The sequence below is a fragment of the Diabrotica virgifera genome, chromosome 6, assembly GCF_917563875.1.
Source record: "Diabrotica virgifera virgifera chromosome 6, PGI_DIABVI_V3a".
NCBI classification, from domain to species: Eukaryota; Metazoa; Arthropoda; class Insecta; order Coleoptera; family Chrysomelidae; genus Diabrotica; species Diabrotica virgifera.
The window spans coordinates 238,422,159-238,477,485 of NC_065448.1; the positions used below are offsets into that span (position 1 = coordinate 238,422,159).

The 55,327-nt window shown below is 31.6% G+C and overlaps 1 protein-coding gene across 1 annotated transcript; it reads right to left on the reverse strand.

Annotated features, from left to right (window-relative positions):
* Positions 1-2,551: 2,551 nt before the first annotated feature.
* On the reverse strand, positions 2,552-49,879 carry LOC126886790 (putative glucosylceramidase 3). The gene is made up of 9 exons (XM_050653842.1): positions 49,721-49,879; positions 35,681-36,131; positions 32,851-33,022; positions 24,695-24,985; positions 18,568-18,678; positions 18,164-18,308; positions 16,533-16,597; positions 15,428-15,705; positions 2,552-2,728 (listed from the first exon to the last, which is right to left on the reverse strand). Exons 1-9 carry the CDS (start codon positions 49,800-49,802, stop codon positions 2,629-2,631), a joined length of 1,695 nt encoding a protein of 564 aa, XP_050509799.1. The 5' UTR covers positions 49,803-49,879; the 3' UTR covers positions 2,552-2,628.
* Positions 49,880-55,327: the final 5,448 nt, after the last annotated feature.

Here is a 55,327-nt window from a genome sequence, read left to right on the forward strand (position 1 = left end):
ATTAGTGTCATGTGTAGTGTGTATGTTGAGTAAGTGTCTTGTTACTTTGCAAAGTCGACGTCATTAGCGTAAAACTACTTGGAATTACACATAATAGACGATATTTTACTAAACATCAACTTTAGAATATACTTTTTATTCGTAAAATATAGGGAATTTTTTTTGTTTCAAAATATGGGGATATCTAGAATGATATTAAAGTCAAATAAAAAAATAATGAGTTAAAAATTGAAAATACTTTTGAATTTATTAAAGAAAAACATACGCTGGGGTCACAATTTCCCCCACTTGGTCATCCGAAGGTTAATGAATTCAAGCTGTGTGTCTTGTTATCTCTTCGCATAGCTTGTATATTCTGCGATGTATAATTTTAAGAAAAATTTTAATGTATGGCTCATTAGATTTATTAGCCTATTCTTAGCCTTAGTCTCCTCTCTTTTTCGCTCCCTGTTTCTTTGGTAACGTAATAAATTCTAAAACTAGTCAATATTTTCGAATATTGCCTATGTCATAGATATTATTGAAGATTTTACATAGTATTTTTAAAGATCCATCATCAAAAAGTTTACAAAATTCAAACTGTACTCCATTTGGTCTTGGAGCTGCTCTTCTTTTAGTGATGTTAAGGCTGCTCTTATTTCTGTCGCTAGTATAGGTTGTCCTGTCCTGAATACTTATTCACCAAACTAAATTAGACAGAAAATAATTTACTGTTCATCTTTCTCATTGCATGATTGCTGAAGGTCGCCAATTTCAATGTTTATTATAATTTTATTATATACTACTAAACATTTATTTTAAGTTAATTGCAATAATAAACTAACAGTTTTGGTTAACCTTGTAGAAATAAAGTAAAAATTAAAATAAAAAAAGTTGTTATGTGTTAAGATTGTTTAACACATTATTCTGGTTTTTATAAAATCTTTCATCCCACATCAATATTATAGTCTGCATTTTTGTACAAGGGTGTTGCGAACTTCAGTTCTTTTTTCGGTGGTACCCCATAATAATGGCGATTATTTTGGCTATAGTTATTTTATTAACTGATGATTTAGATATATTAGTTGTTATGCAGAACCATTTTCTCCGGTTCTTTAACCATGATATTCTTCGTGTCCAAATTCCTTGCTTTCCGAATACTTTGCCTTGAAAGATTACCTTCAGTCCTTCAGTAATCTGTATTTAGTGCCTGCCGTTTCTCATTATGTTCCGAGATATTCTAAACTTTCTCCTTTTAATGGTACACCTCACTTCTCTTTCTTTCCCCATTCTTCGTACTACGGTCTCGTTGGTTTTCTTGTCCGTCCATGATATCCTTAGGATTCGCCTGTATAGCCACATTTCGAAGGCTTCAAGATAGACATCTATTGGCAACAGTACATTTATTTTAAAAGTCTAATAAGCCAGGAAATAAAATTCGAAATTATTTATCCTCTGAGCTTTTTAAGTTGGAAAAAAAAGCATAACAGATTGGCAAAAGGGAAATCTAAATTGCATTTCACGTCATGTCATTCACCGTGATAATAATTTTAGCGAACTATTTCCTTTAATATCCACCAAAGGTGAATAAAGTATAAATTAAAGAAAAGAAAAGATGGTTCAGATTTGATTACAGTACAGAGACTCTACTATGTGCTTATTCGCGGTGTGCAAGTACTTGGAAGGGAAACGAGAAACGACCGTGCGCGAGTCGCGGAGAAATATTGCAACTATCTTAAATAATTCATATTGTCAATTGAAATTGTCAAATTTACGTATATTTCATACCTTCTGTCAATGAAGCAGAAAAATTATATATTGCTCCACAATATTGATATGATATGCAATTATTATATAAAGGTAAATTTAATTAATTGTATTTTGCTTGCAGTACTGCATTTTAATAACTAATTTTATTTACTACATACAATTGTTCACGTTTGCATAACATAACCTGCATCTTATTTTTTCTTCTTATTATTTTTTTGGACTATGGCCTTGACAATTATCCAGCAACCAGGACTAATATAATTGGCCAATATAATTAAAAGTGCGAATAAAAGTACAGAGCGTAGAAATAGAGGCCGCTTTGCCGAACTTGCACGGTCCCAATACGTATTTCGGAATAAACGCCACTCTCTTATGCTTTATTATTCCAACTTTAAAGGCTCAGAGGATAAATAATTTCGAATTTTATTTCCTGACTTATTAGACTTTTGATTCATAGATGGTGCTAGTAGCATCTTTGGTAATTATTTTGATAATTACCCAGAAAGGATGAAAGGATTTTATTTCAGTTCAGTGCCTCTATCCAGGTGCTCCGATGAGAAAACGGTTATTCCGAAATATGTATAAGCACATAGTAGAGGCTCTGTACTGTAATCAAATCTGAACCATCCTCTCTTTTCGTTTAAATTTATTTTGTTTATCTATTATTTGTATCAGGCATTCCTCTTTGTGATTTCACATACTCTTCCCAAAAATTTCTACCTCTTTCTCATTTTCTTCTCTCATTTACAGTTCAAGCCCCCAATTAAGTTAACTTGATGTAAAACAAATAAAAAAAAAACAGTTTAACCAAAAAATATTATATTTGCCTTCAATAGTCACTACAAGAAGCAATATTTCAAACTTCACTCTCCTACGATTTTACCAATATAGGACCGTTGTAATGGATCGTGGGCTTAAATCTAAATTAATATTGTTCTTCTTACAGTCAATAATCTTTCTTTGGATTTGTTGTTCACTCCTAGAACAAAAAATATGGTTGTTATACTATAAGTTAAAACGCGATGATTGCCAGGAGTTGGCTGTATCCTACCTACATAGTTAAACAATTTTAACATGGAATTAAAATCTCCTCTTGTAAGAGTTTAAAACTGTAATAATGTAAGATAGTTTCAATGTTTAAAAAACTTAAAATATAAAAATCCAAAGGGGTTGCGTAAATGTTCAAAAATAATGTTTTCGGACTTATGACTTCATCTTCAGTAAACTTGGTACTTGCTAAATAGCCCCAGAACCAAACAGTGGTTGGATTTATATCAATACATAGTTACATTAGAGTGTTAGAGGATTGTAGAAATAAACGACTTATAGACGATGAAAGCGGATAAACTGGGAACACAAAGTCTCGAAAAGGTGGTTACTAGGGTGGAACGAAAAAGGTCAAAAAAATAAAAGAAAAGAAAAATTCTTGTGGTGTTTAAAAGTTGTGTCAGTTGATGAAAACAATTGGTGCGAGAGCATTTTGAAATAAAAAAATATCTTGAGGTTCCATATTTGATTTGAAAAATGAAAAAACAAAAAAATTATTTTTGTCGAAAAAATCAATATGGCTCTGATCAAATTTCAATGATCGTGTTTTACCAACTAAGACATTCTAAAGTGCATTCTCTTTATTCGTAATGAACTTTTACTCCATTAAAATGTTACATTTTTTAAGCCGTACCTTGCATTTGTTAGAGGAGTCAATTTTATTTCTTTATTGTGTAGGAAGGATCAGTAGAAGCTTAAGTTCAAGTTTTTGGGGTCGCCAACCTTGTCCCCCGGCCAGGCCGCCATCTTGGAAATGGTGTGCAAAGGGGTTTCGCGCTATATCTCGTAAACTACCAACCCTACGGAAAATCTAATTAAACATAAAATGTAGCAAATTAAATTTTCTACAATTTTATTTCTATTACTTTTTATCGTCAAGTGACCAACAAAAAAGATATAAACAAAAATATGTAAAAAAATTTTAACAAGATTCCTTTTGGAGGTTATAACTTTTTTTCAGTTCATTTTAAAATAACATAACATTTTACCAATTTTGTAGAGGGTTTTTTAGCGAAAAATTTCCACTATAAATTTGTTTAATTCTATTTATTTATATAGGTGTTACAGCGCTCCAAACTTGACCAGATTCTCGAATGCTCATATGGATATAATAAAAACAAAAGTTAGGCTTACTTTTCTATCTATATATCTTTTTTATTCATACAATTTATTATGATTTTAACATTCCTAGGCTATTATTAATCTGTTTTTGACCTTTCTCCACACTATAAAACTTATAACCAGAAGCATATATAGAAACGGCCCAAGAAGTTGTTTGAGCAAAAATTCGCCGGTTCAGAAGAAGAATGACGCAACCGCATATTGCAAAATTCTTAAGAAGAGCAAAAAACGAATTTTTGTTATCAAAATCATAAAGTATGATCAAAATTAGCCATTCACCAAACCGTGGTAAAGATCTCGAGATATAAGCGTTTTTTGGGGTGTGCCGCTTGTTTATGAAGTAACATAACTTTTTTCCTATTGTATATTTTGACTTAAAATTTTCCAAAAAACTTCTTCATGAATTATGTTTTATTGTTGTGTTGGTTAAAATTATAAACTAAAAAGTTTGACACTCAACTTTTTTAAGTAAACATGAAACTAACGAAATATTATGACAAAATGTTTAAAAAATAACAACTCCTTTTCTAATATGTTTAAATATTTAGGACAAATCCCATTGTTATCTACATACTTCAGAAATTAAACAGTAAAATTTTCAAAAGGAAATATTTACAGCGACCAAAGATACAGCGAGGTAAATTTGAAAAATCATCAAAATTGATTTTCGGCATTTTTGTATAAAATTTGATTTTTGAACATGTTCCACCAAATCTAGATAAAAATAAACTTCATATTCGGATTCAGCGACCTCGAAGACATAAAAATAGACCAAAATTGGTCATTCACCTTAAATTTGATTTTCGTGGTCGGCATAAAGATTGCTGCCGCTCGACTAATTTATAGATAGAAAAGTATTTTTTTTATTGTATTCCTATGAGAATTCGAGAATCTGGTCAAGATTGGAGCGCTGTAAAACCTAGATAATAAATAAAATTAAACAACTTTATAGCGAAAATTGTTCATTGAAAAATCCTCTACAAAATCGCTGTGATGTTATTTTATTGTGTGAAATAATATTTTATTTATAACTTTTTTGTTGGTCACTTGACGATAAAAAGAAATGGATATAAAATTGTAGAAAATTTAATTTGCTACATTTTATATGAAATTAAATTTTTTGTAGAATTACTAGTTTAGAAGATACAGCGCGAGATCCCTTTGCACCCCTTTTTTCAATATGGCGGCCGGGGGACAAGGGCGGCGACCCCAAAAACTTGAACTTGAGCTTTTACTAAACCCTCCTATACTTAAAAAAATAAAATTGGCTCCTCTAAGAAATGCAACCTAAATGTAACATTTTAATGGACTATTAAGTTGACAAATAATAATAAAAATCCATCTATCGCCGACGCGAATGCCGTTGCAACGAAAGTAGGACAAATATGAATAAAATCATCTATTCCAACATTATCGCATAAGTGCGTTCAAGATATTATTAAAAATATTTATAAAGAGTATCAAAATCTTAAGCGATTGGTACACAAGAACATGGAAATGAAAGGTTAATGATAGAGCAAACCCAAATAGAAAAAGTTAAGACATACAAATATCTGGGAACCTGGGTTGATGACAAAAATGACCAAAGCAAAGAAATTAAAGTCCGAATTGAAACTGCAAGGCAAGCATTTATAAAAATGAAGACACTGCTTACAAACAAAGACCTTCAGTTGCCTCTCAGATTGAGGGCTCTAAGATGCTACATATTTTCTATATTGCTATACGGAATGGAAGCTTGGACATTGAAGAGACAACACATAAGAAGAATAGAAGCGTTCGAAATGTGGTGTTACAGAAGAATATTTAAAATTCAGTGGGTTCAAAGGATTACCAATGTTGAAGTGCTACGACGTTTAAATAAGGAGTTAGAAATTATGAAAAGTATAAAAACTAGAAAACTGGAATATTTGGGTCACATTACCAGAGGAGAAAAATATGAGTTGCTGAGAATTATTATGCAAGGAAGGATCCAAGGAAGAAGAGGCATAGGAAGAAGACGCATCTCCTGGCTGAGGAACCTTAGAGAATGGTTTAACTGTAGTTCATTACAACTATTCAGAGCAGCAGCCAACAAAGTGACCATAGCCATTATGATATCCAACCTCCGATAGGAGAGGGAACTTTAAGAAGAAGAACACAACAACTCAGCAAGTATCTGATTTATAAATAGAAAAGATTTGAAAGTTTCGAAAGGAGTGTAAAAAGTTATTGAATACCGCAGCTTACAAGTGCAACATGACTGGAACTGTGTGTGTGTACTTGTGATAAAATCAAGAAAGTACCACAAAATGAGCGAATTTTTCTTCAAGATCAACTATCCTGTCGAAAAATGGCAATTGGACCAGTGGATATTGCAGCATCTGCAGCAATAAGGAAGAAAATGGAAAGAATCATGAAGACGAAGGCAAGTTCTCAAAAATATAATACTGATGAAATTGTTCTTAAAGGATTTACCGTAGATTCCTCTAATCCTTCCATAAATAGCAGCTTGTCTGACTCAAATTCTTCTGATGCAGATGATCATGAAGAAGAATTCATTGCTCCTTTGTCAACAGTTACAGTCCAACCATCTACGTCACAATTACTGCGGCAATTCACTTCAATGGCTAGTATGCTTATTTAATTACAATGTGCTACATATACGTCATTTAATTCAACAGTTAGATGGACGCACCAGTGGACCACTTGGTTTTTCAGGGCCAATAGGAAAACTTCTGGAACGCTGTGAAGAGAATGCTCTTGTCGATTTTGTCGCAATAGAAAACAACCTAGCAATATTTATTAGAAACAACAGACCTTAGTACCGATCAGAATTACTTGTACCAAATCAGTCAAGCAGTTTCTGCGAGAAAATGTCCTAATGATTTGAGCCTTGAAAAACCTGGAAAAATATCACACGCAAGGTGGCTGACAGTTGATAATCAATTGCTTGGATTTTGTATGTTGGAACTGGATGTCCCAGCCCCCAATTAATTATCTTAGTAAGTTTCATCCAAAAAGTGTATGCACCAGTTTGGTTTTATATAAAACTGTATCCTAGCTGTTCTGATGGTTCAAAATATTTATGGCGAATGATACATTATTCACGATTTCTACCAGTTGACCAAAGAAAAATTGTCGATGCCGTTGTCCAAAGAAATGCTTATTTTGCCCATCCCGAAAATGTATTACTTGGTATGATGAAAGATGAACGAAAACATATACGGGAGCTAGGACTACGCAGAGTGCCGAAAGCTAGAGAAAATCAGAAAGAAAAAAAGATCCGGAGATTCAAAATACCAACATTAAATTTTAGTACTGCAGATTATATAATGACTTAATTTATGTTTCTGGATTCAAAGTTACGGCTCCTCTTTTGCTAAACATATTTCCAATGAAGATGTAAGGAATATGATTGACTCTGGGAATTACAACCACATAGAGGTCTTAAACTGCCCTTGTCATACAAAATCCGAGGAAAGAACTGCTAAGTTAGAAACTGAAGCACCAGCTGCTGTTTGCGGACCAAAATCAAGGGATGGCTTTATTCGTTCAAGGTTGCAGTCTAGAAATATGCCGTTTTTTAACAAAATCTTAAAATGTATATTGTATCATAAAACAATTATTTAGATTCAAAGAACTGATAAAAAATAAATTTATAAAATTTTATTTTTTTTTTGTTATTCCCAAAAATTTAAATTTAATATGGAACCTGAAGATAGGGTCCAATACAAAGAGGATTTCTTACAGTTTTATTATACATCAAAACGCAACTTTTTCGCACTAGCCCCATAAAAAATAATGTCTCCGAATTTTTCGTTCCACCCTAGTGGTTACGTGTAAGTCTTGGTCTACGTCTTGGTAAATTGGCAGGCTTACGCAGACCAAGACGTGCATGTAACCTTTTCGATTTGGAACTTTGTGTTTCCGGAAAGTAATCCGCTTTCATCAGTTTACAGGTCGTTAAATTTATGAAGCACTGTTTAGTTCTGGGGCTATTTAGCAAGTATAAAGTTCACTGAAGATGGACCGATAAGTCCGAAAACATTCGTTTTGAACATTTATGCAATCCCTGTGAATTTTTAAATTTTAATAATATTAAATTTAAATTAAAATTAAAATTACAACAGGAGTTTTTACTTCTATGTTAAAGTTCGTTTTTTACTATAATGGTTAGGTTTTCCCTAATATTAATAATACTATGAGTTTAACATATACTAGGTAGTATTGGAAGCTTTATTTAACAGTTAACACTTATTTTTATCTTCAACTAATAAATTATAGGGCACTCTTTCAAAAAAATAAATGAGTATATTAGGAGGTCTAGGAGTGGCACCAATTGATGCAAAAATAAGAGAGCATAGGTTAAGATGGTTTGGTCAAGTTCAACGTCGCGACGTTCATCACAAAATACGAAGAATGCTAAACTACGTGTTCCTGGAAGGAGTAGGAGAGGAAGACCTGGGGGAGACACTGACTTAGGCAGGACGACATGTCAGTAAAGTGGATGTTGATATGACTGGAGATAAAAACCTATGAAGAAATAAAAATAAGGTAGCTGACCCCGTATAGGGATAAAAGCAAAGAGAAGGTTGATGATAATGATTTTGGTTATATCAAGTATCTGTCTCTTCAATTCTAACCCCCCGGAGAGAGTGTAGTGGTCGACGTGAGGTCGTGTATTTTCCGTCTCCAAAGATCTCTGTCTCTGGCCATTTCTTTTAACTCATACATAAGTCTTTTGCATATTCCTGTAATCTGATCGATCCATCTTGTTGGGGATCTTCCTCGTGATCTTCGGCCTTACACCTTTCCTTGTATAATGAGTCTTTCTATGTTTTGTATGTTTGCTTTCACAACATGTCCAAAGTATTTAATTGTTGGAGATGGACTTTACTGGAGAGTCGTTGGATAACTTTTAGCTCTCTTAAAATTGAATTATTTGTTCTATGGTCGGTCCAAGAAATTCGTAGCATTCGTCTCCAACAGAAAATTCCAGTGGCGTCTATCTTTCTTCTTTCCGAATTTCTCAGGGTCCAAGATTCACATCCGTAAGTCAGTATTGGGAATATTAAGCAGTTGATCAACCTCATCTTTAACGCTCTTGAAATTTGACAGTCCTTCCATATTGTGGTCATTTTTGCTGTGGCGACTTTTACTAGATCACATCTACGTTTTATTTCTTCCTGTAGGACCCTGCGTTTGTGATTAATGATCCCAGATATAAGTATGAGCTCACAACATCAAACCGATCAATTGTGGTTATGTGTGGATGATTGTTATGTAGTCTATCCACTATCATGATCTTTGTCTTTGATACGTTTAATTGCAGACCAAACATTTGACTTTCGTTTTCAACCAGTCGTATAAGATCAATCAGCTCTGCCTGACTATTTGCAAGAAGGGCTGTGTCATCTGCGAAACGTAGGTTGTTTATTTTATGACCATTTATTGAGCTGCCTTTTCCCATCCTTCAAGTACTCTTCTTATAATATGCTCTCCATTTATATTGAATAATTGTGTAGATAGTATACATCCCTGTCTGATACCCCGTTCTGGATGAAATTCGTTTGAAAGTGTATCAAAGCACTTTAACTGATCCAGTAGTGTGTTCGTATAGTTCAGTTATAAGCGAAATAAGGTGTTGGAGTACGCCTACTTCTTTTAGTATTCGCCATAAGTGTCTCCACTTGACCCTGTCGAACGCCTTACGATAATCTATAAAGCATATGTACAGTGGAATATTGAATTCCCTAGATTTTTCGATTATCTGTCTTATATTCAACAGGTGTTCTCGAGTACCTCTACCTTTGGTAAATCCAGTTTGCTCTTGTGGAATTTCTCTTTGAAGGAAAGTTTTTAGTCTCTCAATGATTATATGTAGCAGTATTTTACTGGCATGTGATATAAGAGAAATAGTTCTATAATTGTCGCATTTATGGAAGCTGCCTTTTTATGAATTGTCGTTATTGTAGATTTTGTCCAGTATTCAGGCCATTGTTTAGAATGCCATATTTGGTTACAGAGTAGATGAAGTATGTTTACGCCAGATTCTTCTGTGGTTTCGAACATTTCTGCTGTTATCATATCTGGGCCTGGTGTTTTATTATATTTGAGCTTAATGATTGCGAGTCTTACTTCATTTTCAAGTATATCAGGTTCTTCTTCTACCTCGTCAGAGATTTGGTTAACAGATTCTTGGCGTTGATCATCTTTATATAGGTCCCTGCAATACGATCTCCATGTCTCTGCTATATCTTCTCTGTTTGTTCTCAGAGTTCCAGTGCTGTCTTCAATGGCCCAAGTTCTGGCTTTGAAGTCTCTTGTTGGGTAGCGTATTTTTCTAAATACATCTCTCGGCTGATTATTCTGATCATGTCTCTCAATTTCTTTACATATATTTTGATAGTAAAGTTTTTTATCTGCCTTGCCTCTTCGTTTTATTTCTTATATCAAGTATAATCTTAAGAAATTATGTGATTTATTCATGCAGCTTCTGCAGTCTTAGCTATCATAAATCTATTTGAAAATTAAAAAAAAAGGAAATTTTGTGACCGTTAATTTTAAAGTGACACATAAATAAAAAGTATTAATAAAACTCGTAACGGATATGTCCTTGATTTATAACGCACAAAAAGTTATTCTATAAAATCACCTCTCTGCTTTTCCCAAAATGTGAGAGGTTATAAATCGTCGTGCTTTTATACATAAAAGCTTTTTCGTCAACTTGCAGTCTAATATTTTTCGTCAAATTTTAAAGCTGTTTTATAATACGTCAGCTATGTATAATTCTTTGGCTTTTATGAGTTGTTAAATTTAAACTTAAATTCAGAAGTCTCAGACATTCACATATATAGGTACAGTTGTTCCAACGGATCTTTGCACATACATACATGAAATTTTCACAAACTACTTTTTATAGTATTGGTCTGGGCAGATTATCGGAGAACAGGCCATTTTTGGGAAAAGTTATTTACCAGCTACTTTATTGCTGAAATCGAATCTTATGTACGAATATATACTCTTTTTTTTACACACAGAAACTAATATCACAAAATTAGGCCGCTTCATACTTAGTGGTCCAAAAACCCAAAAAGATGGCCAAAATATGAAAGCGTTTTTGATTGGCATGAAATTAGGCATCCAGGGGTTTTTGAGGTATCTAATTATGAATCCGAAATCTAAATTGAAAAAACAAAGTGGGGGATGTAATATGGCGGGTTTATGTATTTTAAATATATGTAATACCGTCGAAATGTGATATCCGGGCGTTTTTAAGGTTGTTGATTACGAATCTGAAAAAGAAATTTCAAAAAACAAAATGGCGGATGCCATCCGCCAATTTTTTATTCCAACGTTAAATTCGATTAATAATCATATGAGAGTCAAAACTAATTTTTATTTTATTTTTCAACAATACTGTACCTGACCCTATTATCTACAATTTTACCCGACGATACTGAAATAACTAAAGATCTACAGTCATAGCAACTACCTGAATGCTGCGGCATGATCTGTTTATTCTGCGTTGTTAACGATTCATATTGAAACTCATAGCGCAGAGCGCTTGTACAAAAAATTCTCGCAAAACCAAAGGGGCAGATAGTAGCAGCTAATTGTTTTTTAATCTTAAAGAGAGAAATACAAGCTAAAAGATGATTGAAGTAACATCTTGGATTCGATGGAGTACATAAATATTTGGCTATCTGAAAATCCCATTTTTTCAAAATATATACTTTCTTATCACTTAACTTCAACTTAAAATCTACTAAATATAACACATAAACAAATATTTTACTATTATCGGCTTTTATTAAAGATGGCTCCACGAATATCCTCCATTTTGCAGAATTGAATTTGCGCACTTCGTTTTCGAGATACACGCACAAGACTGTGCGTATAAAATATTCGTTATTCTTAACTGCGCTTCTGTTCCGTACGAAGGTCAATTTTGAATCGAACTGGAAATTCAGATATAGGAGATATAGTTTTAAAGTTGCCACCACTGAATAGGGAATTTAATTCTCTTTTATTCTTCTTCTTCAGGTGCCATCTCCGCTACGGAGGTTGGCAATCATCATAGCTATTTTAATTTTTGAGGCAGTAGCTCTAAATAGTTGTTTCGAGCTGCATCCAAACCACTCTCTCAGGTTCTTCAACCATGAAATTCGTCTTCTTCCGATGCTTCTTCTGCCATCTATCTTTCCCTGCATTATGAGTCGTAGGATGCCATACTTCTCGTAATTCTCTTTTAGAAAATATAATAATATTCTCGAAACGTTGATTTTTTTTTAAATTTTGGCCACCTTTTCGGGATTTTGGAGCACTGTGCGCTTGTCCATATAGAAACCACAATAAGTTAAACAAGGATAAGCAATGCGACACGTCTTTGATACATTATTTACTAATAATTTTTACATTTATCGTTTCCATTGACATAAGCCCATTTGTTGTGTTTAAAAATGGTTTTTCATGTTATTTAAACTTTGTTTGGATGTTTAAACTAATCTTTGTTTGTACATTGCAATGTAATTTTTATTTTCAAACATAATTGATAAAACCACTAACTATGACATCTATATTATGACAATGACATCCGATGTGGACGTCGAAATGGTAATAAAGTCATTTTTTTAGTTAATTGTGGCTTATTTCCCATTTAGAATAGTTGATTTCGAAAATGCCGCAAGGAAATAGCTTGAGAAGAACACTAACTATGGCTCTCTTATTTGATTTCTTCCAATAGCTATTTATTTTTAAGCTAGTTTGACAAGTAATAATTTTTAACCTACAAATTGTAGTTATACTACAGTTGAGTCCGCGAGTCTTTACCCGTGCGTCATCATTTAAAGCATACGAAATAAGTCGGAAATCTATTTCACGCAACAACAACTGACAGAAAGTGGCTGCTGTTCCGATTACGAGTTTTATTATAAAATTTGACTTTATTAAATATATAGAATGTCAAATGTAAGTTTTGCTTCAAAATTTTTGTGCAGAATTACAGCTACATTTAAAGTAGCTTAATAAATTCTTTTATTATTATTGATTAATAAATAAATAAACAATTTATAAAAAAATTCAATACCATATTTTATTTTTGTTATTTTATTCACTTTGACGGAAATCTAAACACAGTCATTTCTTTACTGTGTGAATGACGTTAGCTTTGTACGTTTTAAATATTAATTGCCAAAATATATTTATTTACCTTAAAATTTCAAAGCCCAATATAAAATTAGTTGTGAAAACAACTGTTTGTGTAATATAAAAAAACTTCTAAACGCGAAAATTCGACAAAAACCGCAAAAAATTCAACTGACTGACAGCCACAAAATTAAACAAAGCAGAAACATCAAACAAATTGTGCTTAAAATATGAAAACATATCGAATCGTCTTTTTTTTTGTACCTATCTCGTTTCAATGCACTGAGTCTATATGGTTCATAAAAATAACATATGTTTTTACTTAATAACAAACGGCAGCTGGTTTTTCATGAGTTTCATGCGTGGAAGAGAATGATGCTAGATAAAAAGTATGTGTTTTATCTCGCCAGGTATTAATGACGCACGGGTAAAGACTCGCGGACTCAACTGTACATGAGGTTTTCTATAGTTCTGTCGAATGGAAATTTATTTGTTTTATTTATTTATTTGTTTAAAAGAACTTTTTATAATACCACGTTTTTAATATTTAAAGGACACAATATAAAATTTTACACGCCATTTATTGAGAAAATCATCTTTATTGAGAAAACTAGTAGCGCCATCTTTTGTGAAAGGTGAGAAATAATTCTATCATATAAAATTTAAAATGGCCTAAAATTACAAATAAAACTCTATGCATCTTTGTAAAAGCTATTGAATATTGCATTGTCATCGAGTTCTAAGATTCTGAAAATTTCGGATATTTAGCTAGTCGAAAGTAGTGGTAGCTAGTCGGAAGTAGGTATGTTTAAAATCGACTTAAGATTTTTCCCGGACAAAGTGACAAAGAGACAGACAAGACAAGTCTAGGAGACTAGGCAAAGTATATAAAAGCGTGGTAAAATACACGCAATTTTTAGAAGGGAAAAAGCTGTCATAAGGAGACTAAGAATTGGACATTGTCACCTTACGTATGGTTCAAAGCAATCCACTTTGGTGCCATATCTGCCACTATTTTAGTGACAGCGAGAAAGATAATATATTATATTTACCTGTTGATTGAAACATTCATTTATTTATTTACAGAAAAGCCTACAAGAACGTTTTAAAATATGTGCGGAAATATTGTGCGAAAGAAACCGTTACGATTTAAGATAAAAAATAAAGCTATTTTTTCTTCATAAGATGGCAAGGGAAACATTTTTTACGAGATATAATGAAACTCAAAAACGATCTTTATTACCGTCTTAGTAATAAAAGCTGAAAAAGCTCAAACGCTGAACCTGTAGCATAACTCCTCGGATAAAATGACATTTGGTAATAATAATTATAAGTGTGTCAGTGGCGGATCTAGATATTTACCTTAAGAGGAGAAATTTGCCTGAGGGGGAACTTCCAATGAAACACCAATCAAAAAGACATAAAAAAGATAAACCCAAACTACACAAAATCCATAAATATTAATTAAAAAATTAAGTACATATCCCTACAGCACTCCTCTAGTAACAGCTAAAAACTATTTTTTAACACTAGTTAATCCTCGTAAGGCGGTAGACCTCGTTTTTCTCACCTGTCTTTTTTAATATTTTTTTTTTATTTTTGTCCATTTTTTTATTCGCATTAAATTCAATTCTAAACACATTACACCCATTGCAGCATCTAAAACGCTTTACGTTTACGTGATTTTTTGGAAAAAATGACTGTATTGTGCAAATCATGAAAATTTCATATCCTGAATTGGACGTTTCTGGTGTTAGACTTGGAGCTAACAGAGCTACGGGACAAGGTCGGTGTTACTTATGTCAGAGAAAAAGACCGAAAGTCCCGACATAACTGTATTATGTGCAAAAACTTTGTGTTGCTCACTCTGTGAAAAATTTCATGTGTTTATCTTGCAACGATAATAATTTTTTTTAAGAAGAAATGACTTTTTTTGTAAAATTATGTTTCGTACTATAATAAATAAGGCTTAACTATCTTTCAAATCAATTTCCCCGACGTTCACATATAAAAAAATGGATATACAGATGGGTTGCAAATGCACCCCGCACCGTTGTTTACGTAAGAATCTAAGCACCGCTTTACGAGAGTTAACTAATTAGTTAAATTATTCTTACATGTGTAAACTGTTTTTAAGTTTAAACAAAAAATATTGGAAAGTGTTTAAAGCATGGGCTAAAATCATTTTAGAATATTTGTATTATAACACTTTGCATCTCGGTTAGGAGGAATATTTTATTTAAGTACATATTTTAGGTTAAATTTTCGTATTTTGTGCTAAGATTTCTCCAGTTACTATATGAACAATTCTTAATGAAACACCCTTACACAATTATGTTTGAAATAAAAGAATATATTAATATTTTGCTTATAAAAATCATACCTGTTTAAAATGACCACTACAATTCCTCCATCGGGACGTTCAAAGGCAACTTGAGTAACTAAATCATTTTCATTGCATTGAGATGAGTAAATCCTGTAGGAACCTGGTGGTACAAATTTGGAAAAGTGTCCAATGGCATAGTAAAGAGGCTGCTTTAAGAATTCGGTGCCATTATTATTTAAAATTGGAGCATCTCTGGCAGCAGCGACATTTGGACCGCCTTGTAAATCTAGGACCATATTCCAGTCGACCCATCCTGTTACATGGTGGTTCATGTTCTGTAAAAAAATAACCAATAAATATAAGTATAAAATTGATATTATTTTTGTGGAGGAAAACGACTCAACATCATTTTATAATATGTAAGTTGAGGCTTAGCCAAAAATTAAAGAACCTGATGTACTCCTTATCCCAGAATACCTGCCACGAGATAACAAATAAAATCAATGGGTTTCTGAAAGGTTTGGCACGATCCAAAGGTTCAAAAAGAAAGCTCCGTAGAGCAGCTGAGCAGATGGAACGTGAATTATAAATTGTAAAATTCCCTCATCTTTTTAGTCTCAGCATCCGTTATGGCTTGCAAATTTTAGAAGCCTTGGAGGTGTAACCAGAGAAGATTACCATTGTTTTCAAATTGGTGGGATGTAGAGTAATATTTTTGGTATTATTTTATGTGCTATTAGATTCAAAACTTAGTCTTTTGCTAGCAGTTACCGCTAGGGCATCCCTGCCATTTCGTTCGTTGCAATCCGTAACTGCGCGGCCGGGGTTTGTCTTGGTTGGGTCAGAGAGAGCAGCATATGTGCCTCCTGATGAGAGATTAATAAGTTTTGAAACCGGTAGAGGTGCTTGCTGCACTCTCTGATTGAACTAGTATATATTGCGGCTGTAGTTTAGTGTTGCAACGAAATTGAAAATGGTTATTCACTTTTGAAATAGAAAGAATTGTTAAGTGTCAGAAATTGACTTTCAAGACTTTATGACAAAAGATGAAAAATAAAAGGGATGACGGATAAGGAAATACAAAATGGCTTTCGTGCAGACAGATACTGTATGTTTTGTCATCAGTTGTTGTTTTGTAATGTAAATAATGTTTTGTACTGACCTGAATAATATCATCAGCATATGTTTCAGCGTTGGACCAGTCACCCAAAAAGATTCCAAGAGCACCTAAAATTTCATCAGTATTAGGAATGCTTTAAAAAATACACCATGGCTCGTAATATTGATACGCTACATCTAAAAAATAGACGCAAAGAATATAATTTACTAATGTATCATGTTTATGGCTATTTTTCATTATAAGAGGATTATAGGTACAAATATTTTTGACTGAGATTTATCTAATTTCCTTCATTCATTAAGCATTACAGTCCGTAGGGATTATAGCCACGCCTTTGCGTTCAGAATACTATCCTTGGTTGAGGTGGAGTATTTCTGTATATAATTTATAGCTTGCTGTGTGTCTTTACTGCTGCTTTTCCATTTCTTGCTGCCCTTACACTGAACATTCCAGTATTTAACATTCATTGCTCTTATACCTTCATCTACATCAGCCAGCCATTTTCTTCTACGAATATCTCTATACCTGGATCATAGTGGTAGAGGGTTAGTTATCCTTTTCAACTTGTCTGAGTGTGGGCATTTCTGTATATGTCCTATCCAATTCCATTGAAGAGATTTTATGTATCTGAATATATTTTCTCCCTTTTATTCTTCTTCAATTTCGGCGTATTGTTTCATTCTTATTTCTCCCTCTCTTGTTACATTGTGGTCCAGTATCCTTCTTATTATTTTTTCCTTTAACTTCAGAAGGCTATTTTCCTCTTTCTTGTTAATCGTCGTTGTTTCCATCCCATACGTATCAACAGGTTTTTATGGGTTCATCTTTGTTCACTTACTTATATTCTTACTTCTCAGCAGATTTCTATTTATTCTATATTATTCCATATTATTTTTGCCTTTTTGGAATTATTTCCTTTGTTCTCTATTTTATGATTTTCCTTATTATTACTCCAAAGTAGCTAAAAGTGGATACAGTTTCAAATGCAACCGTCTAAATATTATTTCTGTTAATAAAATTTTTCCACTCTCCCATGTTGTTTGACTCCCATGACTAAATTTATTTTTCATCTACTTATTATTCATAGATAATTATTTATGAATGAGGTATGGTTAAATTTCCCTTGTTTCATATACCATTGATTAGTACTGCAACAATTTGGTAGGTTTGCTGGTGGGTGCTGGGGCAAATCTGCCTGGCGTATAGTTAATATCAATTAAAGTTAAAAGAGAAGTCCCAACGAATCCCCCCACCTCCACCTGAGTATAGCGGACTACGCCTTTGTTGTAATCCTACAGCCGGTGTAGTAACGTAGCGTACGCGTATGCGCGGCCGGTCGTTGCATTTTGGCACCCAACATGGGGCTCGAAATCAGGACCCTGAGATTAAGCGTCTCATATCATGCTCTACCACCTGAGATAGCCAGGCTAGCTCAGGAATCAGGTATGTGTTTACAAAGTCTATAACACAGACAGACATTCGTAATTCAAGGTTTTCACATTTTTTTTTTTTCAAAATGGTTGAAAATAATATTTTCAACCTTAGATACAGTCATATCAACTACTTTGATACTTTTAAGATATTAAACTCCAATTTTGAAAAATTAATATTCGTGTTAAATAAAAAACTCATGTATACTTATATATGTATTTATATAATAAAATATTTCTCACCTACGCAAGCTTCAGTAACCATAATAAATTTGTCAGGGAACTGCTCGTTGACATTGTCCAATAAGTAGGTATTGTTTTTGAAATCCATATAGAAGTGTGTGGCAAATCCGTCTACATATTGTGAAGTTTCAGCGTCTCTTACGATCTAAAAAAAGGCAAGAAATACTAACACAACTCAGTGTGACAGTGTAATAAGTAAATAGTTATTAACACATATAAAGTACAATAATTTATAACTACAACAATTGCAATGGACTGCTTTAATAACAGAATGAACTTCAAGAAACCCTAGATATAGAAGAAACTGATCTGTGTCTCATCCCTGAGACAATTTTAAAGGATATAAAGTTTATTATATTATACACCCACATAATGCAGCTAAAGAAAGCTTTAATTTTTCTTACCTGTGGAACAACTCTCAATAAACTTCTTTGATCATCGAGAGTAATCAGTTTAAGATGGCTATGATCTGACCGTTTAATTGTTGGTCCAAGGTGATCCCTGATCCAATATCCCTATAACATTTTTTAAATTAGGTAATTCAGAAATTAAAGATTAGAGCAGTGAAAAAAAGCACATTTTTGAAATCAGAGCATTGAAAATATTTATACAGTGTGGGCCAAAGAAAACAGTCCACCTCGATATTTGGCAGTATTTATTAGATTTTAACGAACTGACGAAACAGGTCGATTTTTTATCTAAGGGGGACACATTTTTACGGTACATGCATCTGTCATTTGTCAACCCCCTCCATTCCACTTCCCCCACCCCTTGTATTAAATAGGGAATAGGGGTCGTATACTAGCTCATTAGAAAGGTTATTTAATTCTCTATTGAGTAATATAAACAGTAACATATTTATTTATACAGGGTGTCCAAGAGAAAAATATTTTAATTAAATTATTTGACACAAAAAGAAGAATGTATGTAACTTATTTAATTCAAAATACATTCTACTGCTGTCAAAAAACAGAAAAAATTGTTGTTTGATAAATAAACATTGGTTTTCGCTTAATTTCAATGTTCAAGCTGCCACCCATCTGCCTCTTGGTAGGTTGAATATTGAATTTAAGCAAGAAACAATGTTTATTTATCAAATAAACATTTTTGTAGTTATACTTCTTTACGCGCGATGAGGGTGAATTTTTATATGTTAAAACCAGGCGCATACGCATCACCCAGGCGCATACGCGCATTATAACTTTGTTCTGATTGGATGTTCAAATGACATGTCAAAAATTATCCAATATGGCAGCTGTAGGACAGCTGTGGTTTGGAGGAAAAGGTAAAGGTAAACAAATCAGGGACGTATCTTGCCATTCGTGCGCCCTTGGCGAAATTCAATGCACCCGCCCCCCCCCCCTTCCCACAAAAAAACGAGATTCCCATTAATTGCACCCACAATTCACAGGACTGTAATGTAACAATTTTTAAATAGTTGTAGGCAAATTACTACAACTACTACTTTAAAATGTATTAGGCCTGGTAGCCTGATCAAAGAACAATCTGACCCCAAAAAATATAAAGGAAGGATGAAAATTTGGGAATAGGTAGTTGAAATTGTCTATTATTATATAAGAAAAAGTTTAAAAATAAACATTCAAAATAAGACCGGAATTGAATAAAATGACTACCTAATTCAAAACAACTTTTGTTCTATAGAGTTTTTTCGCTAAGTCAAAAATTTTCGAGTTATTTGCGAGTGAATATGTTCATTTTTAACAAAAAAAAAAACATGTTTTTGGACGGTTTTTCGAAGATAACTCAAAAAGTAAGTATTTTATTGAAAAAAATATTCATAGCAAAAATATAGATTATAAAAAATTGAAAAAACCGGTGTATGCATGAGGTCGGTAGACCCAGTAGAAGCAGAGTTGTAGCTAATGAAAAGTAGGTTCTTCTTCGTCAACTTTCAAATCGAATATTTCAATGTGAAATAGCTCAAAAAACGGAGCACTTTTCGGGGAAATTCATTTTAACTTTTTAAAGTGGTTAAAAAAAGGTTTATTTTTGTTTTCTAAAAAAACTTTTAACATTAAAAGTCAGTGAGTTACGCTCAAAATATTGTTGGTCCCTTTTATTTTTTGGTAAAACAATTCGCGAAAATCACCCCCTAATTAGCATCAGAAATAAATTTTATCATTACCACTTAACAAGTTACTTTGCTTATGTATTATTTATATGATCTGTAAGTTTCATCGGTTCAAAGTACTTATTCTTGAAAAAGCTGTAGTTAAAATGGCTTAAACGAGTAACTAATCACGAGTTTAGGCAAATTTTGAACAACCATAGCATATCCAATTTTTGTCTAGAAAGAAAACCAAAAATCAAAAATATTCAGAAAAGCAAGACGAACATTTTATTACTCCTTGAGATTTTTTGGTATTACTAATAATTTTTAAGTTAATTCATAAGATATTCCATTTTTTTCAAAATTAATAAAAAATGTTTTATTTTAAACCCAATTTTTTTCAAAAATGAGTGCTTTGAACCAATGAAACTTATAGATAATATAAAAAATAGCGAGGTAAAGTAACTTGTAAAGCGGTAACGATTAATTTTATTTGGGAAACTAATTAGGGGGTGATTTTCGCGATTTTTTTAGCAAAAAATAAAAAAAGACCAGCAATATTTTAAGCGTAACTCACTTTTAATGTTAGAAGTTTTTTTAGAAAACACAAATAAACCTTTTTTTAACCACTTTAAAAAAGTTGTAATGAATTTTCCCCGAAAAGAGCTCCGTTTTTGGGTTATTTCAAATTGAAATATTCGATTTGGAATTTGACGAAGAAGAACCTACTTTTCATTAGCTACACCTCTGATCCTGCTGGGTCTACAGACCTCATGCATACACCATTTTTTTCAGTTTTTTCTAAGCTATCTTTTTGCTAAGAACATTTTTTTCGCTAGAATACTTACTTTTTGAGTTATCTGCGAAAAATCGTCCAAAAACATGTTTTTTTTTGTCAAAAATGAACATATTCACTCACAAATAACTCGAAAAGTATTAACTTAATGAAAAAACTCTATAGAACAAAAGTTACTTAGAATTGGTCATTTTATACAATTTCGAACTTATTTTGAACTTATATTTGTTCACCCTCGAGAAAATATTTTTCACCCCGCATTTCCCAATTTTTGTAAAATGGAGGGGATGTAGAATTGTAAACTTTTCTTATATAATAATAGACAATTTCAACTACCTATTCCCAAATTTTCATCCATCCTTTATTTTGTGGAGGTTTTCGTAAAATTTTGTGTTCCATGATCGGGCTATGGGCTCAAAAAACAATAACAATAAAGGAGGTATTTTTGAAACATTATTTATTTTACTCACTAGTACTTTACATGTAATATTGTGATTCACAATTTGTGAATATGTTAAATACATTTATGAGAAAATGTACTTACATACTTACATAAACTATCATAACTATGCACTTATGTTACATTACTTTAAGCGAAAACATATTGATATATAATAATAAATAATAGCCTACAACAGTTCATGAAGTTTTGATTTAAAATTTAAATTTTTAGTCAATTTAATTTTGTTGAATTAACCTGGTATCTTTTATTATTGTTAAAATTTCGTCAAAGTTAAGTTTTGAAGCTTAAAATCCTTTATATGTTACAATTATTTTTAAAATATTACTGACACCGTACCGGTATTTATGTAGTCTCTTATCTTTTTAATTTTGCTAGAATACGGATCATATTTTTTTATCGAAAGTATGAAAAATGCTTAGTTTATAAAATTAAAATCTTGGATTTCCTAAAAGTTTTTCTTCCGCTAATTTTACGCCCCCTCACTCTTGCGCCCTTGGCGGGCGCCTCTTTCGCCAACCCCTAAATACGTCCCTGAAACAAATGTATAATATATTCGTTTTATTGTTGTGAGGACAGAAACAAAACAGTTTATAATATTGTAGTGACTTTTAAATAGTTTTTAAAAGCAACAGGTACGTAATAATTGTTAATGTATCATGGGTATAAACCTACCTGTTTGACCTGCCAAAATACATAGTATGTAATAATGTAATACTTTTATTTATATAATTTGATTACCATTAATATTCACCTAATATATTGTTTTCTTACTATATGTTTTGTTGTATTTTTTTTCAATTCTAAAGTCCACATTACATCAATAATAATTGAATAAGAAATTGACAACAAGTTATTCAAGGTCAAATTTGGCTTATACAAAACACAATTCTACATCCAATTTTGCCGTGAATAAAAAGAAAATAAAGAAATTTGACAAAATAAAACATATCCAATTGTTCTATTTCATCAAATTCCTTCATTTTCTTTTACAAACCATACATTTTGTACTCGTCAAATTTGGCCTTGAATAACTTTGTCAATTTCTTGTTCAATTTATTGTTGTATATGTTATAGTTTACTTCAAAAAACTAAGACTTTATTTTTTAAAAAATGTTTTACCGTGCCGTTTAATTACTATTAAGGGTCAAAGTTAAGTTTTAACATGGGTTCTTATGGGAATTCTTAAAAAGTTAATAACTTTTGACCCAAATTTACGATTTTTAATTATTTGTGCTTAAATTAAAGGTATTTTTGTAAGGAATAACATATTAAAAAATGAGGATTGTTTACCGTACCATTATTAAATAAAAGTGAAATTACTGTTTCGAAATTTAACAAAGTTGGTAGTAGTGAGATCAGCTGCACTCATAATTATATCCGAAACGTACGTGTCAATCACATTACCTCGGTGGTCTAGTTGTTGAGCGTTCGGTCAGAGTTCGAAACGTCCCGGGTTCCAATCCTCTACGATTCATTTTTTTTTTAGTTGTTTTAATAAAAATTTTTTGAAAGTGGTAGATAAGAAAGTTAGTTTAATATTTAAATAGAATACAATTACTTCGTTAAAATTATATAATAGAAGTATAACTTCTTACGTGCGTACAAAGTACACACACATTCTTTTTTTTTCTATTTTCTGTCAGTAGTAGAATGTATTTTGAGTTAAATGAATTACATAAGTACATTCTTCTATTTGTGTCAATTAATTTAATTCAAAATAATTTTTCTTGGACACCCTGTGTAAATAATTATGTCAATGTTAATATAACTGAATAGAGAATTGAATAAAGTTTTAAATGAGCTAGCACACCACCCCTATTTCTTATTAAAAAATAAGGGGAGGGGAAAGAGGAAGAGAGGAGGTTGACAAATGACAGATGTATGTACCGTAAAAATGTGTCCCCTTAAGATCAAAAACCGACCTGTTTCTTCATTTCCTTAAAATCTAATAAATACTTCCAAATATCGAGGTGGGCTGTTTTCTTTGGCCCACACTGTATATACAGGGTGTCCAGAAACTCTACCGACAAACGGAGACAGGAGATTCCTCAGATAATTTTAAGATAATTTAACCCAATTCACCTAGTCCGAAAATGCTTCCTAAGGGAGCTAGAGCTCTTTGAAGATGGCGTCATGTAATTAGTTTTCCTTAAATACCTCCAGAACACTTCTATTCAGAAAAACTAAAATTGGTATGCACATTAACTTTCCAGAGATGAATCGATTACATCCATTGCGAAGTTCTAGTACTGGTCATAGGCGTCCGTTTTTAGTAGGGCAACGGATATTTTATCGCATGTATTTAACTTTTAAGCATTTTTGACACTGGATTATTAAATTGTGAGGTATTATAGTTCTAAAAAGTGCTCTTGCTTTAAGTGGGTAAGACACACCGTTTTCTAGAAAAATCGATTTGAAAGTTTTTCATTTTTGAAATTTGAAAAAAAATTGATAATTAAAAAAAAACGATGTATTTTACCAACTTACAGCAAGAGTAACTTTTAGTACTCGAATACCTCATAATTTAATAATCTAGTATCAAAAATGCTTAAAAACTAAATACAAAAAAGTTATGCTATAAAATAACTGTTGACCTGCCCAAAACGGACGCCTATGGCCAGTACTAAAAATTTGCAATTAATGAAATCCATTCATCTCTGGAATATAATTAAATGTACCAGTTTTCGTCTTTTTAAATAGTTTTTAAAAAATTTTTTTTGAAATTCAAAAAACGAGAAATTTTCAAATCGAGTTTTCTAGAAAACGGTGTATCCTATCGACTTAAAGCAAGAGTACCTTTTAGTACTAGAATACCTCACAATTTAATAATTCAGAGTCAAAAATGCTTAAAAATTAAAGACAAAAAATATATGCGATAAAATAACCGTTTCCCTACCCAAAACGAACGCCTATGATCGGTACTAGAAATTAGCAATGGATGGAGTAGATTTATCTCTGGAAGGTAAATACGCGTAGCAATTTTTGTTGTTCTAAATAGAAGCGTTCTGGAGGTATTTAAGAAAAACTAATTACAAGACGCCATCTTCAAAGAGCTCTAGCTCCCTTACGAAGCATTTTCGGACTAAGTGAATTGGGTTAAATTGTCTTAAAATTATCTGAAGAATCTCCTGTCTTGGTTTGTCGGTAGATTTTCTGGACACCCTGTATAATATAAAAAGATAAATAAATGTCAATACTAACCAAATCTTCTGGTGTCCAAAGGTTTCCTGGAGTACCAGGAATACTAAATTCTGCCATAGCGATAAAAGGCTCATTAGTTGATGAGACACCCCAGAACGATAATCCACGTTCTTTGTATAAATCGAAGAATTTTATGTAATAATCAGCTAACAGTTGGTATACTTCTTTTCTGATGAATCCCAAAAATCCCATGTAGCTGTTGTTTTCCTTGTATGCTGTAGGAAGAACCCATGTGCTGGAGAATAGCTTCAAATCGTTTCTTAGCTGACGTGCTCTTTTAAGGAATGGGATCTATAAAAGAGATATAGATGTAAATATAAAAATAAATGTGTATAAGGCTTACCCGATTCACAAGATTGATATTGAATCTTATTCAGTCTAAAAATAACTACTGTTTATCAATCTATGAAAAAATAGTACATTATATACCGCGGGACTGAAGTAGTACATTTAATCCTGAAGGTAAAGTTTATGGCCCGACCGCAGGGAGGGCCATAATTTACCTGAAGGATTAAATGTACTTCAGTCGCAAGGTATATACGATACTTTTCGTACTTCCGGTATGATTTTATTAATTATTTCAATAATTTCAATCAGTTTTTTCTCTCTTCAACTCATTTAATAAACTGTCTTTAAAATAAGTTACCATAGTAACATTGCGTTGTGACAGTTATAATTTAGAAACATTGTCATTACTAGTGTCATTGTAAAGAAACATTGTTATTGATAATTATTGGTATCATGAGTGAAGAAGGTGTATCTGATATTGATAAAAGAGCAGCCGAAGTAGGTGAAGAATTGTTACCACCGAAATCTAGAAAACTATACGAGCAGCAGTACGATGCTTTTAAAAAGTGGTGCCGCTTAAAAAATGTGAGACAACCTACTGAAAATGCGCTGTTAGTCTACTTCGATGATAAATCAAAAGCGGTTTGTGCCTCAACTCTCTGGGCACATTACTCAATGCTGAAATCGGTTATTAACATTAGAGAAGATATTGATATAAGTAAATTTCCAAAATTATTAGCTTTTTTGAAGAGAAGAAATGAGGGATTTTCAATAAAATAATTTTAAATAAAATAAATTTTCAATAAAATATCCCTTAAATTCGTTTGTTTGTGATTTAATCGTTCCGGGAGTTTCGTCAATATTTAATCCCGGAGGGATTAAATGTGACACTTTAGTACCTGTCACAAGGGAGTGAAGTTGTCACTTTAGGCCCGGAAGTACGAAAAAAATGTTAAAATCATTTATAAGATGTGTATTTTAATAAATTTCCTAAAAGGGCTACCTCACAGAACGTTTACAGAACGGAATACAATTCCATCATCACTGCTTCTTACAGGTTAAAGGACATGCTTAAGTCACCAAGATATGTCGATGAAAAGCCTTTAAATATTATACCGGGTGTCCACTTATATTTTCCCCCATTTTAACTGCCTATAACTTCTAAACGGCTCAAGATAGAAATATGCGGTTTTCGCTGAAATGTTTTATTTTAGTAAAAGTTTTGTCTGAAGGGACTGAATTTTTTATATCGCTTTCAAATGCGAAAAGAAAAATGGCGGATTTTTGAAAAAACGTTGTTGACTTTTTTTTAATGGAACACCCAGTATATTTTTGTAAATTGAAAGAAAGGTCATTCACCTATCCAGCGATATAAAGTTTTTCAAAGTCGGTTGTCAAATCACTGAGTAATTAATTTTTAAAATGAGATGTGCAACGTGGATATTACATACCTAAATAACATAACTAAGCAAATTGATATTATGTTATGTGATTTCCACATTGCATCTCTCATTTTAAAAATTAACTGCTCAGTCATTTGACCACCGATTTTAAAAAAATTTATATCGTTGAATAGGGAAATGACCGTTTTTTTTTAAGTTTTCAGGTAAATTACCATTATTTATGTCGCTTTTAAATAAAAAATGGCGGATTTTTGGAAATAAAACGTTGTTGATTTTTTTATTGAAACACCCAGTATATTTTTTTGTAGCTTGAAAAAACGGTCATTTACCTATCCAGCGATATTAAATTTTTTAAAATCGGTTGTCAAATGACTGAGCAAATAATTTTTAAAATGAAAGATGCAATGTGAAAATCACATAACATAATATCATTTTGCTTAGTTATGTTATTTAGGTATGTGATATCCACGTTGCACCGCTCATTTTAAAAATTAATTACTCAGTGATTTAACAACCCATTTTGAAAAACTTTATATTGCCGGATAGGTGAATGATCTTTCTTTCACCCTACAAAAAAATATACTGGGTGTTCCATTAAAAAAAAGTCAACAACGTTTCTTTAAAAAATCCGCCATTTTTCTTTTCGTATTTGAAAGCGATATAGAAAATTCAATCCATTTAGACAAAACTTTTACTAAAATAAAACATTTTATCGAAAACCGCATATTTCTATCTTAAGCCGTTTAGAAGTTATAGGCAGTTAAAATGGGGGAAAATATAAGTGGACACCCGGTATAGTTTTAAATTTAATCCAGCAACCGAAGCTTTTCACCTCGCAATTTTTACAGAATAGATCGATTTGCTTGAAAATTTGAGAATAAGTAGTGGATAGTCCAAGGATCAAAATCTATATGATGCCAAAAGGCGCTTTTACCATGGGGGTAATTGCCACCCCATCTCGAGGGTGGAAATTTTTTATTATATTTTGACCTCATAAAATGATAAAAATATTCATTTTAAGCAAAAAATGTTCTATACATTTTTTTTGATAAAATTAATAGTTTTCGATTTATTCGCTATTCAAAGTGTTAGTTTTATATCGAAAAAATCAATGTTTTTCGAAAATACTCATTTACGATTCACTCAATTTTTGCCGTAGAAAAAAATTTTTCAAACCAAGTTCTTTAGATTTAAATAACCTACAATTTCATATTTAAATATTTTTTCGTATCTCTGATGCTAATTTTTCTATTCTGAAGGAAATGGCATTTTTACCAAACTACAAAAATTCGTTATTCGCTTTTAACTCCAGTTTTTTAAAAACTAATCATCCTAAGCCAGTACAACTTCTAGAATCTATTAATAATACCTAAATAAAGAAGAATGAATAAGGACAATAACTAAAAACATCGCTAAATTACATTATTATGCTTCCAATTGGATTTCTCCTTTTTTTTTTCAAAATAATATATTGATTTTTAACCGTAACTTTTTTATTTTTTATCTTGAAAGTTTGGTAAAAAAGAATTTTGTAGGTTTTTACTTGTAAGTTTGTTAATATTAAATCTTTTTAAAATTCTCAGTCGCAAAAAGAGGTGACTTTGAAAAGGTTGGTAAAGGTGGCTTTTGCATTTTACTACAAGTTTAATTGTCAATATCTCACCCAATTTTTGCCGTAGAGAAAATGTTTGCAAACCTGGTTCTTGGGAATTAAATAGGCTACATTTTCATATTTAAACATTTTTTCGTATCTTTGATGCTAATCTTTCTGTTCTGAAGAAAATGCCATTTTTTCCAAACTACAAAAATTCGTTATTCGCTTTTAACTCCGTTTTTTTTTAACTAATTATTCTAAGCCGGTCAAACTTCTAGAACCTATTAATAATACATAATTAAAGATGACCAAATAATGCCAATCACTAATTTTAATTAGGGTGTTGATAAGGAGGTTGCTTCCGATCAATTTTTCGCTGAAAAAAATAGGGACTGACATTCTTTTCATTATAAATCACTTACTTTTTGAGCTAGAGAATTTTTTTCATTTCTGGAGACATATGTTTTTAAATAGTTTAAATTAGTTTGAACAAGTTATCTTCGAAAAATGCATAGTTTTCTAGTCTTTTGACTTTGAAACTACAATATTTAGCATTTGACGAAGAAAAGCCAAATTTTATAGTGTAGCTCGATTACTATTAGTCATACAGATTATTAAAAAAAGGTTTTGTTTATTTTTTTTAAAAGGTACATTTTTGTTAAGTAAAGTTGTTTTGAGAAAACGGAAACTTTTGGAGTTATTGGCAGAAAACTTATTAAAAACATTCGGCTGTCCCAAGTAGAAACACTGTAAGCGTCAATTCGAAAAATGTTCACCAGAGTAGAAAACGTAAAGGACTCAACTTTTAAATTTTTTTTTTGTTTGAAATAAAAGTGAACACACATTAATTTAGTAAAAAATTCTCCTGTTTTTCAGTAAATATTTTATGTCCGAATTTTATTTCCTGACTAGGTTTTTAACACATACAGTGTTTTTATTTGGGAAACCTGAAAATATAATATAAAATTTTCCACTTTTTAAAGACATTAAGTACCACAAATGATACTTTATTCAAGTTCTTATAAAATATATATAAGAAATTGCAACAATTTAATGGTCAGTGTCTGGGTCATGTAATTGCTGTCATCCAGGGTTGTGAAAAAGCCCTGCTCATTGTTTTCATTTACCCAGGTTCCCAGATATTTGTAGTTATTAGACCATAATAGTACAAATTCGATCATTGCATCTGAAATTTTACACCTTCTTGAAATTTGCATAAATCGACTATTTTGAATTCAATAATCAAATATACACAAACAACAGTGCAGGACTTATTATGGGTAATTCTAATCATACATTAATTCACTTCATAGTAATATTGAGTTTACAATAGAAACAGAACAGAATAAGTCCATAAACTTTCTAGATGTAACAATTACCAGACTACACAACAAACATGAGTTCTCCGTATATCATAATCATAAACCTACCCATACTGACACAACTATACACAATTCATCATCCCATCCTACACAACACAAATTAGCAGCCTACCATAGCATGATACATAGACTGACAGAAATTCCCATGTAAAAAAATAACTTCGAGATAGAACTGAACATCATTAAACAAATAGCAGCAAACAATGGCTATAACGAACAAACAATTAACAAAATTTTAAACCCAAACTCCATAAGAAAGCCCTAAAATTAGTCTATCCACCACCACAGAAAGAACCCAGTACCTTCTCCTCTATCACATATACTGGCAAGATAACAACAAAAATAGCCAGATACATAAAAAAGAAAGGAATAACATCAGCTTTCAGAACTAACCACAACTTAAGCAAATATATTAAGAACAATAAGAGCCGAAAGAGAAAACAACTACAGAGTGGTGTTTACAAACTAACTTGTGGTGACAGTCCGAAAACTTACATCGGTCAAACTGGCAGAACCTATGACGTATAGAAGAACACGAAAGGGCTTTCAACAATAGAAAAACAGACACTTCTACATACGCACTTCACCTTCTAGATCATAATAATTCTTTTAATGAACAGTTTCAAATTCTGCATATTCAAAATAAAGGCCTTAGGCTATCTTTATTCGAATCTATGGAAATTGATAAATTGAAAAATACAGATATACCTAATTCTGAATGACCAACTCGAGACAAACAGCTCCCCACTCCTCAGCCTCTTCAGTTAAAGAATTTAAAAAGGCAAACCCATAGTAATCTAAATCACTTGAGCAAGGCACCCTGCCGAAACAACTGTAGTCACATAGTGGTAACAAATTTTGTGGAAGTATAAAAAAAAGGTTTTATGTGTTTTATTGTTAGATAAAATGAACTTCCATCAAGTAACGGCCGAATCCATCAAAAATTTCAAGGGAAAATATAAGCCAACAGTGGCAAATTTTTACAGACACCTAAAAAAAATGGATTTGGCGGTGGACATCAGAACTCGTCATTGGATCATGTGGAACCGTGTGGAACAAAAATTCAAAAAGATTTTATTAGTTTATGAGTTTCCCGAGGTACTGCTGAGATTTTTAAGTTTTTGGTATCACTCAGAAGGCAAAATAACGATTTTTTTGTAAAAAAGCGTTGAAATATTTTATTATTTCTAAACAAAAAGTATGCATATAACAAAACATATCTCGACAGTGTTACCTCACCAGATGTTTACAGAAAATCTATGTAAAATTTCAGGTAGATCGGTAAAGTAGTTTTTGAGTTACAATGTCCTCCGCATCTGAAACAATCAATTTTGAGAAAAACGTGTTTAACGTTTTGACAATGTTTGTTTTTATTTTATTTTATTCAGTCAAATCGTAAATAGACCAGTAAGGATCTGTTTTTAGGTGGATGTGAGGGGTGGCATTCAGATTTTTGCGGATAAAGTTAGGTGATAACTTCGTTAATAATAATTGATTTATGCTCCTTCTCAAATATGCCCGGAACATTAATAAAAAAAAATAAAATATTTAAAAATTTCAAAAAATTTCGTGTTTCTTCTACTTTTTTTGCTTATAACTTTAAAACGATTCATTTTGGAACAAAGTTGTATAGGAATAAAACAAAGATAATTACACTTTCTATCAGATGCGATTAGTTAAAAATGTCTTAATTTATCACCCTTGCTGCAAAATAGCAATAAATATAAAATAAGGGGGCAAAACAAGCCTGTTTTATTCACTGATTTTCCATCACTTAGGTTACACTTGGAACCTTCCTAATTCGCTTACAAAATTTTTGTAATGTGCTAAAACCGTACACCAAATTTCATTAAAATTGACTTACTAGATTTTGAATAATAATTTTGCAATCTAAACTTTTTTTTAATGCACTTTCTAATGCACTTTACAGAATTGAAATCGGATTGTTTAAGCAGCCTCAGCAATGTTTTAAAATTATAAACAATTTTTTTGCTTATAAACAAATTAGTCCTGTGGCCAGGAGGGGGTGCTACGGGCTTCTTTATTTAGATGGACTTACCCAAGATTTCTATGTTTTTTTTTTTGACCCGTAGAACACGATTTTTTTGGGTAACAGTTGATCCGGATGTCGATAAAATTGTTATAAACAAAGAACTTGAGGAATTACATAACATCGATTTTTCGCAAAATAAAACATTTTTTTCCATTTCTTGGGTAATTCTAAGCAAAAAATGTTCCTACAAGTTTTTTCGTAGGATGCATAGTTTTCGAGATAAACGCAGTGGAACTGTCAAAAATTCGAAAAATTGCAAATTTTGAACGCGATTAATTTTGATTAAAAAATAAAATAGCAATTCTGCTAAGAGCATTTGAAAGTGTAAGTCAAATTATACCGGTTTTAATTATTTGCATTGCTAAAAATTAATTTCTTTATTATTAAACAAAGCTATTTTCTTATAAGCCAAAAAATTGTTTATAAGTTTAAAACATTGCTGAGGCCCCTTAAATAATCCGATTTTAATTCTGTAAAGTGTATTAGATAGGTAGAGCATCTCTTTATATGTGAAAAAATTATACAACTTCTAAATTGTCTACTTTTTGTTCAGAAAGATTTAAAAAATTTGAACTTTTTTAAAAACATTTAGATTGCAAATTTATTATGCAAAATCTATTAGGTCGATTTTAATGAAATTTGGTACACGGTTTAAGTATGTTACAAAGAATGTCCTAAGTGAATTACTGAGGTTCTAAGTGCCACCAAAGTGGTTAAAAACATTGAATAACAACAGGCGTATTTTGCCCCCTTATTTTGTATTTATTGCTATTTGCTATATTGCAGAAAAGGTAATACGTTAAGACATTTTTGACCAGTCGTATATCATACGAAATTCAATTATCTTTATTTTATTCTCTACGACTTTGTTCCAAAACGAATCGTTTTAAAGTTATAAGCAAAGAAAGCAGAAAAAAATCGACGTTTTTCGAAATTTTTAAATATTTTAATTTTTTTATTAATGTTCCGGGCATACTTGAGAAGGAGCTTAAGTCAATTATTATTACTGAAGGTGTCACCTAACTTTATCTGCAAAAATCCGAATGCCACCTCCCACATCCAAAAATAGACGTTTTTCACAAATCCTTACTGGTCTAAAAGTGACACACACCGGAATATGTTTTTGAATCGCCGAGGAATTTACAAAAGAGAAGGGGAACAGCTACTGAACGTTTCTCACTACGATCAAGCCTACTGAGACGAAGCTGCTGCAAAGTGAGTCGAAGGTATGAATATTCAACAAGCTGTATTTCCGGAAATTTTGCTCCGATAAATCTAACATTTTCAGAGAGTATTCTTGAGGCTATATACTTTGATCTAAAATAATAAAATAATCGAAAATTTTACCCCCATCACCTTAACCTAGGCTCTCATGCTTTTTTTGGCATGTTAACATAATTGAAATTTTTGAGAATTATATTACTATCATTGTTTACCTTAAGATCGATATCCTCTGGCGCTAGCTTAAAGTCCTTTAAGCTGTGATCAACACAGTCTACGACATGTTCGAGAGTGTCAATGTATGAATAAAAGCGTGTTGAGAAATCAGTTCCGCCCATAGGAACTCTAGCAAAGTTGTAGTCAAGACCATCTGTGGAGTAGTACGATCTAAAACAGTAAGCTAATTTTAGAAATTTCCAAATTCAAAATACAGACAGAATAAAGTATGGTGTTTTTACTACAAAAATACACTTATATCACGCAAGATTTCTGACGTCAAAGCGTTGTCAAAACATTAGAATTGGACTTTTCACCATGGCCATGTTCCTCATACAGTGAGAAGTTAGACATCATTACTTGTCAGAGTTATTTTTGTGTTCTTGTTTACTGTACAAATAATAACTATAATTATTTATTCTAAAATTAATGTCAATCGCTTTTTATTATTTGCCGAAATATACACTGATTGGCACAAAAAACGGCCACCCCACAAAATTGGTCATTTTTGATGTCTCGAATTTCCTAAACCTGTTGTCCGATTTAAGTGATCTTTTTATTGGGTTATAGCCTTATTCTTTAACAATATCACTGTCATAATATTGTTGCCAGATAGGCAAATTATCATTGTATACCAGGTGTAACAAACAAACTGTGTTTTTTTCTCAAAGTTAACCACACCTTGTGGAATATTCTAGCATTTATAAAATACAGAAATTAAAACCCAACTATAGCCTTAGGTTTTCTTAACATTATGTTTTTTGATTCATTTGCTTATGTTGGATAATAAAAAAGTTAGGTACTTAAACAACTAGCCATGTTCTTTATCAACATAGGGTGTTTCTAAATAAGTGCGACAAACTTTAAGGGATAATTCTGCATGAAAAAATAATGACCGTTTGCTTTATAAACATATGTCCGCAAATGCTTCGTTTCCGAAATACGGGATATTGAATGTTTTCTTACAAACTGACGATTTATTTATTGCTCTAAAAACCTCTTGAGATATGGAAATGAAGTTTAGCAGGTTTTAAGGGGTTGTTACTGCGCATTATTTGACATACAATTAAGAAGTTTATATTCACCATTGGCGTGCATACGGGTAACATTACCCGTCATATTACCCGTATGCACGCCAATGGAGAATATAAAATTCTTAGTAGCATATCAAAAAATGGGCAATAACTGTCTCTTAAATCCCACCAAATCGTATTTTATAATGCTAGAATATTCCACAGGGTGTGGTAAGCTTTGAGAAAAAAACACAATTTGAGTGGTATACCCGGTATACAATGATAATTTGCCTCTCTAGCAACAATATTATTGCAGCGATGTTGTTAAAGAATAAGGCTATAGCGTATTAAAAAACACTTAAATGGGACAACAGGTTTAGGAAATTCGACATCAAAAATGACGCATTTTGTGGGGTGGCCGTTTTTTTGTGCCGGTCAGTGTATTAATTAACAACAATAATATAGTACCTATATAAGTATATAATCAATAAAATAGATCATTTATTATTTTAAGGCTAAAAATGACATGCATCTGTAAGTACATTCATCTGTAATTTTTTTCCTTAAAATATTTTATTGAATATAAAAGATGTAAACGATCTATATTATTGAATATACGCTATGAGCTCGTAGGTAGAGGGGATAATTAAAAGTTCGCGAGCGCCAGTAGTGACAAGTCTGTAAGCTTTTACTGGAAATTTGACATAAATATCAAAGTGATTAATTTAAAACATTGAAATTAAAAACATTAACAGGAAATAATATTAGTTGGTCAAAGCTGTGGTGTATATTTTTACCTTAAATATATTTACGTTTTAAATACTGAATCTAAGTTTTTTTAATATTTCGTAATATGTAATTATAAATTAATCTAAGCGCCATCTACACGATAATTGTGAAAGTATCCGAAGTAAGAAATTAATATTTCATTAATAGAAGGTTAAAATGATTAGCAAAATCTTTAAAAAATCGATTACAATTTAAGTACTTTTTTGCATTGTAAATATTAAGCGATAACAATTAAATAATAAATTTAAAAATTACCGGTGAAAGTTGCATTAGTAATCCGCTAGGAGCGACACCAGCGAATCTCAGAGCGTACACACTATGATGATATTTTTGTTAGTTGTATTTCGGCAGGTAATGAAAACCGATGGACATCATTAATTAGAATAAAGAAATATAAATATTATTTTTGCAGTAAACAAAAACAAAGAAAAATACATCTGACAAGTAATAATGCCTAGCTTCTCACTGTACCCGAAACATGGCCATGATGAAAAGTCATATTCTGAGGTTTTGACAATGCTCTCACGTCAGAAATCTTGAATGACGTAAGCGTATTTTTGTAGCAAAAAAACCATACTATTGTTTGTTTTTTAACCAAAAGGAGTGATTCAAATTTACGTATACGTATAAGCGTAATGCTTGTTTCTAATTGGTCCAAACCGCAGACAAGTTTACTCGACTGTTATTAAATTTTGACACTAATGAGATTTATGAAATTTTGGCACTTCTGTTATTTTATAGGTTAATTAAGTATAAGTATCGGCGATTTTTTGTGTTTTCTGAATTATTCCTTTAATATTTAGATTTTTAGTCTACTTTTATATATAAACAGATGTTTTTAGAACTCTTTAGCGATGTGTTAGTATAATATAATATGTATGGATTATCATCGAAAGGTGATATGATCAACGAAAAAAGAAGATGAATTTGGTGAGTTTTCTAGTAACTTTCTTGGGTGTGAATCTGTCTTTTTAGTTTACTCCTCTTGGTTAAAAAATCAACTATAGTAAATCAAGATCACAGTTACCTTAACAAATGTTCCTGAAGGGTTTTCGTCATGTTAGCTACATTGATAACAGTGGAATCAGTAACAGCGCCACCCCAACCCATTACTTCTTGATAAAGGATAGAGGGTTCGACAAAGATGTTTGCGCTAGGTATAAGATGCGATGGCACCAGGACTCCACACACTCTGTAGCTGGTATCCCAGTCGTGTTCGCAGATATCATCGTTTGGAGGTACGAAACAGTGTTTTCCCGATTTAGCGTTCGTGTAGGTTTTAACCTCTTTCTTGAATCTTAAGCCAGCTTGGTTGGAGGTGTATACAATATATTTATTTTTAGGCACGGGTTCAACTGGTGGGGAATAGTCGCAATGCTGGTCGTTACAAACGCAGACGACACTTCCCTTGCCATAGTCTCTGGCAAGACATTCTTCTGGGTTTTGTGATTTGACGGTATCACTGGACGAGAACACGACTAAAAATTAAAAAAAATTATGACGGATGGGAAAAGCTATTTCGCATCATACACAAATTGTTTGAGGGAGCACTGAATGGAGAAGACTGGCCGGCAGAATGGACTCAAGCATATAATATGACATCAATATATATCTAACAAAGGAAATAGAAAAAACTGCGAAAACGATTGAGGAATCCGCATTATAGTATGTATAGGAAGACTATGAGGGGACTATGGAAAGGACCGAGGGGAAAGCATGCCAGATTATATTTACACGGTCGAACAATAGTCCAAGTAATAGTCGGAGAGATAGAAGCGGATTTTGTGCGTGATAAGTAATACGGAAAAACTATACGGGGATATGTTGAATTAGTTGTGTACATGACTTTCATCAACGGCCGGAAACCAGAGTTGGGGCCGAGGGTAGTTATAAGGGGTCAAAGTCGCGGATTTTATTATTTTTTTTATGACGCTCATGATCGAGATAGTGCACCAAAATTTGGGAATAAGTAGGTCATGACGTAACTAAGTAAAACCTCTAGGGGCGGAACGCTGCGTGGTCGACAAAGGGGTGGGGGTAGGGGTGAATATAAAAAATATAAAGGGTTTTTTGCGACGTTCGTGATTGAGATAGTGGACCAAAATTTGGAAATAAGCAGATCATGACATTCCTGAGTAAAATCCCCAGAGCCGGAAACCAGAGTTGGGGATGAGGGTAGTTATAAGGGGTCAAAGTCGCCGTTTTTATTATTTTTTTTGTGACGCTCATGATCGAGAGAGTGCACCAAAATTTGGGAATAAGTCGGTCATAACGTAACTAAATCAAATCTCCAGGGGTGGCACGCTTCGTGACCGACAAAGGGGTGGGGCAGGGGTGAATAGAAAAAATATAAGGGGTTTTTTTGCGAAGTGCGTGATTAAGGGAGTACACCAAAATTTGGGAATAAGTAGACCATGACATAACTAAGTAAAATGCTCAGAGCCGGAAACCAGAGTTGGGCATGAGGGTAGTTATAAAGGGTCAAAATCGTCGTTTTTATTTTTTTTTGTGACGCTCATGATCGAGATAGTGCACCAAAATTTGGGAATAAGTAGGTCATGAGGTAACTAAGTACAATCTCCAGGGGTGGAACGCGGCGTGGCCGATAAAGGAGTGGGGGTAGGTGTGAATATAAAAAATATAAGGGGTTTTTTGCGACGTGCTAGATTGAGATAGTGCACCAAAATTTGGGAATAAGTAGAGCATGACTTAGCTAAATAAAAGCCCCAGAGCCGGAAACCAGAGTTGGGGATGAGGGTAGTTTTAAGGGGTCAAAGTCGCAGTGTGTATTATTTTTTTTGAGACCCGGCACAACATTTGTCACCCACGCAGTGTTCCGCCCCTGGAGATTTTACTTAGTAATGTCATGATCTACTTATTCCCAAATTTTGGTGCACTATCTCGATCACGAACGACAAAAAAAACCCCATATATTTTTATACTCACCCCTGCCTACCACCCCTTTGTACCCCAAGCAGCGTTCCGCCCCTGAAGATTTTACTTAGTTACGTCATAACCTACTTACTCCCAAATTTTGGTGCACTATCTCCATCATGAGCGCCACAAAAAAAATAATAAAAACCGCGAATTTTACCCCTTATAACTACCCTCGTCCGCCACTCTGGTTTCCGCCTCTGGGGATATTACTTAGTTATGTCATGGTCTACTAATTCCCAAATTTTGGTGCACTATCTCAATCACGAACGTCGCAAAAAACCACGTATATTTTTTTATATTCACCCCTCCCCACCCCTTTGTCGGCCACGCAGCGTTCCACTCCTGGAGATTTTACTTAGTTACGTCGTGACCTACTTATTCCCAAATTTTGGCGCGCTATCTCGATCATGAGCGTCACAAAAAAAAATAATAAAAAACGGAACTTTGACCCCTTATAACTACCTTCCTTCTCGACTCTGGTTTCCGGCTCTGGGGATTTTAATTATTTATTTCATGGTCTATTTATACCCAAATTTTGGTGCAATACCTCAATCACGAACGTCGTAAAAGACCCCTTATATTTTTTATATTCACCCCTACCCCCACCCCTTTGTCGGCCACGCAGCGTTGAGCCCCTAGAGATTTTACTTAGGTACGTCATGACCTACTCATTCCCAAATTTTGGTGCACTATCTCGATCATGAGCGTCATAAAAAAAAATAAAATCCAGCGACTTTGACCCCTTATAACTACCCTCGGCCCCAACTCTGGTTTCCGGCCGTTGGTGAAAGTCATGTACACAATTAATTCAACATATCCCCGTATAGTTTTTCCATATTACTTATCACGCACAAAATCCGCTCCCAGCTCTTAGACTATAATGAAGCTTAAAATAGGACAAAACCTCGCAATTTTTACAGAATGGATCGATTTGCTTGAAAATTTGAGAATAAGTAGTGGATAGTCCAAGGATCAAAATCTGCATGATGCTGAAAGGCGCTTTTACCATGGGGGTGGTTGTCACCCCATCTCGGGCTGGAAATTTTTTATTATATTTTGACCGCAAAAGTTAGTAAAACATTCATTCTAAGCAAAAAACGTTCCATTCATTTTTTTGATAAAATTAATAATTTTCGATTTATTCGCTATCAAAAGTGTTAGTTTTATATCGAGAAAATCAATGTTGTTAATAAGTTTTCGGCTAATAACTCCAAAAGTTTTCGTTTTATCAAAACAACTTTATTTAACAAAACTTTACCTTTTGAAACAATAAAGAAAACCGCTTCTTTTAATTTTTTTTAATACCAATAGTAATCGAGCTATACATTATTAAATGTTAGCTGTTCTTCGTCAAATGCTAAATACTGTAGTTTCAAAGTCAAAAGACGGGAAAACTATGCATTTTTCGAGGATAACTGGTTCGAACTAATTTATAGCATTTTAAAATATCTATCTCTAGAAATAAAAGCAAAGTCTTTAGCTCAAAAATTAAGTGACGTATGTTGAAAAGAATGTTAGTCCCCACTTTTTTCAACGAAAAAGTAATCCGAAGCAACCTACTAATCACCACCATAATTAAAATTAGTCGTTAACCTTATTTGAGCTTCTTTATTTTTATATTATTAATAGCTTCTAGAAGTTTGACCGGCTTAGAATGATTAGTTTAAAAAAAATGGAGTTAGAAGCGAATAACGAATTTTTGTAGTTTGGAAAAAATGGCTTTTTCTTCAGAATAGAAAGATTAGCATTAGAGATACGAAAAAAATGTTTTAATATGAAATTATAGATTATTTAATTCTCAAGAAATTGATTTCCAAAACTTTTTAGTACAGTAAAAATTAAGTGAGCTATTGATAATTAAAGCTTGTAATAACATGCAAAAACCACCTTTACCAACCATTTCAAAGTCACCTCTTTTTGCGACTGAGGATTTTAAAACGAATTAATATTAATAGGCTTATAGACCTTATAAAAACCTACAAAATTCTTTTCTGCCAAACTTTCTAAGATAAAAAATTGAAAAGTTACGGTTAAATAATCAATATACACACACCGTCAAAATTAGCCGAACACCTTAAAAATGGGACATTTTTGATGTCTCGAATTTCCTAAACATGTTGTCCAATTTGAGTGATTCTTTTAGTATGTTATAGCCTTATTACTTAAGAATATCGGCGTAGTAATATTGTTGCTAGACAGGTAAATGTCATTTTATACAGGGTGTAATAATCATACTGCGTTTTTTTCTTAAAGTTCGGAACACCCTGTGGAATATTCTAGCATATATAAAATATTAAAATTAAAACTGTATTGTAGACTTAGGCTTTCTTAATATATTCTTATTTGATTCATTTGCTTATATTGGAAAATAAAAAAGTTATATGGTTTAACAACTAGCCATGTAATGTTTTTTATCAATAAATCCTCATGGTAAAAGTATGCTAAATTTGCAGTTACTCGAGCGTTATAGGGATCTATTGGATTGTGAAGAGTGGGTAATAAAACCAAAAAATAGTTAAGTTAAGTTTTCCATAAAGTGTGGGACTCTCCATTTTTTAATTTAATTTTCCATTTCCATCAATCGTTTTTTCCGATTATAGCGCCATCTATCCATAATAGGAAAAAATATTGCGAAAAAAAGTTGATTATTTTTACGTCAAGGATCCAAATCTGCAATAAAAATTGGGGGCTCCTATTTAAGTTTTTAAAGTAATCCCCCACCCCGCCTCCGTGGGGGGTCGTGTTTGGTGCCATTCGGTAGATTTTTGAAAAATATTGAATGGGTGTATTTTGCAGTTTTACGATCTGATGTTCATTTCGCGAAATATCGCAGGGTTCGTATTTAAAATTTTTAATTTACCCCCCACCCCTCTCCGTGGGGTGTCACGAGCCCCCACGGAGGTGGGGTGGGGAATTTAATTTAAAATCTTAATTAGGAGACCCCAATTTTTATTGCAGAGTTGGATTCTTTACGTAAAAATAAGTAACTTTTTTTCGACACATTTTTTCGAATTATGGATAGATAGCGCATTAATCGGAGAAAAATTATTGTTTCAAATGGAAAATTTAATTCCAAAATTAAAAGTCCCCCACTTTATGGAAAACTTAACTTAACCTTTTTCTGATTTTAGACCATACTCTTACAATCCAATAGGTCCACATAACGCTCGAGTAACTGCAAATTTAGTATACTTTCCTCCACTATTATGAGGATTTATTGATGAAATACATGGATAGCTGTTAACGCACATAACTTTTTTATTCTCTCACATAAGTAAATGAGTCAAAAAGGAGAATGTTAAGAAAGCCTAAGTCTACAATCGAGTATTAATTTTAATATTTTACATATGCTAGAATATTCCACAGGGTGTTCCAAACTTTAAGAAAAAAACACAGTATGATTGGTACACCCAGTATAAAATGATATTTACCTGTCTAGCAACAATATTATCATAACAATATTCTTAAATATTAAGGCTATAACATACTAAAGGAATCACTCAAATCGGACCACCCGTTTATGAAATTCGAGACATCAAACATGGCCCATTTTTAAGGTGTTCGGCTAATTTTGCCGGTGTGTGTATGTTTTTTTAAGGAGAAATCTAATTGGAAGCATAATAATGTAAGTTAGCGGTGTTTTTAGTCACTTGCCTTATTCATTCTTCTTTATTTATGTATTATTAATAGATTCTAGAAGTTTGACTGGCTTAGAGAGATTAGTTTTTAAAAAACTGGAGTTAAAAGCGAATACCGAATTTTTGTAGTTTGGTAAAAATGTCAATTTCTTCAGAATAGAAAGATTACCATCAGAGATACGAAAAAATGTTTAAATATGAAATTGTAGGTTATTTAATTCCCAAGAAATTGGTTTGAGAAAATTTTTTCTATGCCAAAAATTGAGTGAATCGTAAATTAGTATATTATTGAAAAACACTTATTTTTTCGATATAAAACTAACACTTTCGATAGCGAATAAATCGAAAACTATTCATTTTATCAAAAAAATGTATAGAACATTTTTTGCTTAGAATGAATATTTTTATCAACTTTTGCGGTTAGAATATAATTAAAAATTTCCACCCCTGGGATGGGGTGGCAACCACCCCGATGGTAAAAGCTCCTTTCGGCATTATATAGATTTTAATCCTTGGACTATCTCCCTCTGGACCCTCTGGGCAATACATAATTTTTGGTAGGGAATTTAGTTTTCTCGACCCAAAAAACCCGCACATACCAAATTTCATATTGTTATCTCATACCTGTCAGGAAATATTCAATAATAAATAAGAAAAAGGTTAATTTTGACACATTGTATCTCGGTTATTATAAACTTTGTACTAAGGTAAGTTAGCTTAAATCGGCCTATTTTAACCTCAGGAACCTGAGGTTAAGCTATGGCCCATTCTTTACCAAACACCCTGTATGTACTCTCCTATAGTCTTTATTCGTAACGATAAAATCAATTTTTTTCGAGATATTTGAAGTTAAAAATGAAGTGGTATAGTTATTTTGATTACTGTATTAATTATTGTGTTGGTGTTTTTAGGTCATAGGATTGCATTTATTATTCAAATAAAATTTTAATCGTCATTAACAAAAGAACTATTCTTTGCTTAAACGTATATTGTTAGAAGCGCATTTAACGAAAGAATTGATAAAGTTATTGGGGTGAATGGACGTCACATTTTACATTTTGTTATAAAAGGTTTAGTTAAAATGTGTTTTTTGATATTTTCGTGTTATTAAAATTGTTCTTTTATTTAGATTATAACAAACTCTTTCTTTGTAGAAGCACAATTTGTTTTTAAGTGTTAAATGCATGTATTTGTTTCAAAATATTCAATATTTACCTTGTTTTTTTTGTTAATAGCGAATAATGCTAATAGCGAATTACCGTAATAAATGCAATCCTATGACCCAAAAACACCGATATAATTAATATTTTCATCAAAATATCTGCTGCTTCCAATTTAACTTCAAATATTTCGGAAAGCAATGTATATCATTACGAATGAGGAGTATATTATTTGCATAGAAATTATGGGAGAATATAAAACATCTATTAATAATAGAATTAAAAAAAAACGAAGAACCTGTACTATGCAATGAATAATAAATTCATAAATAAGAATGAAGTAACAAAAAAAATATGTTCACATTCTGTGTTTAAGCCTGTTATTACTTTTGGTTGCGAGTTGTGGGTTCTAGTTCTAACAGAACGACAAAAGAGTAATATATAGGCAGTAGCAATATCTGAGACGAATTCGAGGACTTACCAAAAAAGATAGACTAAGGAACACCCAAATAAGGAAATATCTACAAATAAAGTCAACATTAGAATATATAAAAAGAAGTAAACTCAGTTGGTGGAGTTAACTTCCAAAATCGTCAAAATTATCACGTCACATTATCGTAAAAAAATGAAGAATATGTACAAAACCAGTGAAAGACATTTGTCAGGAAAAATCGCAAATAAAAAATAACCAATGTAGACCACGACAAACGTGGGATAGAACCCTAGGAACCATCATCGAAAAAAGGGGAACAACATGACAGAAGCAAGCTCCCTAGAGAAAAATAAGAAGGAATTAGTCAAATTTGTACATAATGTAAATACATAATATATAGTAAAGATTAATTTTGATATTAATATTGAAATATTCTTGTTTTCTAATGTATTGCTGTGCTATACTACCATTGAGATAACAGGGTTTTTGGAAATACATATTACATAATTATATATTTTCCATAAATAAAATAATATTAATATAATATAAATACAAATATACATAATAATACATCAGATGATACCCTACAAGAATAACAAAGAACCTATCAAAGCGGGCAATAGAATATGCAGTCCAATTAAGACGACAAAGGGACTTCTTTGAGGGCAGGACTAAAGGACTCCTACAGATCATATACCTTGTTTAAAATATTCCTGGAAAAAAACATAAAATCATGGGAAAGAAAGTTTAAAAGATCGGGCATACCAGTAAGAAACGGATAGCTATATAGCCTAATAAAATAAGAAAAAGTCAATATGTAAATTCGTACAGGTTAGAACAAATTTTATATCAAAGTTTAGGTGGGTACAAAAGATATTTTCAAGAAAGTATCCAAATCATACAAGGGGATCATTGTTTAAATAATTTACAAATGATCATTTTTGCAAAAAAATTACTTATTTAACTGCTGGGGTCATTCAATTACCAACGAAGGTCTATAGGATTTTTTCTGCAAAGTTGAAGAGCAAATATTTCTCATAAGACTTACTAAATTAAATTTGACCCCCTATTTATTTAAATAATTATATATAAAACTTTAAAAAGAAATTTGCAAAAAATTATTTTTAGCGTTTTAAATAAGCACTATAAAATATCGTATTTTACAGATTAAGTTGCGCTATGTTACCAGTATCAAGCAAAAAAAATTGGTCGAAAAATATTTAACAGTTTTTGAGATATTGAATTTGTTTATTAAATGTTACTATATTTTCAATTACAAAAACGCGGTTGTTGCCAAAGAAATATTCACCTGCTTAAGATCTCAATATTTTTATTTTTATGTATATTTTCGATAAATGTATTGATAAGTTCAAATTTCAGTTAAACTCCCCCCTAAAATGGCATTTGAAAATTATTCAAATTTGTTTTTTTAATAACGTCGCGGGGATTAAGTATTTTGAAATGGCGTTTCGATCATTGGGTTCCTGGGATTTTTTTACTAATTAACAAAATTTTTTTGTCGTTTTTCTTCTTCTTTTTCTTCTTGGAGTTATATTAATACGGGCCCTTTTAGGGTTAATTTTATTAAGAATGTCGAATCTCTGAGTTGTAGATTCTAGACCTAAAAATATTAAGATTTAACTAAAATCTTTTAAATAAAATGTGGCTACTTATTGAGTTACAGGGTGTTATATTTAAAAATTTAAAAATTATTGTTACCAAGTACTTTAAAACTATTTGACGTACTCTTATCATACTTGGCAGAAAGTGTGGCTATTATACACCCTATTAAATTGTGATTAATAAACGTTTCTAGCTATTGCCAGAGACGTACAACAGGGGATAGTGAATGATTGACCCTTCCCAAATTCTACGCCACTGAGTGAATTACTATTGTAGCGAAATTTTTCGATTCTCCAATACTTTGTATGTAAATAATTTTATTGGTATTGATAAAGTCATCAGTTTGAGAGATATTGGAAGTTTAAAATGAATGAATGAATGAATGAAAATAACTATGCCGTTTCATTTTTAACGTCCAATATCTCGAAAACTAATGACTTAATCATTACCAGTAAAGAGTATATTATTTACATCGAAAGTATTGGAGAATCGAAAAATTTCGCTAAAATAGTAATTCCCTCAGTGGCGTAGAATTTGGGAAGGGTCAACCATTAACTGGCCCCTGTCGTACGCCTCTGGGGGTAGCTAGAAACTTTTATTTATCACAATTTAGTAGACTATATAGTACCCACACTTTCTGTAAAGTATGATAAGGATACGTTAAATAGTTTGAAAGTACTTGGTGAAAATAATTTTTAAATTTTGAAATAAAACACCCTGTAATTCAGTAAGTAGCCACATTTTATTTAAGTGATTTTCGACCAATCTTGATATTTTTAGGTTTAGAATCTACAACGTAGAGATTCGACATTCTTAATGAAACTTAACCCAAAAAGGGCCCGTAGTAATAAAATGCCAAGAAAAAAAAGAAGAGGAAAAAAAGACAAAAAAATTTGTTAATTAGTGAAAAATTCCCAGGAACACAATTATCGAAACGGCATTTTAAAATATTTAGTCACCGCGACGTTATTAAAACAACAAATTATAAACAAATTTGGATTATTTTCAAATGCAATTTTAGGGGGCAGTTTAATTGAAATTTAAATTTATCAATACATTTGTCGAAAATATACATAAAAATAAAAATATTAAGGTTTAATACAGGTGAATATTTCTTTGGCAACAAGCGCGTTTTTGCAATTGAAAATATAGTAACATTTAATAAACAAATTCAATATCTCAAAAATTATTAAGTATTTTTCGACCAATTTTTTTGCTTAATACTGACAAACATAGCACAATTTATCCTGTAAAATAAGATATCTTATAGTGCTTATTTAAAACGCTAAAAATAATTTTTTGCAAATTTGTTTTTAAAGCATATGTAGAATTATTTAAATAAATAGGGGGTCAAATTTAATTTAGTAAGACTTATATGTGAAAGATTTACCCTTCAGCTTTACAGGAAACAATCCTATAGACCTTCATTAGTACATAGTTGAATGACCTCAGCAGTTAAAAAAGTAATTTTTTTGCAAAAATTACCACTTTTTAATTATTTAAACAATGATCCCCTTGTATGATTTGGATACTGTCTTGAAAATATCTTTTGTACCCACCTAAACTTTGATATAAAATTTGTTTCAACCTGTACGAATTTACATTTTGATTTACATGTAGTGTAATTTTATTTTACTAGACTAATATTATATCCTAAATTTCGTGTCCCGTCAAAATAGCCCGGTCAAAGGAGCCCCGTCAAAAAAGCCCCGTCAAAATAGCCCGAACACAAAATAGCCTCGACAAAATAGCCCGCAAACAAAATAGCCCCGACAAAATAGATCGCACACAAAATAGCCCCGGTCAAAACAGCCCCGGCTAAAATAGACCCGGCTAAAACAGCCTCTTATAAACAATTACATAATTATTTATACAAGGTGTCCAAAAACTTTTTTTTAATTTCAATTATTTGGCAAAAAGGAAGAATGGATTTAATTTATTTAATTTAAAATGCATTTTATTGTTGCCCGAAAACGGAAAAAAATGTTTATATCATAAATAAACATTGATTTTCGCTTAACTTAAATGTTCAAACTTCCAAGAGGCAGGGAAGACAGAACTCGAGTTCTCTGAAAAGACCATTTTTATTTAATGTGGTTAAGATAAACATCTGAATGGAGGATAATTACCATTTCTGAAAAAATGTATTTTTAAGGAATTATTTCATGATGAATTCTGAAGGGAGCTTTTTTGTCGGGGTTATTTTGTCGGCGGGCTATTATTCCGCGGCAATTTTGTCTGCAGCCTATTTTGTCGGAGCTATTTTGTGTGCGGGATATTATGTCGGGGCTATTTTGTCGGAGCTTTTTTGACGGGGCTATTTTGACGGGGTACCCCTAAATTTTGCTTACGATCAAATAGTGATAGCACAAGACGAAGATGACCTCAGCTTTATGATGAGAAAACTGGAACAAGAATATACAAAAAACAGAATTTTCCATTCTATTCTATTCTATTTTAACCTTAAAGAAAACTGAATACCTAACAACGTAGAATACAGAAATAAAATTGCTGTAAATAGACAAAGATAAACAAATCAAAATAACAGACAAGTACGACTATTTAGGTTTCATAATACTAAACAAAGGAATATCTGAATAAGATATAAAAAATAGACTAAGAAAACAAGAGACTGCATACGAAAATTGAACCCGTACGTACTTTAGAAAGGAACTACAACGTTAACAAGGTTTTATTGTTTTATATAGTGTACGACAATCTAGATATGAAAAAACCTCTGAGTGCTTCCATTTAAAGGGGTGCATTTTTGCGAAACGGGTGAATTAGTTCTTAGGCACAGGGCGAATTAGGGTAAGTTCTATGCACCTTTGGTGTGAACATGTCTACTGTAAAATTGTTCCAGGTTAAATTTACTATCGAAATAATTTTAAAGTCAGAAATATAATTTTTTACAAAAATATGTTCCAAAGAAAAGCAAGAAAAAAACACGAAAGATATCAATTTTGTCTTTTGCCCCATAACTTTTTTCCACTGGGATATAGGTATATGCATTGCTTCAGGGAAAAAACTTTTTATCATTCCCCTTTAAAATGACGTTTAGTAGATGTCCCTATGATTTACAGTTTCCAAAATATGACTTTTCAAATTTTGCCACTCACAGCGATTTTGGGACATTTTCCTTGTTACTTCGCAACCATTGTTCTGTAACTTTTTTCTACACAGCTTTAGGTATATGCAATGTTACATTTAATAGGAATACAATTCAATTACCTTTAAAACGGTTTATTGTAGAGAGGCGTGTGACTATTTTTAAGTAAGATATGGTTTTTCAAAATTTTATACTTTTAATGATTTTTGATATATTTTACGATTATTGTAAATTTCTCATTATAACTTTTTTTATTGTATATTTAGGTGTATACATTGTGTCATAAAAAAGAAAGCTTATTTTCTTTACTTTAAAATGGTGTATTGTAAAAAATTCTAGGACTATTTTTAAACAAGATATGCTTTTTCAAATTGTGATATATACACATGCAATAGGTACCACTAAGTTGGAACCATATGGAAACCTTTTTTATTATTAACTTTATGAAAAAAGATATTCTCTATAAAATGATCTGCATAGTCTAAAACCCAAGATGCAGTCATCAGATATAAAATTTTATCAATAGTATACGAGGTATATAAAGTAATTTTATATTTTTTCACAATATCGACAAGCGTTATTAAGAAAAGTTATTTGGAATTAAAACATATGTTATAATATGCAATTATATTCTTCTAATTGAAAAAAATAAAAAAAATTAAAATTTTTCTCAAATTACGGATACCCTTGGATATCCTACCGATATCTTGTTTAAAAATAGTCCTATAATTTTTGCTATACACCATTTTAAAGTAAAGAAAATACGCTCTTTTTATTTCACAATGTATATACCTAAATGTACAATAAAAAAAGTCATAATGAAAAATTTCAAAAATAATCATAAAAAATATCAAAAATCATTAAAAGTATAAAACCTTGAAAAAACATAACTTGGTTAAAAATAGTCGTACAACCTTATACAGTAGACCACATTAAAAGTAATTGACCTCTTTTTGTACGAAATGTACCATTGTATATACCTAGAAAGGCGTAGAAAAAAGTTCCAGAACAATTTTTGCGAAATAATGGGGAAAATAGCCCAAAAATGCTGTGCGTGACGAACTTTGAAAAATCCTATTTCGGAAACTGTAAATCCGAGAGACTTTTACCAAACTTCATTTTAAAGGGGAAAGATGGAAGTTATTTTTTTCCAAAGCAATGCCTATACCTACATATATCCCTGCGAAAAAAGTTATGGGACAAAAAACAAAATTTCTTTCTTTCTTGTTTTCTTCTTGCTTTTGTGATAAAAATGTGATATTTCGATAATAAAAATTTAACCTGCAACAATTTTCCTGTAGACATATTTGTACCAAAAGTGTGTAGAACTTACCTTAATTCACCCTGTGCCTAGGGATTAATTCACCCCTTTCTGAAAAACGCACCCATTTACAGGGTAGCACTCCGCGGTTTTTTGAAAAATAGACGTCCATTGACCATATGAGACAATAAAATTCCGTTTAGCTCCGTTGTAGTTCCTTTTAGCTCTCTTATTTTGAACATAATCAATAGTCTACTGTGGGATAAGACATCAGTATAAAAATAAAAATATATAACGCCATGACAAAAACTGCCCTGACTTATGGATGTGAAAATTTGATAATAAATAAGAAAACCAAAAGCAAAATAAGAGCAACCGAGATGGAGTTCCTAAGGAGAAACTGCAGAGTAACAACAATATTAAGAATAACATTGAAATTAAGAATAGAATGGGAATGAACTCAGATAAAATGAACTACATAGAAGAGGATACATACATATTATGTCGGAAGAGCAGAACCGTTGGATAAGCAGAATAACAGAGTGAAACCCGATATGAAGGAAGATGAGAGGCAGACCCCGAAGACCTTTCAGAGATGAAGTGGACGACGCAATGGAAAAAAGAAATCTGCAGGAAGAGGACTGGCAGAATAGAAATAACTAAAAAGAACGGTTGACTGAAGGACTACAACAGTAAAACAAGTGGAAATCCTTAGTATGTATATACATAATGTACCATCGAATTAAAAAAATAAATAAAACAGTAAAGTCGTCGTTAAAACAAAAAAGGGATTATTAAAGATATAAAAATTAAAAATATTTATGGCCTTAAGATTGGAGTATTTATATTATTTAGACATTAGTATTGATAAAAGTAACAAAAATGTTATTAAAGAATAAGATTTACCTCCGGCAAGTAAAACGCCTAGCGTTAAAAAAATACTTTCACGAAACATCCTGTACCTACTTCGCGAATTAACGGTGAACATTATAATGCTCTATTATTTATAACTTTTGATTGCGGTGATAACACATATTTTATACATAAAACGTGTTAATTGGTTTTCTTAATCATCAGCTGTATTGCTTAGTTCCTTTTATTGGTTTAAGATATTTTATCAAAATTTGATAGCTAGCTTCCAATTAATCACATTACTACCGAAAAAAAAAACAAATCTAATAGATCAGTAAGGAGATGTGAAAAAACGTCTATTTTTGGATGGGAGAGGTGGCATTCGGATTTTTGCAGATAAAGTTAGGTGACACCTTCAGTAATAATAATTGACTTATACTCCTTCTAAAATATGCCCGGAACATTAATAAAAAAATTAAAATATTTAAAAATTTCGAAAAACATCGATTTTTTTCTGCTTTTTTTGCTTATAACTTTAAAACGATTCGTTTTGGAACAAAGTCGTAGAGAAATAAAATAAAGATAATTGAGTTTTGTATGATATACGACTGGTCAAAAATTCTTAACGTATTACCTTTTCTGCAATATAGCAATAAATTCAAATTAAGGAGGCAAAATACGCCTGTTGTTATTCAATGTTTTTAACCACTTTGGTGGCACTTAGGACCTTAGTAATTCACTTATGAAATTCTTTGTAACATATTTAAACCGTGTACCAAATTTAATTAAAATCGACTTAATAGATTTTGCATAATAAATTTTCAATCTAAATGTTTTTAAAAAGTTCAAATTTTTTAAAATCTTTTTGAACAAAAAGTAGACCATTTAGAAGTTGGCTAATTTTTTATATATAAAGAGGTGCTTTACCTATGTATCTAATACACTTTACAGAATTAAAATCGGATAATTTAAGAAGCCTCAGCAATGTTTTAAACTTATAAACAATTTTTTGGCTTATAAACAAATAGTTTTAACTATTTATAATGGGAAATAAGCCACAATATTATTAAAAAATTATTTTTATTAACGTTTCGACGCCCAAATCGGGTGCCGTGGTCAAAATACAAAATACTAGTTTTTGTAAAATTTTTTTAAAATTCAGTAGTATTTTGTATTTTGAAAACGGCACCCGATTTGGGCGTCGAAACGTTAATAAAAATCATTTTTTAATAATATTGTGGCTTATTTCCCATTATAAATAGTTAAAATTGTAAAAATTCCACAAGAAAATAGCTTCAGAAAAACATAAACAAATAGCTTTGTTTAATAATAAAAAAATTAATTTTTAGCAATGCAAATAATTAAAACCGGTATAATTCGACTGAAACTTTCAAATGCTGTCAGCAGAATTGCTATTTTATTTTTTAATCGCGTTAGTTATTCGCGTTCAAAAATTGCAATTTTTCGATTGTTTGAAAGTTCCACTGCGTTTATCTCGAAAACTATGCATCCTACGAAAAAACTTGTAAGAACATTTTTTGCTTAGAATTGCCCAAGAAATACAAGAAAATGTTTTATTTTGCGAAAAATCGATGTTATGTAATTCCTCAAGTTCTTTGTTTATAACAATCTTATCGACATCCGGATCAACTGTTACCCAAAAAAATCGTGTGCTACGGGTCAAAAAATACATAAAAATTTTGGGTAAGTCCATCTAAATAAAGGAGCCCATAGCACCCCCTCCTGGCCATAGCACTAATTTGTTTAAAAGCCAAAAAATTGTTTATAATTTAAAACATTCTTGAGGCTGCTTAAATAATCCGATTTTAATTCTGTAAAGTGTATTAGATAGGTGGAGTGCTTCTTTATATGTAAAAAAATTGACAAATCTTTTGTATGTTCTAGTTTTTGTTGTGCAAGATTTTAAAAAATTTTAATTTTAAAAAAAAAGTTTAGATTGCAAAATTATTATTTAAAATCTAGTAAGTCAATTTTAATGAAATTTGGTGTACAATTTTAGCACATTACAAAAATTTTCTAAGCGAATTAGAAAGATAAGGTAATTAAGACATTTTTAACCAATCTCATCTGATAGAAAATTTAATTATCTTTTGTTTTATTCCTACACGACTTTGTTCCAAAATGAATCGTTTTAAAGTTATAAGCAAAAAAAGTAGAAAAAATCGAAATTTTTTGAAATTTTTAAATATTTTATTTTTTTTATTAATGTTCCGGGCATATTTGAGAAGGAGCATAAATCAATTATTATTAACGAAGTCATCGCCTAACTTTATCCGCAAAAATCTCAATGCCACCTCTCACATCCACCTAAAAACAGATCCTTACTTGTCTATAAGCAATTTAATAGTTATTTATGATATAAGTGTTAAAAGTACAATTTTAAGGCACGCATGTCAGAGTTTCGCTTCGCTCATTCTGCAATTCACATGAGTGCCTTAAAAATGTACTTTTTAACATGTATATCATACAATATTTTTTCTACAAACGTTATAAATTTATAAAATACAATATTTTTGTTAATTGCTGAAACCATGAAACCTATGACCCGTAAAAGGTAGAACTGGTTGTCTACACTCGAGGGGAATGTCTAAAAATTCTAAGCGAAAATATTATACCGTTACATAAACTTGTTTTTTCTACAAACGTATTAAAAATACAGTATAAATTAAATTTTAAAAAACCTTTTAAACCACCTTTTTCAAATTTCGCAAGTTGTACTCTTAATATTAATGTTAATAAATAAAATATAAATATTTTGACGTTTCACAATTTGACAATTCATTAAATCTTTAAAGCACTAGTGCTTTAAAGTAGCATTTTTAACGCTCCTATGGAGTGCTAAAAATTGCATTTTTAACACGGTTATAGAAAATAGTTATTTATGTATCAAGGGCGTAAAATAGGCGTTTATGGACCGCGACGTGTAACTAAGAGCCCGAGCCGATAGGCGAGGTCTATTAACACGTAATGTCCATAAACGCTGTTTACGCCCAAAATACATACAAATTTTTATGCACGACTGTTTTAATGATCATTTATTAATAAAGATACAAAATTCCTTGCACGATCGTCTTAGTGATTATTCTTTAATGCTTCTTTTTCTTTCCACCTTTTGCGAGCAATTTATTATAAATACCGTTTCAAAAGTTGCATGAATTTTATATCTCAATTTATTAAAACATCCTGTATAACAATTCACCGAATCATTTGTATTGGTTAGTTAATAGAAAATGTCATATTGAAAGAAATATATGTAAGAAATAATAATATGACAGAGCAGTAATCTCTATAGCTATGTTCGCGTTACCCTAGCAACAAAGTAAATAAGTCAAGAATAGTAAGTCGCCATTATTTATCGTATTGAAAGTTCCATAACACATTTTTTTAAGAAGTTCTTTTATAATGGAAACTAGTGGCGATGAAACATTTTCTGGAACACCACCGGAAATTTTTAAAGCAGCAGAAGTGGCAAAATTAAGGTTACTACCCGCTAAATTTAAGAAAATATACGCCATCTAACATTAATGTCCGGCGGGCGATAAAGAAGCCCACCGGTGTAAAGTGGCACTTTACGCCCGCCAAATGTATACATAATATGGACTTTACCGCCCGGTCGTGCATAAATTGTATATTATTACCCCTTGTTATTATTGAAAAATCTAAAAATTATTGCCCCCCCCCCCTGTTCCATTTTAATATCTGGAGGAAGTCAGTAGAAAAGTCTTACTAAACTGCTCGTCAAAAGTTAGAGATATAGAAAATTATGCTGATTTTCATAGTTGATTTTTTCGCGAACAGACGGATTCCGCTATTTTTTTTATTTTAGCTTTTTCTTTAGTATTTACACAGTTGTGCAAAGGTCTACTCAAACCTATTTTTTGTACTTATACCGGGTGGAAAAAAAATATGTTTTCTTGTGTTAAGTTTGAGACATCCTGTAGGGAGAACGAGGTACAAATGTGAGTATACATCAGAATAATATTGTAGTCTTATGTTTTGTGAACATGCTGTTGTTTGAATGTCCCTGACAACTTTAGAAACAAAACAAGAATGTGTGTGTACTTTGTACGCACGTAAGAAGTTATACTTCTACTACATATTATCTGATTTTTAAGACAATACTAAAAATTTAAAAAAATAAAAGAATAAAACGCACACAAACAGATTGAAAAATGCCACAAAGAAAAAATGATTTCTGAACGATAATATTTGTTGGCAAAAATTTTAAATACGCATTTTCTGAAAGAAAAAATTATATAACAAATATACTTACAATCATAACATGCATAAAAAAATAAAACTTGCATCGGGAATTGAACCCGTGAATTTCGTGGCGCTTTGATTCGTAATCGAAGCGTAGACTCACTCGTCCAATCCCACATTATTTATCATGTGGAAAAATACGGTAACTGAAAATTATACTGTTTTACAGTTGTTTTGAAAATTAAATTATGTAGTTTAAATTTTGTGGAAGAAAATATAAAAATATAACAAAACAGTAAGAAAACAATATATTAGATGAAAATTGGTAGAACTTTTGTTGGTAATCAAATTAAGTATGTAAATTAAAGCATTACATACCTACTAGATAAATAAATCTACGCCAAAAAATCATAATTTAAAAATAAAAATCGAACCTAATTTGGGATTTCTCTCTAAAATCCGCATTCTTGAGAAAATAAATGTATGTATTTCAACCTAATCCAAATGTATAATTACAATATGATTATAATAAAAACTACTTACCAAATTAGAATGAGTTTTCCTTGTCCAAAATAGTCCAAAAGTCCAAAAATACAGGTATATGAAAACTATTTAAAAAGGCAGTATAACTATTAACTAACTTTTGTTTGTTGTTTCTTTTCACACAAATTTTAAAACGCAACAACCATAAATAATCTAACTACAGCTGTGCCACAGCCGCCATATTGAATAATTTTTGACATGTCATTTGAACATCCAATCAGAACAAAGTTATAATGCGCATGCGCCCGGTCGCTAGGTTTTACCATATAAAAATTCACCCTCTATCGCCGGTAAAGAAGTATAACTTCAAAAAGTAGACGGTTTTGTAATTTAACATGTGTTTTAACCGAAATATAAGTTTGAGACACCTTGTAGGGAGAAAAAGGCACAAAGGTGAGTATACACCGATATTATGTTTATAAACCGATTATATATATTAATTATATTATTTAATAAAATTTTTATTTAATTTTTCTGATATCTTTAATAACAAAGAAACTAGACGGTATTACTCTTTAATATGTTTTTCTATGTTTCACATGTGTTATGTGACGCATGTCATCAGTTAAAACACATATTAAAGAGTAATATCGTCTAGTTTTTTTGTTATTAAAGGTATCAGAAAAATTAAAAAAAATAAAATATTCACAAAATATGAGACTACAACAAAATATCGAGGTGTACTCACCTTTGTGCCTTTTTCTCCCTACAAGGTGTCTCAAAATTTTGATTCTACAAAAACATAAGACTACAATACGATTTCGATATTTACTCCCATTTGTACCTCGTCCTCCCTACAGGGCGTCTCAAACTTAACATAAGAAAAACATTTCTTTTCTTCCACCCGGTATAAGTACAAAAAAAAAGTTTGAGTAAACCTTTGCATAACTGTAT

What these genes read in the sequence shown, in the direction of transcription:
- LOC126886790 (XM_050653842.1), bottom strand. Translation starts at nt 49,802, where the DNA reads ATGTTCACCGTTAATTCGCGAAGTAGGTACAGGATGTTTCGTGAAAGT. An exon ending in AGGCGTTTTACTTGCCGGAG is followed by an intron (nt 36,132 to 49,720) that starts GTAAATCTTATT and finishes TTTAATTTTTAG; the next exon opens with TCGTGTTCTCGTCCAGTGAT. An exon ending in CAGAGGATATCGATCTTAAG is followed by an intron (nt 24,986 to 32,850) that starts GTAAACAATGAT and finishes TCTCTTTTATAG; the next exon opens with ATCCCATTCCTTAAAAGAGC.